Source organism: Rhinatrema bivittatum, chromosome 8, assembly GCF_901001135.1.
Source record: "Rhinatrema bivittatum chromosome 8, aRhiBiv1.1, whole genome shotgun sequence".
NCBI lineage: Eukaryota > Metazoa > Chordata > Amphibia > Gymnophiona > Rhinatrematidae > Rhinatrema > Rhinatrema bivittatum.
This window is the reverse complement of record NC_042622.1, coordinates 129072996-129145084: the sequence shown is the minus strand read 5'-3', so window position 1 is coordinate 129145084 and position 72089 is coordinate 129072996. Positions and strand designations below refer to the sequence as shown.

At 44.9% G+C, this 72089-nt stretch overlaps 1 protein-coding gene across 1 annotated transcript; it reads left to right on the top strand.

Moving 5' to 3' along the window:
* Positions 1–27075: 27075 nt before the first annotated feature.
* On the top strand, positions 27076–59572 carry TMEM268 (transmembrane protein 268). The gene is made up of 8 exons (XM_029613660.1): positions 27076–27235; positions 33990–34099; positions 44591–44698; positions 45798–45947; positions 47803–47913; positions 54051–54131; positions 54679–54876; positions 58653–59572. The coding sequence occupies exons 1-8, from the start codon at positions 27127–27129 to the stop codon at positions 58830–58832; spliced, it is 1047 nt and encodes a 348-aa protein (XP_029469520.1). The 5' UTR covers positions 27076–27126; the 3' UTR covers positions 58833–59572.
* Positions 59573–72089: the final 12517 nt, after the last annotated feature.

Sequence of the window (72089 nt, the reverse complement as noted above, 5' to 3'; positions counted from 1 at the left end):
AGCGCACTCTGCGCCTCTATCTGGAGGCTACAAATGAGTTCCGAACCTCTGACCATCTCTTTGTACTCTGGGCCGGTCCTAAGAAGGGGTCTCAGGCCTCGAAGACTACCATTGCCAGATGGCTGAAGGCCGGCATTGCTGCTTCTTACATTGGGGCGGGTCGGACTCCCCCACCCGGAATCGTAGCGCATTCTACACGTTCTCAGGCGGCTTCCTGGGCGGAGGTTCGCTCGGTATCCTCGCAGGAAATTTGTAGGGCAGCCACCTGGAAATCGTTACACACGTTCTCGAGGCACTATCGTCTGCACCTCGCCTCTTCGGTCTCTGGACACTTTGGCGAGCAGGTTCTCCGAGCAGGCCTCGCAGGACCCCACCCGATTTAGGGAAGCTTGGGTACATCCCACTGTCTGGACTGATCCAGGTACGTACAGGGAAAAGAAAATTATTATTTACCTGCTAATTTTCGTTCCTGTAGTACCATGGATCAGTCCAGACGCCCACCGCGTTTGGGTTCTTGATCCTGCTCAGCTCTGCGCTGCTTCTTGCTCGCAGTGTTCTGTGTCTTCACAGTTGTTTCTTTTCGCTGTTTTTCATAGCTCCCTACAAGTTGGTAGGATGTTTGCAGTTACTTGTTGCGGTTACAATTGTTTTCATTATCTGTTTCCACAAACTTGATCCTTCGGGGGTTTCTACTCGGGCTTTGATATACTCGATACTGAACTCCTGCAGAGGGGGTAGTAGTATATATGGATACGCCCCCTCAAAGCTTGTGCTGACTCCATCTGCTGGATTGGGGACATAACCCACTGTCTGGACTGATCCATGGTACTACAGGAACGAAAATTAGCAGGTAAATAATAATTTTCTTATGTATTTTTCTTTTTTTTTTTTTCTTTCTTATCTCTGTTATATCAATAGACTTTCTTCCTCTTCCTAATGGGGGATCTTGATTAGTAATTGATTATTGAGCTGGTTTGACTTTTAAGACTCATTTATCTGTTCTTGCAATTTAAAATGATCATATTTAAAAAGAGCTGCAAGGGCTATAAATAATATACATGTTAAATGAAGCCACATCAAAATGGAAAAGTCAAGTAATTATGGAAATAGGGCCATGCATGATTTATTGTTTTGAGATGTGACCTGATGATAAAAGATCTGCCTCCTCCATCACTAAATCTTCTAGTTTAAAATTACATTGGCAGGAGTAACTACCTTAACTGTAAATATGAAAGGCTAATAATTTTTGTTCCTCTGCACTCAGGCAGGCCAATTCACACAAGTGGGTTATGCACCTCTGCCAGCAGATGGAAATGGGGTAAAGCTGACGTCAGTGACATATAGCCCTGTCCCAACATAAGCCTGCTAAAATTCTCCGTCTCCAGCAGATGGTGGACATGCATCTCCCTCCTGAGGATTGCTTGTAAAATAACAAAAAGGAAAAATAAAAAGAAAGATGTTTGGAAGCACCACTTCAGCTCATGAAGTGACACCAATGGGTCCCTTCTTCAGTTGAGTGTCTTGAGTCCAGCAGCCTAATCTGGTGCTCTCAGCCAGGGAAGGCTGAACTCATCTAAAGGAAAGTTTTCTAAATAATTAAAGCGTTGGGTGGTGTCTTCCCTTTCTTCCCTCTCACTTTTCTGGGGAGTTTGACGGGTTGAGCAACCTTTCGCTAGGCCCCGCTCTCAGGCTTGGTTTCCCCAGCTGAATGGAAGGCTGCAGTGGCATTTTTTCCCCCCACGCTTGCATCCGTGCATTCTCACCACGTGCACAGAAGGCTGTGGCTTATGTTTATGTGCATAGGTATGTGCCAAGTTCTCTGTGTGTGTGCTCCCTCGGCCTTCCAGTAAGTGTGTATTTGTGCACACATCTTATTTTTAGGCGTGCACAGGGGTACTTGTGCATGTACAACCACGGCCTGACTTAGATGCATAATTGCGCGCGGGGGTACTTGTGTGCATACAATCATGGCTTATTTTTGAGCGCATATTTTGTGCATGTACTCCCATGCACTGTTGGTGGGCACACAAGAGGCTGCCTGCAGCGCAGAGCATGAAAGCTCAGGTACCGGGAACAGAAAAACAAAAAGGGGGGAAATCTACCCGCCTTGCTGTTGATGCGGCTTGCCATACATGGCAATACAGTCATGGTGTTATCTACATCTGTGTCAGCACTGTTTGGATGCTCAAGGTTATTTGTCTACTATGGATTTTGCCAATGTTGGGTCATCCCCCTCCAACTCTACTAATTCCCGAGAGGAATGTGGTGGAAGGTGACGCAGTAGTTGTGTCCCCTCACCTCTTGTTCCTAGTGACAGTGACTTCTCTGGGAGAAGGGTTGGAGAGTGTCAGGTTTGGACCTATGTGCCCTGATATGGATCCATCCTCCCTTTTTCCTGGACAGAATGTTTTCAAGGCCTGCAGAATTTTTCTGCAGAGGTACCTGGAGGAAGCGAAGCAACCTAGTATGAAGGGTTCATGTAATGGCGGCTCCTACTTGCTAGCTTCTGTGTGCAAGCACCACAGGGAAGTTGTTCCCTGGTAATGTTCAGGTGGATATGGATCATGCTATGTCAGATTACTTTGACAGGGATTTGGATTCTCCCATTTGAAAAGGGAAAAATCCCTCCAGATTCAGAACTGCATTGGACTCTATTCTGCTAGAGTTGCCGGGTCTGTTGAAGCAGACTCTGAAGGTGCTCAGTGTGAATGGGGGTGACGCTATGGTACTTGCAAATATAGGATCATATACTGGTCATCTTATGTAAAGAGCCATATTTCTTTCCCCTCCTGAATCTGATTTAAGGATGATTGACCCTTGAATGGAGTACCTGGAAGTAAGTTTAAAGAGGCATGCATTAGTGGGTGTTTGTACTCTTTGGACCTGAAGGCAAGGGTTTAGCTGGATTTTCCAAGGGTGGATACCTTGATATGAGCAGTTCCAGGCGAACTACCAGTCCAGCGGAAGGAGGGACAGTTCTAGAAGGTTCTTGGGATATGAGATTAAGGCTGTTCTTAAGCAGAAGCCATAGCACTGTCTTGAAGATTGCTTCTTACTGCTGCCTGGTAGCGTGAGCTGGTTTGCATCTCTCTCAGGAGACACAAGGAGTAGGATCTGAGGGCGGATCCGTGATGGCTCTCGGTCCACAATCTTAGCCACTATGGGCTGTGACTTGGTCCAGATGGCCACTAAAGGAATGGCTTCAATGATAGTGGCTAGATGTCTGTTAGGGCTGAGACATTCATTGGCAGCCACTGTCCAAGCCCAACCTCACAAGGTTACCCTTTAAGGGTTCTCCTTTATTCAGCATTGAGGTACAGAAAATGGCAAATAGCTGAGAGGAATCCAAGGTTTCTCCTTGGCCAGGCACAAGAAGGTGGCATTGTGTCCTTTTGAAGCGAAGGGCAGCTCCAGGAATTCCTGGTGGTTTTGTCCTTACTCAGGAGTATCTACTTGAATGTCTCTTCCCTTCGGCAGACCTTATGCCTTTTGGCCTAGCAAGCCTTGAAAGGAGGTGGGCTCTGTCAATGGAGCAACTACAGACCAGCAGATCCTGGAAATGGTGAGAAGTGACTATGATCTGGGGCTTCTCCATATTACTCCAGTTACCTTTAAGGTCTCTTCATGCAACTCTCTACAGAAGAGATTTGCAGTAGAAGTAACTTTAGAGAGATTCTTGGCTGGATGGCTGTAATTCCTGTTCCAAGATCACGCAACGCAAGATGTGATATCCCAGTTGTTTGTCATTCCCAGGAATGAGGAAGAACCTTCTCGGCCCATCCCACAATTCAGTGCAGTCAATCAAAATTTGATGGGGCCTTGTTTCCATATGGAAACTCTACCTTCTGGAATAATGGAAGTGCAAATGGAATTTCTTACTACTTTTGTTCAGTTGGAGACATATCGGCATATTCCCATTTGCCAGAAATATTGAGTTTTCCTGTGGTTTTCCGTTCAGGGGTGTTATCAGTTTCAAACACTACCCTTCGGGCTGGCTACTGTACCTAGGATCTTCTTCAAGGTCATCTGAGCAAGGAGGGCATTCTAGTAAATCTGTCCAAGACGACTAGTTGATTTGAGCCAGGCATGCAGGAAAGATTAGGTGTTCTCCTTGCTTCAGCAATTAGGCTGGGTGGTGAACTTGCCCAAGAACAGTTTACGGTTGCCTTAGATACAAGAGTGTCTTGGCATGCAATTCACTACAGAACAGGGCAGCATTTCTTTTGCCAGTGAGTCACATTTGGAACTTAATTGCTCATGTTCATGCCCGAAGAAGGCCTATTCACCCGACAGTGTGGGCTTATCTACAAGTCCTAGACATGATAGAAGACATGTTGGATGTTGTCACCTGTGCAGGGGTGCACATGCTGCCCCTCTAGGACACATTGCTCTGCTGATGGGATCCACAAGCACAGGGCTACACGGGGAGACTCCTTTTGCCATTGGGGGTGAGCATCCAGGTGCAGTAGTGGTTACAAGAAGATCATCTCAGGAAGGGGGTTTCCTGGAAGGCACTGATCTGGTCGGTGCGCATGACGGATGCAAGCCTTTTGGGCCAAGAAGCAACAGTAGGCCGTCGATCAGTTGGAAGCACGCACTCTTAACCTGCATGTTTGCATTTCACCAAATGGATGGGGCCTATATTCATCATTAAGGCGAAGCCAGGAGCCATCAGATGTTAGTGGAGGTGGATGTGCTTATGGTGTGGGCAAATCCACATCTCCAGGCCACATCTGCCTTCCACATTGTCGGGAGGGACAATGTAAGGGCCGAATGCCTTAGCAGGCAGGACTTGGACCCTCATGAGGTGGAGTTGGCAGACAGAGCCTTTCAACTCATAGTGGTGTGCAGCGGTCACCTGTATCTGGCTTTCCAGGCAACCTTGGCATTATGGAAGTGCCACGGTTATTCAGTCACAGAAGTGATCCAAGAACACTAAGTGTCTATGCTCTCGTCCAGATCTGGCTGCGGATTGGGATGTGATATGCCTTCTCTCTATGGCTGTTACATAAGAACATAAGAAAATGCCATACTGGGTCAGACCAAGGGTCCATCAAGCCCAGCATCCTGTTTCCAACAGTGGCCAATCCAGGCCATAAGAACCTGGCAAGTACCCAAAAACTAAGTCTATTCCATGTTACCATTGCTAATGGCAGTGGCTATTCTCTAAGTGAACTTAATAGCAGGTAATGGACTTCTCCTCCAAGAACTCATCCAATCCTTTTTTATACACAGCTATACTAACTGGACTAACCACATCCTCTGGCAACAAATTCCAGAGTTTAATTGTGCGCTGAGTAAAAAAGAACTTTCTCCGATTAGTTTTAAATGTGCCCCATGCTAACTTCATGGAGTGCCCCCTAGTCTTTCTACTATTCGAAAGAGTAAATAACCGATTCACATCTACCCATCCTAAACCTCTCATAATTTTAAACATCTCTATCATATCCCCCCTCAGCCGTCTCTTCTCCAAGCTGAAAAGTCCTAACCTCTTTAGTCTTTCCTCATAGGGGAGCTGTTCCATTCCCTTTATCATTTTGGTAGCCCTTCTCTGTACCTTCTCCATAGCAATTATATCTTTTTTGAGATGCGGCGACCAGAATTGTACACAGTATTCAAGGTGCGGTCTCACCATGGAGCGATACAGAGGCATTATGACATTTTCCGTTTTATTTACCATTCCCTTTCTAATAATTCCCAACATTCTGTTTGCTTTTTTGACTGCCGCAGCACACTGAACCGACGATTTCAATGTGTTATCCACTATGATGCCTAGATCTCTTTCTTGGGTTGTAGCACCTAATATGGAACCCAACATTGTGTAATTATAGCATGGGTTATTTTTCCCTATATGCATCACCTTGCACTTATCCACATTAAATGTCATCTGCCATATCATCTGTTGATAGCCTGGATCATTTGGAAGGTTGCAAATCAGTGCAAAATTGTTCTTCTGTGAGCTCCAAATTAGCCATCGGCCAAGGTATGCCATTCTTCAGAGCTAGCAGTACTCTCAGAATTCCACTTAGGAAGGAACTATTGTAGCTGGGGTCCATGCTGCATGACGATCGGGCTGATTTTGTTTTGTGGTTTGGCCATTGAGAGGGCTCAGTTTTTGTGGTTTGGCCGTTGAGAGGGCTCAGTTGCTGACGCATGATTATTCCTCTGCAGTGAATTCCACTATGCCCTGCGCCAGGAAATTCTCTGCATCTCTAGCTTAAGTTAGAGTTTGGAGGCTATTCGAAAGCTGGTATGAGGAGCAAGGTTCTCATCTTCTCACAGTTCACATTACACTGATGATGGAATTTTTTGCAGGAAAGCATGCTTAAAGACTTGGTCCTTAGCACCTTGTAGGTGCAACTACAACCTCTAGCTTGTTGTGGAGAACAAGTCAAGGGTGGGACTTTGCCTCCCATACAGATATGTCCAGGTTGTTGCAGGGAGATAGGCATTTAGGTCCTATCTTGCGGCTTCTGGTACCTCTTATGGACCTTATCCTGGTCTTGAGTTTTCTTGGCTATCTTTTTAGCACGACCAGTTTCAGAGCTGCAGGCTCCTTCTTGCTATGAGCCATTTCTGTGAATGGCTCCGGGGGTGGTACGGATATCGTCTGTTGTGAGCCTTGGATGTCAAGCATCAGAGGCAGTACTGGAAGATTTCTAACTTTTCAGGTAGTCTGAGCAACTGTTTATGCTCTATGGTGGATATAAACAATGGGCAACTGTAGGCCATTGCGTAAGAGAAGTCATCTTGGCCATCTATGTGGATGCTGATGTTCTATTGTCTACACTGGATAGGGCATATTCCACTGGGACTCTGGCAGTATCATGGGCGGAGCTTCAGCTGTTGTCTCCTGAGCAGAGGCATGGTCTTCTTTGCACACTTTGGCCAAGCATTCGAGCTCAGGAGGGATGTCATTTTCACACGTGCACTGTTGAAGTGATTGTGGGCAGTCTTCTGCCTTGTTCAGGAGTAGCATTGCTACATCCCACTCATGTGGCTTGGCCTGCCTGAGTGCAGAGGAAGGAGAAATTACTACTTACCTGAGAATTTCCTTTCCTCTAAGGAAGGCAGGCCAATCCACAACCCACCCTCGCCTGCAGACTTGCCTTTTAGTTCGTCCTTATATGTGGATGATGCTGAGTGTTGTTCCTGTTTATTCACTGAAAGACTGGTAAGTGTCATAACCAGCCCCTAAGTTTAGTGAACATTAATTTGCCTGTGCTCAGTGTTCCAAATTGGTTGGAAGCATGAGTGGTTGGCTGTTAATAATCGTGTTCAAGTCTAATCAGTTTGTCCACAGTTTGCTGTTCTAGAGCATACTGGTGGCCTGATGTCTGAGAAGAAGTAAAGCTGACGTTATAGACATTAGCTCATCTCCTTCTGGGAGTAGAGGTGCATAACTACTTGTGAGGTTTGGTATGCCTTCCTTAGAGGAAAGGAAATTATCAAGTAAGTAGTAATTTTTCCATTTAGAAAAGAAGTAATTGGTTCTAGGACAGTTATGACACTCCAGAATATGTGGTAAATGATCTCACTTATACTTACTGTGGACTGAGTATATTTGATTGTAGGCTTCTTACCTCAGTGCAATGGGGGATATTATTATTTACTACCCTTAAATTGGGTGCATCAAACTCTGGCCTTTGAGAGTCACACATGCTCTCATTTTCAGGAAAACCAAAGATATAAATAACCCTTCCTTTAGAGTAGCAGATTGCAAGTAAACCTCATGGTGATCCTGGAATAGACTGGTTTCTAGTCTTCAAACACTGGAATTTGACCTTTCCACCTCATCCACAACGCTATTGTGTGTTATTCCATATGTCATGCGTAGGTATTGCTAGTCTACAGGAGCTCTACTTAAATATTTATCAAATCTATTTTCAAGCATTTAGACTAAATTGTGACAAGTCACCTCTATGACATTCAGTGACTGGAGGAGCTTACTCTTGGCCTGTTTAATTCAGTCTACGCTTATTTAATTTTTGGGCTTCCTGCAGAGTGTGCCAGTATTAGTGCCAAATTGAGATATGATCTTGTCTAGTAAGAACTGGATTGCGTTCACTAGCTGATTTGGTTATTTCACCAGGTTATATTGGGTAGGATGATATCACTGAACAGTTTTGGTTCTCTGCCTCCTATCTAGTGACGGGGGAATAAGCCCTGCAGTCTGGACTGCTCTGACTGGACAATAAGAAATGAGCTATTTAAAAGGTAATTGCAAATGTGGATGAGCACAAGGTTGCAAAATCTTTCACTTCTTAAGTCACCAATTCCAATGTGAAAGTCAGTTGGTGGTCTACCTGAAATGAGTTAGTGGCCTCACTACACTTCCTAATGGACAAGTGTTGATATGTCTACATGATCACATCATCTCCTCTCCGCCACTGGTTAGGCCTCTTCCTTCCACGCTTAAAATAAAGTTAAAAAAAAAAAAGGCTGTGGTGAGTGCAACTATCAGGCCGGTTCTCTCACATGTGTGGCCTGATCCTTCGTGGGGGGTGGGTGTTTCTTCAGATATGCCAGAGTAGGGGAGAAGATGTGAGGGCTGGGAGGCAGAGTAGCGCCAAAGCTACTCCTGCTTCACATGATCAAGACAGTGCCGCTCTGACAGCTCCAATGTCATTTTTTTTTTTTATACAGGTCCCTATGGCTAGAGTCAGGAGGGCTGCTGTTCCTAGGATTGCAGAAGCAGACTGTCTCATATCTTTGTACAACACTATATACAACTGGTAGTGCTATAAAATGATTAATAATAATAATAATAATAATAATAATAATAATATGGATGTCAGCACAGAGGTATCTAGTGGAATCCCTACAAAAATGCTACTGTTTATGCCACCATGCCTTTGGCTATATCCAGTATGGCTGGATTCCATGTGGCTAGGATATGATAATGAAAGACTTGCTTCTAGCACTAAGCTGCAAATCAATTAACATCAGTAAGTGCAGAATAACGTAGAGGCCAAACAAACTCCTACAAGGAAGGACACAATTCAGGGATTTATCTCTGTTTCATTTTGGCTGTAGCTTTGCTTGGTCCTATGAACCCATGTTATTTTTCTTTCTGAGTGTCACTCAGGTGTAAGAGTTGACACATTCCTTCTAATGCTATGGACTTATCTGCTTAGGGAATGTTTTTCTCCTTTGCTGCGGAGTCAATTTAATAACCTTTGTATTTATAAGTGTGAATTAAATACAGGATGGGAATGGAGAGAGATAAGAGGTGTTTTAGCCCCTCTAAATATTCAAGTACAATCCACAAAGATTTTTCTAAGAATCATATCTATATATATATATATGACAAAATCTCAATCAATTGTCCTTTTTTGCTTAAACCTTTTTTTTTTTATTATTGTATAGGGCATATCAAATACAAACTTGAAGTGCCTTTGTTCCTTAAGCATATCAATCAATATAATGTATACATTTTATCCATCAGTTGACCTTTAAATAAACACATGGGTATAAACATTCTGATGGGACATAACACTTGTTTGTGTGGCAGAAAAGAGTCCAGATAAAGTGTAATTTTGGTAAACAGAAACAGCCCGCACACCATTTGAGCTTGGTAAGTGGGGACCGACAGAAAGGTTTGCATTTCTTTAATGAGTTTAAGTCAGGGAGCCTCTGGAGCAGTGGTCATCAACTTGGTCCAAAAGGGCCCTCTGGCCAGTGTGGTGTTCAGGATATCCACCATAAATATCCATGAGGTACAGTAGATTTGCAAACACCATGTGAAAGGATATGGGATGAAACAGGGAAAAGACTGGAGACTGTGAAATAGGCAGGGCTGCGTTCGTTAACCACTTAAGGGGCTATGGGCAAACGTTTCTGGATGGGTCTCTCTTTATATCCATATTTGACTGTTTTTTCCTTTTTCTCCTTTCCACCACCCTCCGCCCCCCAACCTTTAATCTGATGCTGCTAGTCCACTGCTGCAGCTTTCCTTCTCTGTGCTGGCTGAGAGGAGGGTGGCCACATGGACGATGGAAACACACCTTTATTTTTTCCCAGTCCATATGGATGCATGCAGGTGTAGCATGAGGCTATTCCTGCATGGATCCACGCTTAAAATAAAGTTAAAAAAAAAAAAGGCTGTGGTGAGTGCAACTATCAGGTCGGTTCTCTCACATGTGTGGCCTGATCCTTCGGTGGGGTGGCTGTTTCTTCAGATGTGCCAGAGTAGGGGGAGAAGATGTGAGGGCTGGGAGGCAGAGTAATGCCAAAGCTACTCCTGCTTCACTGCTTTCTGTAATGTGGGCTGACGCGAGCTTGGTGTTAAGTAGAGATGTGAATCGTGTCCTCGATCGTCTTAACGATCGATTTCGGCTGGGAGGGGGAGGGAATCGTATCGTCGCCGTTTGGGTGTTTAGAGTATCGTGAAAATCGTTAAAATCGTGAACCGGCACACTAAAACCCCCTAAAACCCACCCCCGACCCTTTAAATTAAATCCCCCACCCTCCCGAACCCCCCCCCCCCCCAAATGCCTTAAATTACCTGGGGGTCCAGCGGCGGTCCGTAGCTAAATCGGGGGAAGGGGGAGGGCAGGAAAACCGGCACACTAAAACACCCTAAAACCCACCCCCGACCCTTTAAATTAAATCCCCCACCCTCCCGAACCCCCCCCAAATGCCTTAAATTACCTGGGGGTCCAGCGGCGGTCCGGAACGGTCTCCTGCAATTGAATCGTGTTGTCTTCAGCCAGCGCCATTCTGCGCTGCCATTTTGCGAAATGGCGGCGGCCATAGACCAACACGATTCGACTGCAGGAGGTCGTTCCGGACCCTCGCTGGACTTTTGGAAAGTCTTGTGGGGGTCAGGAGGCCCCCCCAAGCTGGCCAAAAGTCCCTGGGGGTCCAGCGGGGGTCCGGGAGCGATCTCCTGCCGCGAATCGTTTTCCGTACGGAAAATGGCGCCGGCAGGAGATCGACTGCAGGAGGTCGTTCAGCGGGGGTTCCGGACCCCGGCTGAATGACCTCCTGCAGTCGATCTCCTGCCGGCGCCATTTTACGTACGGAAAATGATTCGCGGCAGGAGATTGCTCCCGGACCCCCGCTGGACCCCCAGGGACTTTTGGCCAGCTTGGGGGGCCTCCTGACCCCCACAAGACTTGCCAAAAGTCCAGCGGGGGTCTGGAACGACCTCCTGCAGTCGAATCGTGTTGGTCTATGGCCGCCGCCATTTCGCAAAATGGCAGCGCAGAATGGCGCTGGCTGAAGACAACACGATTCAATTGCAGGAGACCGTTCCGGACCGCCGCTGGACCCCCAGGTAATTTAAGGCATTTGGGGGGGGTTCGGGAGGGTGGGGGATTTAATTTAAAGGGTCGGGGGTGGGTTTTAGGGGGTTTTAGTGTGCCGGTTTTCCTGCCCTCCCCCTTCCCCCGATTTACGATTTTTTGACGATAAATCGGGGGAATTGGTATTGTATCGTGGCCCTAACGATTTTTGACGATTTAAAATATATCGGACGATATTTTAAATCGTCAAAAAATGATTCACATCCCTAGTGTTAAGGGCCTTGTGCTATGGGTAGGGCTAGTGCAAGCATATTAGGCATCCTAGTTAAAAATTAACCCTTGCACCCTCCCCCCTCCCTCCACAATTAACTTTCAGGCCCATATTCCCCAAGATTTTGATAATTAAACTCAATCATTATAATCCTATCATCATCCTTCCCTGAAGAGCCCTGTAAAAAAGTGGATATTCAGCTTTTAAATGTTAAACTTTGTTTGAATAAATAAATAGTAAAACAATGTTACTGACACTTCCCTAATTTTTTGGTATATATAGAAAATATTACCAAAATATATGTAATATACCCAATCACCCTACTACCAGACTTTTACATAAATCTTTTATTTGGTTCTGCTACAAAAGTCTTTTAAAACATGCACATTATAATGCCCATTCCCTTCTTTTAAAAATGGAAAGAAAAAAATAAATAAACTAATAGTAATTGTTAATCTTGGTATTCTCTAAGGCAGCGATTCTCAACTGTGTGTCACTACACACCAGTGTGTCGCCAAGCACCAGCAGGTGTATCGGGGTTTCTCGTGTCCCACTGCCCCGGTTGTGCTTCCCTCCCTCTCCTCTATCGCAGTGAGATGCAGGTATTCTTTCACTAACACTGCTGCTCTTCCATCTGGGCAGGAATGGCAGCAGCATTAGTGGAAGCTGACAACATCTGTGGCATGGCCCTTTCTTCTTCCCGCCCCCATTGGCCCGGAACAGAAAGTGATGTACAGTGGGGTGCACGGGAAGAAGAGAAGACCATGCTGCATATACTGGCAACAGCATGGTCCCGGACCAAAATGAAGCACATCTGGTGATCAGAGATGGGAGAAAGAACAGAGTTAGTGCCTATAGCTAATGGGATTCTTTGTTCTTGGGCCACAGGGGCTAGAGGAGGAGGCTACAGCAGCTGCCATGTGTGCTGGGGAGGATGGAGTGGGGGGGGGGGGGGGGGGGGGGGGGGGAGAGAGAGCATGTGTGTGTGATTGAGAGCTTATATGTAAGTAAGAGCATGTTTGTGCAAGTGTGATTGACAGTGAGGGAGCATGTTTGTAATTGAGAGCATGTGTGTGATTGACAGAGAGAGACTGGTCAGGGAGGTGACATGTTTCTGTGAGACAGAGAGACTGGTTAGGGAGATGACTGGTATGTGTGTGGGAGACAGACTGGTCAGAGAGGTGATGTGTTTCTGTGTGTGAGAGAGAGATAGACTGGTCAGGGAGGTGACTGGTGTGTGTGTGTGAGGAAGACAGATTGTTCAGGGAGCTGACATTGTGTGAGGGAGATAGATTGGTCAGGGAGGCGACTGGTGAGAGAGACTGGTCGGGGAGGTCACTGGTGTGTAAGAGATAGACTGTTGGTGTGTGTGTGTGTATGTGTGTGTGAGAGACTGCTTGTGGGCCCTAAAGAAAAGGACTGTGAGGACAGTTTCAGCAACCACTGCTGCTTCTGGTGAGTGCTTTTGGCCTGCAAGGGAAAGGAGTAAGAGAGTTGCTGGGGAGGGTAAGTAAAGGTGGATTTTTAAGTTTATTTTTCTTGATTGACTGCCATTTTAATTATTGGGTATTATGCGATGTCTGCTGTTTTGAAATATTTTATTGATATTTGGACATGTTTTAATAATTTTTATGAGTTTTTAATTGTTGGACGTTATTCTGTTCATCAGCTGTTTTGTAATATTCATTAGTATAGTTTTATAGTTATTTTTGTGTGGGGATCTATAGCAGCTTAGCTTATTCTGGTTTTCTAATAGGTGGAGTATTAGTGTTTAGGGCTTGGTTTAATATTTGTATTGTTGCCTTTTCATAGAGTTACTATTTGAATGTGTTCCATAGTACAGGTGTAACTTTGTGCGGATTAGCTTGTGTGCATTATTGCAGATCCTGGGACTATGTTAGGGGCTATATTTCTCTTTCTATCTCTCCAGGTTTACACTGCATGCAGAGTGGCTTTTTTGGGTTTTCATTCCAGTTTCTGTCTCCATATTTATAACTGGTGGTCCTTCTGTACTTGGTGACGTTTGGTTTTGTGTGTGTGACCGAGGTGAGATATTTTACTAGCATGTAGGCATTTGTTGTGTTTTCTCAATAGGACATGCCTCGGTGGTAAATTACCATCTTTTCATAAGAAGAGCTATTGCGCTTGGTAGTAGAGGGAATTTGTTTTGCTTTTATTGAGATGTTACCAGAACCATAATATCTTTTTGTATGGTGAGTTTTATGGGTAATGCCCTAGTTCTACTCTGCACTCATTGTTGGGGGGGGTCAAGGGGGTTCCCGTGGATGCAGAGTGTATGTTTACATTTAGCTCCATGATGGTCACATGTTCAGTGTGTCACGCATGTGAGAATTATCTGTCAGGTGTGTCCCTACCGAAAAAGGGTTGAGAACCACTGCTCTAAGGAATACACAGAGGGATATAAAACAGAAATGATTCCCCCTGCGACTACACACTTCAAGACCTTATGAGAAGGAAATGATTCAAATTTCAAAAGCAAAAAACATTTCCACTTCCTGCCAGGAACTTGCTGCTGCAGTTGTTCTTTTTTCTTGTTATTGTTTGTTTGGTGCTCATACCCTTTGGCCTCAGGGTAACACACACAGTCGGAGACAGAATCAAAATACAAAAAAGTAAGAAGAGTTCTGCATTTGAATGACTTGCAAGGCCTTTTGCATACTGCCTGGCAAACACAAACACCATCAAAACTCAAAACAGCAAATAATGAGCACAAGCTCCAGGAATGGAAAATTAGCAGTTAGATAACAACTTAGTACCAAAGGCCATATTGTAATGTTCAATGCACCTGGCACTAAAAATCTTTGCTTGGTTAGGAACGATGGAACACAATCTTTTGAAAAGTGTGTGCGTCTTACATTTTTATAAAGTTTATATTCTCCTTGTCCCACACTTTTTGGAGTTGCACAAATCGAGTTCTTTCTCCAGTGGCAGAAGGCTGGAATGAATATCCTCCTTCCGGCGCTAAAACTGAAAATTAATTTGCTCTTTCTGAGGATGCATAGCAGTACTCTCCAAGTCTGGATCTCGTGAACCACCAACAGCTCTGGTTCTCCACAATGAATATGCATACATTATATTGGCTTATGATCTTGTTAGATACCTATTTTAGTGATCCTGAAAACCAGAAGTTATTTATTTTATTTAAAAACTTTTCTATATCGTCGCTAAGTTATATACCATCGCAATGGTTTACAAATAGGCACATAGACTAAGGTAAGTAAATGTAGGATATCGTACATTCTAACAGGTGCCAATAAAGTTCGGTTACAATTTCATAAATAAAATCATTATTTGAGTAATGTTGGTCAAATCCAGATATATTATTGAGTTACTATCTCTTTGAGATATTACTTCTTAAATGTAGCATTGAGTAAATTCATTCTCTACCCTCCACACTCTTTCGTGAAGGCTTTTTTAAAGAGCCATGTTTTTAAATTTTTCTTTAAAGTTTTGAGATTATTCTGTAATCTGAGTTCAGGGGGCATCGTGTTCCATAGTATGGGCCCAGCCAATGATAAAGCCCTTTCTCTCACTTGGGTTAATATTGCTGACTTTACTGAAGGGATTGTTAGTAGTGCTTTGTTTGCCTCAGTGGAAGGGAGTGGACAGTGGAGTGCCTCAGGGATCTGTATTGGGACCCTTACTGTTCAATATATTTATAAATGATCTGGAAAGAAATACGACGAGTGAGATAATCAGATTTGCAGATGACACAAAATTGTTCAGAGTAGTTAAATCACAAGCAGATTGTGATAAATTGCAGGAAGACCTTGTGAGACTGGAAAATTGGGTATGTGGATAAGTGCAAGGTGATGCATAGGGGGAAAAATAACCCATGCTATAATTACACAATGTTGGGTTCCATATTAGGTGCTACAACCCAAGAAAGAGATCTAGGTGTCATAGTGGATAACACATTGAAATCGTCGGTGCAGTGTGCTGCGGCAGTCAAAAAAGCAAACAGAATGTTGGGAATTATTAGAAAAGGAATGATGAATAAAACGGAAAATGTCATAATGCCTCTGTATCGCTCCATGGTGAGACCGCACCTTGAATACTGTGTACAATTCTGGTCGCCGCATCTCAAAAAAGATATAATTGCGATGGAGAAGGTACAGAGAAGGGCTACCAAAATGATAAGGGGAATGAAACAACTCCCCTATGAGGAAAGACTAAAGAGGTTAGGACTTTTCAGCTTGGAGAAGAGACGACTGAGGGGGGATATGATAGAGGTGTTTAAAATCATGAGAGGTCTAGAACGGGTAGATGTGAATCAGTTATTTACTCTTTCGGATAGTAGAAAGAGTAGGGGGCACTCCATGAAGTTAGCATGGGGCACATTTAAAACTAATTGGAGAAAGTTATTTTTTACTCAACGCACAATTAAACTCTGGAATTTGTTGCCAGAGGATGTGGTTTGTGCAGTTAGTATAGCTGTGTTTAAAAAAGGATTGGATAAGTTCTTGGAGGAGAAGTCCATTACCTGCTATTAAGTTCACTTAGAGAATAGCCACTGCCATTAGCAATGGTTACATGGAATAGACTTAGTTTTTGGGTACTTGCCAGGTTCTTATGGCCTGGATTGGCCATTGTTGGAAACAGGATGCTGGGCTTGATGGACCCTTGGTCTGACCCAGTATGGCATTTTCTTATGTTCTTATGTTCTTAGTTTTTTTGTGGAACGTGTACTCGTAAGGCTCTGTTTAGCCAGTCTGCTTCTTTATCATATATTAGTTTGTGTATGGTGCATAAGGCCTTGTATTTTATCCTGTATTCGATGGGTAACCAATGTAAGTCTGCTAGAGTTTCGGTTATATGGTCCCTCCTCTTTTTCCCCGTCAGTATTCTGGCTGCAGTATTTTGAAGTATCTGGAGTGGTCTTATCGATGTGCTTGGGTGTCCTAGTAAGAGTGCATTGCAGTAGTCAGTGCTGGAAAAGATAAGTGTTTGCAATACTGTTCTGAAGTGGGCAGGTGTGAGTAATGGTTTCAGTCTTCTGAGGACCATAAGTTTTGCGTAGCCTTCTCTTACTTTTATAGATATGTGTTGCTTCAGGTTGATTTCTGGGTCCATTATTACTCCCAGGTTCCTTACTTTTTCGGCTAGCTCAATTTTTTGGTTATTTCTTAGGGTTATCGGTATTTGAATGATTTCAGTATGTTTTCTCTCAAGGTGAAGGAATTCAGTTTTGTCAATGTTGATAACCAGTTCCATTTGGTTTAGTAGTTGTTTAATTATGTCTAGGTACATGTTAGCTAGACTTAATGTTTTTTCAATTGTGTCGTCTATTGGTAGAATTAATTGAATGTCATCTGCGTAAATGTAATGTATTATCCCTAGGCCTGCCAGCAGATGACATAAGGGTAGCATATATATATGTTAAAGAGGGTAGCAGACAGTGCTGAACCCTGAGGTACTCCTGTTTCAAGTTTAAATTTTTCTGATAATGTGTTTTTTATCTGGACTTGAAAGAACCTATTGTTTAGGTAGGATCTGAACCAGTTTATTGTTTTGTCACATAATCCAATTTCTTCAAGTCTTTTTAGTAGTATTTTGTGGTTTACTCTATCAAAGGCTGCAGATAAGTCGAGCATTATAAGGATGTAATGTTTACTGTTATCAAAACCTCTTAGTATGCTGTCTGTTAGTGAGAGTCTTTGCAACTTGTGTGGACTGGACCTAGGGATCATTGTTGTTATAGCAACATTTATTAGTGCATCTATGGGAAGTGTTGCGCTTCCTGGCTGCGTCCGCTCCGGGCCCGGTCCTGCTCACCTCTCCCGTCCATCTACCAGCTCTGGGCTCACTTCCTCTGCCTCTGCAGTGAGTTTGCAGCGTCCTCGGCTCCCCCGCTCACCGTCTCCAATGCCGGCCTCACAGCAGAACTCCCGGAGGGGCTCAGCTTCTTCCTGCTCCTCGGCCCCGTCCCTAGTTGCACGCGTGGCTGACGTCACTCTACTTAAAGGGCCAAGCACGGGAAATCCGAACCCGGCGCTCCCCGATGACATCACACTCCCTCTGTATAAAAGAAAAGGCCTGTTCCCCTGAATGGTGCCTTGGCAATTGGGTTGTACACTCTGGTGCCTTCCTGCGTTCCAGTGTCTTGCTCCTGTGTCTCCTGTTTCAGTTCCTTTGTTCCAGTGTCTCCTGTTCTAGCGTCTCCTGTTCCAGCATCTCCTGTGTCTCCTATTCCAGCGTCTCCTGTTCCTTCGTCTCTCCATTCCTGGTAGTACCCTTCAGACTGATCTCACGGTACTGACCTTTGCCTGTTCTCTGACTACTCTTGATTGCTGCCTGACCTGACCTCTGCCTGAACTCCAACTACTCTTGATCGCCGCCTGGAACTTGACCTTTGCCAGTGACCTGACTACTCTTGATCGCCACCTGGAACTTGACCTCTGCCTGACTTGACTACTCTTGATTTCCACCTGGAACTTGACCTTTGCCTGACCTGACTACGCCCGGATTGACCTCTGTTACCGACCCTGCTTTGGCTGACCATTCTGGACTGATACTCTGGCCTTGATCCTCGCTATACACTCGGACACTCTCTTCTGGCCTCCTGTGACCTCTGGACTTCCCTGTTTGCACACCGTCCATGCACCCTTGTTCGTGGTGGGCACTCCCTTGGACTTTCTCTCTAGGAGACCCTGCGAGGCCCACCTAAGACAAGGCGGCCCGGGTAACCAAGGGATCAACCTGAGGGAACCCCGGGTTGCTATTGGCGAAGCTCCAGCTAGCCTCTGTCTCCTCCTGTGCTCCGCCTCCTGGTGGCAGGCGCTCTCTGGGTATGACCGGAGTGCCCTACCAATCCTGCACCAGGCCAAGGGTCCACCTCCAGTGCAACAGGAAGCATGTCTATCAAGCTGGCTTTCTGAGTCAGGTTGAAATAATCTTTTAAATAAGAATGTGCAATTGTTTAAAATGACATTGAAAACATCAACATTTATTTAGTTTTGTTTCCAACCTGAAATGACACAAAAACCAAATATTTTGTTTTGTTTCTGTGTTTTAGCACAAGCTAAATTATTTCAGTCTGCACAAAAATGCAGAGGTGAAATTACACAAAAAATAGCAAAAGAAAACCAAAATGAAAGCTTATCCCATGCTCACCTCTACTTTTAAATATTGTTGTCAAGGACACCCCTACTAAATCCAGAGGCAGGCTACGCCATAACTTTAACATCCCTGCAGAAAAGTCTTCCTTGATTTTAATAACATGGAGAAGGCGGGACAATGGTCATTCCCTTCCTCCCCTCCCCTCTCTCACTTGAAAAGATACACACAAACTCCAGTGGGATACAAAACAGCTGCAGTTTATTATGCATACACAAATAACCCAAGCCTGAACCATAACACATCCTCCCCCATCAACAAATGTTCTTCATTAACCACTAGTACATCACCACATCCCAATGACATACTGTTGACACACCTCCCCCACCTTACCTCACAGCCACTGCCATTACCATTCCCTTTGCCACTTCCCAGCAAGGAAATCCTACTGCTCTCATAGCAGCCCCCACTGTGCATGCCTGAGAAGTGTAGCAGCCCCCCACCAGTTAAACATGCCCTGCCATGACCCCCCTGTTATGACTGTGGACCCTTGGACTGGCATGAGGGTTAGCACTACCATGGAGGGACGGCCTTCAATGATTCTCATCACTGGCTGGTGGTACAAGTGAGGACAACCTGGCTGGAGCTTCACCTATACCAGCCCTTGTTTCCCGCAGGTTGAGCCCTTGGGTGCCGGGGCCGGCAGGTCTTAGCTGCGGGTCGCCTCGATGAGACGGAAGTGATGGTGGGCGAAGGCAAGGTCAGGAGTCCGGGTCAGGGCTGGCAGCAGAGGTGCAGAACGAGTGTCCAGTCCGAAGATCTGGGGCAGGCAGCAAACAGACGAAGACAAAAGAACCAGGCCAGACAGGCAGCAGACAAGTGTGGACGAGGGACGAGCCGAAGTCAGAACCACGAGATGAAGCCGAGAAGGAAGCACAGGAACTGGAGGACGAGGAGAGGAACGGAGTCAGGAACACAGGCACAGGCAGGAGAGCAGGAACTGGAATGCCGGGACTGGACTTCAGGAATGAAGGACTGGAGCGGAGCAGGATCAGAACCAGGATCAGGAACTGAAGCAAGAACCAGAAGACGTCAGGATGCAGCAACTAGCACTCCGAGGCGACGACCTGTTGCTAAGACAAGGAGCTGGAGACTGAGGCAGGTTTAAATACCCCTCAGTCTTGACATCATCCGTCGGGGCCGGGCCGAAGTTTGCTGCCATGGTCTCTTTAAGAGGTGGAGCCTCCCGCGAGCGCATGCCTAGGGAAAGCTCCGCAGGAAGGAGGACGGCAGTGTTCAGAGCCACGAGGGAGGCTGCGGTCAGCCGGCCCCGGAGCGGGGCACGCCGCGCCGGCCAGAAAGAACGCCAGCTCATGCCAGAGGAGGTAGGGGGGACAGGCCGCAACACCCCCACATGCCAAATATCCAAATGTTAACAATGACCAAACCTTAGGCTCGGGTTACCTGCCATAAACAAGGCACACACCTGTGGACCTTGTTCCCCCACTGTGGCCACACTCTAAACAAAAAAAGTTCCAAAGCCTCCTGGATAGAGTTGTTAAAATTCGATAAATGCCCCCATCTGTCCGATACAAGCCAGAACAATTATCCCCCACCCACTCAAGCTTAATCCTAAACCCCCCTTGCTTCTCCACCCAACCCCCAATCTGACAATTGACCTTCTTACTACCCCTTTTCCAAAGAGGCTGCTCCCTCAACTTAAAATGCATAATTATGTCCGACCACCCAAATCGAGTAGTTGGCATAGCATTCATAAGAACTCTCAAATCCTTCCTAGCTGCACGCACAAAGTCCCTACATGAGCAGACCCCCAAATCATTTTCCCCAAGATGCAGAACCAAAACCTCCTGTGCCCGATATATCTTCAACAATCTCTGCAGCATAGGCACCATCCAATCCTAATGCATGCCACGCTCCCCAAACCAATGTATCCGCTTCTCCTATGCTGCTAATCCAAGATCCGCTCCATACTGGTGCTGCACAGCCCTGCAATATGCCCAATGAACAAATGAATGACCCATGAGCCAGGCACACCCATAATCGGTTCTCTGTCCCGCAGCTTTGAAAAACATAAAGCAAAGAATAAAGACCACCCCAAATCCTCTTCCATTGCAACAGGACAGTTCCTAAAATTCATATCTCACGTACAATGCAAAAATCTTAGAATACCACCTCCCCATATTACGAATCTGATCATCCAACAACTCCGCCTCCGCAGCACTAGTAGCCGCACTGAACCTAAAAGATTGCATCTTAAACATACATCCCACCCCAAGTGAGCTATCACCAATCTCAATACACTAGCAAACTGATAATGTGATACCAGAGACCCATCCACATGCACCAAAAAATGCCCCTCCACTACTGGCCTGATTCGAAAATAGGCCTGCACACAACTGACTGGACACACCCAGGCATGAATCACCCATTTCAAAGTAATAGTGTGACCCCTGCCTCCCTGATCAACCTTAGATCTGTGTAACCTAAACAAACCTGATCCTCAAAAACAGATACATTTGCCCACAGCAACCCCCCAGTCCCCGGGTTAACCCCGGATACAGCCACCAGCTCTCCCACACGCAAAGCCCCCAAAAAGCAAATGAAAACGCCACCTGAAACAACACCACTTCAAAATCTGACCAACAGACCTTCGACAAATGCTGCAAAATGATCAACAATTCCTTGTAACGAATTGGCCTCCGCTTATCCTTCACTATCCCACCCCCTTAACATACGCTTGACTGCAAAACTACCCATTGGATTACCCCAATCCAAAATCTTTTGAAAAAATGAAAAACCCGCCAGCTGCACCATCATCATCGCCACGAATACCCTACGAAATGTACTGTAAGATTGCAGATTCAGGAACAGGCCCCCCATGCCATCCACCAGTACACAAAAAGCAGGACACAGTACCTCTGCCCCACATGTATGATACCTATGTTCTTGACGCAAATGAAGTCCAAATCATGTCCCATACTTCTTCAGGCCAAACTTCCAAAGATATTCGGGGAGCTCTGCTCCAATCGCATCTGTTTCGGGGCCAAACTCCTAAAGACATCCCACTTAAAATGAGAAAGAGCATCCGCTATTGAATTGTCCACCCAGGAACATGCCTGGCAGTAGCTGAAACATTCCAACTCAAACATAACACAACTTCCCACAATGCCGATACCCTGTGACATTTTGCCAATTGACGATTTATAACTTCCATCACCCCACGATTGTCACATCAAAACACAACCTTCCTGTCCGTAAGGCGGTGACCCCACAAAGCCAAGACCATCACTATGGGAAACAGCTCTAAGAAAGTTATATTCCTTGTAAGACCGTTCTATGCCCACGACTGGGGCCAACTGCCAGCATACCATTCCCCCCACCAATACACCCTGAAACCGTGTGCCCCTGCCGCATCCAAATATAATTCCAAATCCCTATTTGATACCAACTCCTCCTGCATAATACACACCCCATTAAAGGAGTCCAAACATGTCTGCCAAACTCTCAGCTCTTCCCAAACCCTCCTAGAAACCCGAATGCCACATGACCCCACCCCCATGTCCTGCAATCCCCCCCCCCCCCGACCCAGAAAAACGGAAAAAGCCTGGGAAACAGGTTCCTCCAAAAAAGCATTTGGAGAGGAGCCTCTGCTACCCACTGAATAATCCCCATCACTCACCACTACTGACACAACATCGGAGGCGCCAGCCTCCTGAGCAACCGGCAATTTCACTCCCGGGCGCCTCTCCTCCATGGCGATGCCGACCCGACCCAGAGAAACGGGGGAAAAATGGCCAGCAAAAACCACGACCAAAAGAACAAGCTACTCTCGCGCCAAAACTGACAGGAAAACAAAACACAAAAAAAGAGGGGAAAATATAAAAGAAGAGTACCCAAAAGAAGAAAAAACCCTGGAGAGAAAAACACCCCCGAGAGGAAACATCCTCTGACCATGAGAAAATCACCCCGACACGCTGGCCATCCAGAGACCTCACAAGGAACTCCCTCAACAATCGCAGGTAAAGCAAAAAGGCGCCGAGCACACGTGCACACCCTCTACCTCCGCTTGACTCCCAACAGCCCTTGCCCTGAGCCACCAATCCCGAATCTCTGCCTCTTTTAAAAATAAACTACCCCCCCACCCCCCCGGCACCACCCACCTCCCCCTGCCCCCCTGAGGAAAACACACAATCAATCATGCAGGGAATAAATGCCCGCACTGTGTTATCTGCGGCATGGCAGACCTTGCCCCTCTGCCTTATACCTGTGTTGGGCGTATGTCCCCTGGCTTGTCCTACAGAATGTACTTTGCCCATTCCTAAGTTAAATCTTTAGGGCTCCTCTCAAACATTCCTTCAATGCTATCACATCTTCTCTGACTTGTTGTTTCTCCAAAGCAAACATTGCTAGTATTAGAAAGCACTTGGGGAAAAAAAAAAAAACTGGAGACTTTTGAATTCTGTGCCTGTCCCGAGTCTGTGGTGACTACGAGCTGGGCTACAACTGCTATTTTGCTTTACTGGTACTGCTCAGAGAAAGCGCGGCGATGGAACTGGACACAGAGTGCAGAAAGGTCCTTGTTAAATAAGGCCCTCACTGCGAGTCAGCCTTACACGTCAGAAGGTCTGTCGAACCAGGGTCTGCATGGCCCAGGCTTCTCAGTCTTGTACTAGATGGGCAAATTTCTGAACTGACAAGCCCTGAAGAAAGAGAAGTGACATTTTGTGCATAGGAGATAACAAGGAACTAGAAAACAAGAAAGCAGAATAACAGCAATATGGTTTTAAAACGATTTGTGATATGTTGAATGCAAGTGGGACTTGTGCTACACAAGGAAAAGGAGGCGTAAAAGCAGTGTACTACTCCATGAAGTGCCAAGAGATTTTTTTTTTTGAAGGATTGAAACTCCCTGCAGGTGGGTGAAATGGAGCCATTTTAAATAAGCAAGTCCTATTTATTTTGTACATTTGTCATTGCTGGGTTTTTTTTTTTTTTGGTTTTTTTTTTTGCGGGGGTTGGAGGGCTACAACTATAGATTAATTTCTACTGCTGGTCCTATATGCATAGTCCTAGCTTGTGAATCAATATGTCTATGCTCACTGTAAAAACAGTTACTGTCACTGACCGTGCAAAAGAAAGAGACAGGATCACCTGCAGAAAATTAGGATTGGAGGAAGCTTGTGGAAAATGTGAAATAAGACTGATCCTGCGGGGACAGGAGATTTAATATTATATGATTGAGGGATAAGGTCTCATGGTGCTAGCTGGTGACACATTGTTATTATAAGGGATTTGTCACACATTGAACTGACAGCTGGTGCTATAATATTATGATTAGAGGGATCTGTTATTTATATTGTTGTAATAACTACTGATATTAGAATATGGTGATCCCATTGGATTATGGCTTCATACAGGGATAGCTGGTGTAATAATCTTATGACACAGAGATAGAGTTTATTACAAAGACTTCTAAAGCAGTAAAAATGCTGATTATGGACCAGTATTAAACCACGCGATGGTGTCAGTTAGTGATATAATACGTTAATTCTGCAGGGCTAAGGGCGACAGTAGCAGGTGATATGATCCTGGCAGAATTTGGCTTGTGCTGGTGATCGATAGCCTGACTGCCTTTTTTCCTTCTCAGCTGTTTTCTTCCTGCATTTTTTTTGCAATTTTGGTTTTCAAAAACTTGAGCATGTTTACCGAATGGAAATTAGTTTACAACACACCAGTCTCCCCAGAGAATTAATTAAAGCTCTGCAAATTCTCCCAGCCGTTCTACTGAGCCACTATTTCTGTAAAGATTTGTCATCTACAATATATTTCAAAGACTTATAGTCACTGGAACGTCCTTTTCTTTCTGGAAGTTTTTTCTACCTGACTCAATTGGTGTTTATGGCTCACCCAGCTAAGAGTCCTAATAATTCAAGCTGGTATACAAAGCTCGTTAGCCATTACCTAATCACATGATAAATCCTCATTCCTTATCCTCTTTTTCCGTCTCCTGGCAAAAGGAAACTGTTCAACCCTCCCATGCAAGTGATAGAGACTTAGGGCCCTACGGACTAAGCATTTTTGCTATAGACAGAAAAGGGAAAAAATCTGGTATATCAGCCCCTTAGTGACTGGTCCTTAATTTGGAACTTGCCCAAGAGCAAATCATCATTTCCTGTCTGCCGTCACTCCTCCAGTTTTTACATTTTGCCTGGCAGCTTCCTCCTGTTCCTCTGGCTTCCAGATCAGTCGGAATCAGCCTCTGCTGGAGCCACAGCATTGCAAGCCTTCATGTGCAGCTTTCTGAAGTGCCTCCCATTTTTACTCTTCTCCGTTCAAGAGCGGAGCCAGAACTGAAATTTTTTTTTTTAGGGGGAGAACTGTGGTAGCTGCCCCCCACCCAGATCTCTTACCCCATCTTTTGTGGGTCTTCATGGCAGAGGCTACAGAGTCCTCTTATTTCTGGCACCTCTCTTTCTGGTCTGTCTTTTCACTCTCTCCTTGTCATTCCTGGCTATCTCTCCCTCTTCTTTATGCATGTGTTAGTTTCTCAGGCTGTTAAAGAGCAACTATGCAAACAGGTTTCCAACTAGGCATTTCTGAACTTTTAAGGTGTTGAGAAAAAGGGGATAATTACTTACCAAAAGTAAACAAAGACTTTGATGGGCTCAGACTTTTACATATCTAGCCCAAGGGTGGTGGTGGTGGTGTTTCCCATTTAAGTTAGCCTTTCTGCACCTTTAAGGGATGACTCAGATGTGCCATGATGCTACAGCTGCAAGGGGAGGAGTCAAATGCGAGGAGACACTGGCTTCTGAGCAGCCCCCTCCACCCAAATAGCTACATCCCTATTTCTGCTGCCTGCCTAGTTCAGTCTCTGCTAAAGCAGTCCTCAGAGCACCGATCCTGGGTCTCTCCAGAACCCGGAACTAGTGTGCTTTTAACCTAGTCAAGTATGTGTCAACTGTTGCACATTGATCCAAGTACCCTCCATCCTAGGAGCCATTGAGAAGGCTGCCTCTGCAGTTTCCCCAGCCCTGGGTGGCCCAAGAAGCAGGAACCCATACTGGGAATCAAATACAGGTCTTCCATACTGCCATCAGGCTGCTCTCCACTTTAAGAGGTAAACGTTAACTTATAAAAAAGAATTTTTCTGCCTTGTGGCTAATTTTTGATACAGGCAATTTTATTCCCGGAGGGTGTGTAATAGGTTTGGAAATAGCCTTGGTTCTCTTGTGCATTGATTATTGCAAGAACATATTTAAAAAGAATTACCCCTAAAACATCCAGGCTACTAAAAGGCTCCAGATTTTCAGGACAGATTGATCGAGTCCTGGTTTAATCCCCTGACTCACTCCCCACTGCCTACAAGACTTGTAGTTTTGCTTTTCTTAGAGACACCAATAGGGACACGAGAACTACAAGACATGCAGGCAATGGAAGTACTATCCTCTTTTTTAAAGGTAGCCCACAGTGCTTCTTCCTTTCCTCATGCCCCCTGCATTTCAGTTGTTTGGGTAATGTTTTGTCATCTTTGTAGGAATTAGCCCTATTTTAAATTTCTTTTAATTTGTTTGTATTCATTGTCATCCACTATTGTTTTAGGATTATTTTAGTTTATAAATTGCCATGTACGCTTACATTGCTATGCAAATTATAATTGCTACATGAACACATTCCCACATGCTTTATGTTGCTTTGGCTGGGCAGCATAGTGGACAATACTTTGAAATCCTCAGCTCAGTATGCGGCAGTGGTCAAAAAAGGAAAGAGAATGCTAGGGATTATTAGGAAAGGAATGCAAAATAAAATGGACAATGTCATAATGCCTCTGTATTGCTCCATGGTAAAGCTGCACCTGGAGTACTGTATGCAGTTCTAGTTGCCACATCTCAAAAAAGATATAGTTGCATTGGAAAACTTACAGAAAAAGGCAACCAAAATGATAATGTTTAGCTTGGAGAAGAGATGGATGAGAGAGGATATGATAGAAGTCTATAAAATAATGAGTGAAATGGAAAGGATAAATATAAATCAGTTATTTACTCTTTCAATAAGTGCAGACTAGGGGACACTCCATGAAGTTAGTAAGTAGCATATTCCAAACAAATCAGAGAAAATTCTTTTTCACTCAATGCACAATTAAGATCTGGAATTCATTGCCAGAGGATGTGGTTAAGGAAGTTAACATAGCTGGGTTTAAAAAAGGTTTGGACAGGTTCCTGGAGATGTCCATAAACTGTTATTGACCAAGTAAGCTTAGGGAATAATCACTGTGCAATAGCAGCATGAGATCTATACTGTTTAGGATCTTACCAAGTATTCCTTACCAGGATTGGCCACTGTTGGAAACAGGATACTGGGCTTGATGGACTCTCAATCTGTCCTAGTATGGCAATTCTTATGTTCTGTGCATCACTTGTATGACAGATGTACAAATTTTACAGGATAAGCCAGGAATGAGAGGAAGAAGTGGGGAGATATCGGGATGCCCATTGTCTGGTCTTCATAATGGCCTGCATACCCCAAGCAACTCAGTTAGAGGAAAGTGATTGTGTCTCTGCCTCAGTTTCCTACAGCAGGAGTCTTGAACACTCAGAGTCCATCTACTGGGAGAAAGGTGAGTAGGCAAGTTGTTAAAGCAAGTTTGCTTACTGTAATGTTGTTTTCTGTAGATCGCAGGATGAATTAGCCATTACATGTGGGATGAAATCCTCCAGCAGTACCAAACAGACAACTTAGCTAGTTGAGCTTTTGCTCCACTGAACATATGTGAGAATTTCCGCTCAGGCATTGTCTCGTGAGCCCCTCAGGTGATTTGAGAACTAATTCTAGATAGGCAGTAGACTCTTCAGGGAGATGGGTGGGTATTTAGTATGGCTAATTCATCCTGCTTTCTATGGACAACACCATTTATGGTAAGAAAACTTGCTTTTTCCGTTAATAAGCAGGACTGAATTAGGTATTTCATATGGAGATTTCCAAGCTGAAGGTTGTAACATAATATTACAACTTGGATCCCACCATGGAGAGTAGACTACTGAGTGAATAGGCTTATTCATAACTGTTTGTCTGAATTTATTGTCATTCTTGGAGAGATTATCTAGATAGTAATTGGACGCAAATGTGTGTACTGACAACTGTGTTGCAGCTTTGTAGATGTCTTCAAGTGGTACAGCTGGCAGCTGAGCCACTTATGTAGCCATGCCTGTAACTTGATGAACCTCGATAGTGTGTAATGTCTAGGCATGCTAGCATATAGCAGTGCACAATGCAGTCTGATAGCCAGTTGGATAATGTGCGTTTGGCCACTGCTATGCCCAGTCTGTTAGGGTCATAAGAGATGAATAGTTGCAAAGCTTGACGATGAGGATTGAGTCCTTTTGGAGTAAGGCAAGACTTTTGCAGTCTAAGATTATGAAGGGCTTTCTCGCTGTCATGTGAATATGGCCTCAGTAAGAACGTAAGTAACATGATGGCCTGATTAATATGGAAAGCTGATACCACTTTTGGTAGAAACTTGGGGATGGGTCTGCAGCATCACCCTGTTATAGAAGAATTATATATAAGATGGATAATGAACCAAAGCCTCAAGCTCACTACTCAGATGGCTGATGTTACTTTCCATGTGGTTCAAATGGTGGCTTCATCCCAGTGGCATAGCTAGAACTGATTTTTATTTTTTTGGAGAGGTCTCAAGGTTAACATGGTTGGGCAGTAGGCATGCAGGTCTGGACCCTACTAGTTGTTCTTATCCATAAATAATGCCTTAGAATGCACCCTACAATGGATTTCCAAGTATTTATTTTTATTTCATTTATTTGGTATTTAATACCACTGATACCAATGCCTGCAGCAGCTCACAACGTTAACTTATATAATAAAATGTAATATAAAAACAAAAAATATGAGACAAAAAACAATAAATATACTTCATAAAACCATGACTAAAAATTAAAAGATAAAAACATCATAATGAAGTCTGCAACAGCTGTTATATATCAATACAATATTATAACTTAATTATTTCAAGCATTTACCAACATTTAAAATGCTTTATTAATTTGTATTAATTTTATATTTATTGTAGTTTATAAATACATAAGAATATTATGTAAAAAGCAAAGAATACAAACATCAGATGGAATCAGTCATGTAATAAAATAAATATAAATGTATTCTTTCATAAATCCTCTTTCTAGAAAGGCAGAGATCATAACTACAATAAAATAGCAATAATCATAAGAATGAGTGCAGAGCAGAACTAGGACAGTAAACATTAGAACCCAACATGCAAAAATAAAAATATTCAAATTCTGCTATCACTTCAGCAAAACAAAATCCTTCCATTGCTAAACACTTTATGATGTAATACAAAACCTCTGCAAAATACAAAAGACTTCTAGAACCTTGCCATTCCATACAATCACAGCACTAACTCTCAGGAATCAAACAGCACCATTATTTATGAAAAGGCAGCAATACAAATACTACACCAGGCCCTAGAACACTAATACACCACCTACAGGGCAAACAGAACAAGCCGGACTGCTACAAATCCCTTACCCAATACAGATATAAGGGACTACAAATTAGAAATAGAAACATGCAGACAAATCCGAAATAGCCTGAGAAACCAGACACTGAACAGTGGAACTCTAAAGAGCAAAATACAAAAATATAAGATATGTACATTCCCAAAGAAAGCAGATTCCAATCACTAAAAACTCTATCTTTTTTTTTTTTACCTTTGTTGTCTGAGCTTTTTATTTTTCTAATCAGTTGGTCCTGGTCTGTTTTGTCCACTTTCCCCCTGTCTGTCTTTTCCTAATTCTTTTTTCAAGTTCTCTTTAGTCTTTTTGTTTCTTCTCTTTCCTCCTATGTTCTTCCCTTCCTCCCTTACACACACACTCTCACTCATTCTCACTCTCACATGCTTTCCCTTCTCTCATACATAGGCTCTCACTCGCACAGGCTCCCAAACACACACAGTCTCTCACTGTCTCAAGCCCAGTATCCTGTTTTCAACAGTGGCTAATTCAGGTCACCAGTACCTGGCAAGATCGCAAACTGTAAATAGATCCCATCCTGCTATGCTATCATGCAGCGATAAGTAGTGGCTATTTCTTAAGTTTACTTGATTAATAACATTCTATGGACTTCTCCTCCAGGAATTTGTCCAAACCTTTTTTAAACCCAGCTACGCTAACTGCCTGTTATGTTTTGTAGGGTTTGGGTGGACCCTTGGACACTGTGGCAGCTGACCACACCCACGGGGGGAAGTCCCGTGAGGGGCCACAGGTCAGTCGACTGTTTCAGCTCCGGACACACAAACACAGATTATATCTTTTATTAGACAGTTTATGAAGCCACCAGAAGTGGCGGTAGTGAGTAGAAGATGGAGCCCGGCTGGGCTAGTATTCCTCAGGGCGCTGGAACAACGGTTTCTCTGGTAGCAGTTCTATTGGAAGAAGAACTGAGAAAATGAGTACACTAAGATATTCACAGAGTCCCCAGTATGGAGAAGCCCCGAGGTAGGAAGAGCTGGCCCTCGAGGAGCGAGTACCAGATTCCTGGGCACAGAGACTCGATGGCAAGTACTCACACAGCAGTTCTCCGTGGAAGATGGCGCTGGTGCTGGAACGGAGGCAGGCCCTCGAGGAGTGAGTACCTGGTTCCAGGGAAACAGCTCTGAGGAGTAGATGGTAGTTGTACTCACAGATGATGTCTGTAGCGAATTCTTCCTGACAGGCAGCGAGTCAGGGAACATGGGCCCTCGAGGAGCGAGAACCAGTTCCTGATAGCGACCTGAAAGAAGCAGAAAGGCCCCCGAGGAGCGGGTACCTCGTTAACAGCAAAGAATCCAAATAGAAGTTGGAGGCAGAGTAGCCGGGTACGGAGAGTGAATCCCATCCATAGGAAATCCCTTGCTAACTCAAAGGCTAGCAATAAACAACAGGCTTAAATATCCGGGCAGCGTGACATCATCACAGGGGGACGCCCCTGGAGTTCACGCCATAGAGGAAATAAGAATGAGGGCCACGCGGCATGCGCGCCCTAAGGTACCTGAGGAGCATGGGGGGAGGCAGTGCCCAAGCCGGTCCGGGGACACCGGAGAGGACGGCGGGCAGACGCCGCGGCAGCCAGATGTCCACAGGGAGCAGGAGGAGTTGCAGAAAAAGAAAGGTAGGCGGAGTGAAGCCATCGGGCTGCGACGGTTGCAACACTGCCTTAACCTATACATTCTCTCTCTCTCTCTCTCTCTCTCTCTCACACACACACACGCACAAAAGAAATGAAAGTCTCACACTCACCCCTTGCTTCCTCCCATCCCCAGCATTCTCACAGTCATCCTCTTACTTCCAACCTTGTTCTTACTCCTTCCTTCTCACTCATTCACCTCTTTCTTCCCTCTCACTACTTATCTCTTTCCTTCCCTCTTTCCACTTTCCCTCTTACTCACTCCTCCTTCCCTTCAATTCTTTCCCTCCCCTCTCAGTCACTCCTTTTCCATTTCCTTTCCTTTCCTTCCCTTCACTCTCGCTCACACCTCCCCTGTCTCACAACCCCCTCCCTTCCCTTCCACTTATTTAGCTTAGTTCTCTTTTTCTCCGTTCTCAGTAAGAGGGAAGGGAAGGGAAGGGAAGGTGAGCGAGTGAGGCAGATGGAGAGGTAAGAGATGGGAAGAGGAGACGAGGGTGTGAGACATTCTCGCTCATCCTCCCTTCCTTTTCACAGCCTGCTTTCCTCACCTCCTGTGGCCTGTTACATCACCGTGGTTGTCTTCAGACCGCTGGAGCTGGTACTCTTTCAGGCCGGTCTTTGCCAGGCCGGGCTGCTGTGATTCAGCTCATGTGCCCGCAGGGGAGGGGGATCCCAGCAGACATATCATCATTGCACCATTGCGGTTCTGCTCATGTGCTCGCGGGGGATGGGATCCCCATGGGCGTGTCATCACTGCCCTGCCATTGTTGCACTCAAGTGTCCAAGGGGGATGGAATCGTCACAGGCGGGTCAACACTGTGATGCTGTGTTGTCGGGCAGCTCTGTTTGGGTGGGCTTGAGCCCAAAGTGCTGCATTATTCGTTGTGCCAGAACTTTGTTTAGGTCTTTTGGAACAGGTAGTTTCACAACTTGAGGTTTAGTATGCTAAAAGCTTTCAGGAAATTTGAAACTAACAGATGAGTGGAAATTGGCTTATCTTCCACTTTAAATGGTAAACTGCTCTGGCACTGAGATGAAGTCTTATTGCTGAGGTGCTAAGCCTTGATGCAGAAAGAAAGAATAAATAGATCAGTTTGGGCTGGTGTGTGAATGGATTCAAGGAATTTTGTTGACCATGCGAAGAACTGTTTCCTTTTAAATCCATAGATTGTCCCAGTTGATGGTTTCCTGACAGACACTATTATGTCTTCTACCTCCTTGGGTAAGGGCAATGCAGCGATTATTGAGCACTCAAATCCAAGCTGTCAAGTTGAGGGAGGGAAGATTCCCTCTTCTTGAATTAACAAGGATGGAACGGACCAGAGAGAGATCGGAGGACTGCTGTACTAGATACTCGAACCAAACCTATCTGGGCCATGCTGGAGCTATGAGGATCAGATAGGCCTGGTCTTTGAGCACTTAATGCACCGTTCTGGCTATCAGTGGAATTGATGGAAAGGCGTGCATCAGATCTTCATTCCAATGAAGTAGAAAAGCATCCTGAGCTGATCTGAGTTTTCCCGGAAGAATGGAACAAAACTTTTCTAGTTTTCTGTTTTGCGTAGAGGCAAATAGGTCAATTGCTGGAAGTCCTCTGTAGTAGGAGTAAAGATAGAGACTAAAAATACAGATTAAAAAAAACAACACTTTTCACTATTTTTCCTGGCACTGAAGTCAGGCTAACTGGTCTGTAGTTTCCTGGATCGCCCCTGGAGCCCTTTTTAAATATTGGGGTTACATTAGCCACCCTCCAGTCTTCAGGTAAAGTGGATGATTTTAATGATAGGTTACAAATTTTTACCTCAGTGATTGCTGGGCTGGGAAAAAAGGGCAGATACCACTTGTCCTCCCTTTCATTAATCCATCCTAGCTAGCATAGAAATAGTCACATAAAATTATTTTCCAACCAAAATTAATCTGGGGGGAAGTATCCACCCTGGGTGCCAAATACTTTAGGAATGACACTGGATATGATAGAGGTCTACAAAATCATGAGAGGTCTTGAACAAGTTTATGTAAATCAGTTATTTACTCTCTCAGATAATAGAAGGACTAGGGGACACTCCATGAAGTTAGCAAGTAGCTCATTTAAAACAAATCAAAGAAAATTCTTTTTCACTCAGTGCATAGTTAAGCTCTGGAATTCATTGCCAGAGGATGTGGTTACAGCAGTTAGTGAACACCATTGCACACTCACAGGAAATGTGTAGAAGTTGACTTTTTTTTTTAAATTGTACTTCTTCACAATTCCAAAGAGTCAGTTTTAGATGGGTTTGAATAAGTTCCTAGAGGAAAAATCCATAAACTGCTATTAATTAATAAGCAATAGTAGCTTATGATTTATCTAATGTTTGGGTACTTGCCAGGTTCTGATGACCTTGATTGGTCACTGTTGGTAACAGGATGCTGGGCTTGATGCCTCTTGGTTTGACCCAGTATGGCATGTTCTTATGTTCTTATGAGCACTGAGCTCTCGAGTCACAGGAGTATAGGAGACAATATTGAGGGTGCTCAAGCCCCCACAGAGCTGGAGTCAATGCATGGTACCATTGCCCCACAAGAGAAAGTTCAAATTGAACTGAAAGCCCAAAGGGCAGAAGAAAGCTGTTAGGCTTAAAAAAAAAAAAACACCTTACAAAATTGGTCAAAATGTTATCCATATTCACTCGCCTTCTGGGTAACTTTGCAGGGATAAGATTATCTGGCTAACGTAGCTGGATAGCCGACTCTGTCCCAGAACACCCTTCCCCACCCCCTGAGCTGGCTGGATAAATTTAGTTGGATAAAAAGTTATCTAGCTAACTCAGGGCTGGTCAGCATGGTACAATTTTCAAATTTAGTCAGACAAATGGTGCAGAATATGGTCCTCAATATCTTAAATTTACAGGAGCTCAGTCAATCAAATCTAGCTCCTCTACTCTTTCAAGGGAAATAATGACTCTCTTAGTCTAATGGATCCAGTCGAAGACTTTCGTACTCCGGAGAGTGACCCATTCCTATGCAATGCTTAGTGGTGGAAGTTCAGGGCTGCAGAAAAACAGAAATGTGTATGAGAACAGTGAGAAAGCATCAACAACAGAACTAGAAATAGCCTTTTAGCACATATGGAATAAGAGCCTTAAGCACATTCTTTTCTCATCTGAAGCCGTCTGTCCTGTGATACCTTGCAGGACTGTACAATGGGCAGGTGCTGGCGGTGCTCCAGGCTCAGAATGGCTCTTCCTTTATTCCTGGCAGCATGGAGGTCTGCATGGAGAAACTGAAGGCTTCAGGGATTCAGGTGAGCCAGGCAGGCACCCTCCGGTGCCCAAACTCCCCGTCTCATTTCTGAGAGCTATATTATTACTAAAATGACGGGGCTCAAAATGGCATAAACGCACATAGGTTCATGTCCCTGATCTCTTCCCTGCCCCAGGACAGCTCTTTCCTTTGCTGCAGATAGAAGCCATGGGCCGGATTTTGACTTAGGCGCGGGCGTAGATTTGTGCGCGCAATGTTATAAAATCCGGGGTCGATGCGCGCAAGGGGGTGCACACTTGTGCACCTTGCGCGTGCCGAGCCGCGCAGCCTTCCTCCGTTCCCTCCGAGGCCGCTCCGAAATCAGAGCGGCCTCAGAGGGAACTTTCCTTCTGCCTCACCGCACCTTCCCCTCCCTTCCCCTACCTAACCCGCCCCCCAGCCCTACCTAAAACCCTCCTCTTACCTTTAACTTAGAAGTTGCGCCTGCCTCCGGGCAGGCATAGGTTGCGTGTGCCAGCCAATGGCCGGCCTGCGATCCCGGGCACAGCAACAAATGGCTGCTATGCCTAGAGGCTCCGGCCCCGCCCCACCCCTTTTTCAAGCCCCGGGACATACGCGCGTTGCCGGCCCTTTGCAAAATAGGCTCGGCGCGCGCAGGAGGGGTTTTAAAGGGTTACGCGTGTATATTACGTGCGTAACCCTTTTAAAATCCGCCCCTATGAGTACTTGTTGCAGGTGGTAAAAGTGTGAATGCTATTTTAGCCTGCCCTTGGAGTTGTCAGACAACGTTCAGAAGTGTGGTTTATGTGTGTACATTGTGTAAACCATTGCGCACTCACAGGAAATGCATAGAAGTAGACTTTTTTTTTTGTGTGTACTTCTTTACAATTCCTAAGGGTCAATTTTGGATGGGATAACAAAAACACACCATAGGGATGTGCAGAGGGACGGCATATGTTGCATTCGTAATTCGTATTCGTCGGGGGGGCAGATACATTGCATTCAGCAAGGGGGGCCCCCAATACGTCCATGCGTTCATTCTTATTCGTTTCCCGGCTAAAATTGAATTAACTACAACCCCCCACCCTCCTGACCCCCCAAGACTTACCAAAACTCCCTGGTGGTCCAGCGCAGGGTCCGGGAGCCATCTCCTGCACTCATGCCGTTGGCTGCCGGTATTCAAAATGGCGCCAATAGCCTTTGACCTTACTATGTCACAGGGGCTACCGGTGCCATTGGTCGGCCCCTGTCACATGGTAGGAGCAATGGATGGCCGGCGCCATCTTGGAAACGAATGCACACCCCTAGCACACCATAAGGGAATGAAATCAAGCATTAAGTGGCTTGAAAAGGTATTACAAATATGCTTTGAGCATGACTGACAGAGTGAACAACACACACATCACAAATTATATAGAGAGATGGTATAATGGCTTTGTAAGGCATGGTTGTGTTCAAGTGTATGACCATTCTAACACTCTGTTATATATTATCTCATACGTTGTGCTAAGTTTACATGAGGATTATTGTACTTCTTTAGGTGCTGAAAGGCCGTACAATAATCTCATATAGGGCTTCATGTAAGGTATCATTTAAAAAAAATTAAACTAATGACATATTAAAGGATAAGTCAATTCTCTGAATAGTTTCTCTTTTTTTTTGTGGGGAGGAGGGCCCACAGTATTAATTAAGGATGGTGGGGAAATAGACTTGTTATTTCATGCATATAACACCCAAAGAAATCAGTGAAATTTCAGAGCTTGGATTTCCCATATTTCACTGTGAAATCTTTGCAGATTCTGACACTTTTTTAATAGAGGAAACAAAACTTTTTCAAAGATGATGACACACATGAGTGCTGGAGATTGTGCAGCCTCCTTTTTCAGAGATGCCCCAGGAACAAAATGGCTTATAAAATTCTACCTGTAGGTCTCTCTTAATGAGTTTCCTGAAGTTCATCTTTTTATGGTTTTATTATTCGCAAAGATCAGAAGGTATTTTATGGCTTTATGACCTTGATTATAATACTTTGGTTTTCTGTATTTGATTTCTTGGGTTTCAGATTTCAGTGGTATCATGTGTATATACACAAATGAATAAATAAATAAATAATAAATTCTCTCTCTCTCTATATATATATCAAACAAACAAATCAGGCAATATGTGTAAATAACCAGTGCTTATCTGATACAAAACAAAAACACACTCTAAACAGAGTGGGATAAAATCACTTTCACTTTAATCAAACAAAAATAAATCACTAACAGGCCGATGCAGTACAGTGTGCTCCGGCGGCGCGCACTGTTAACCTGCGATTGGACGCGCATTTTGGACGTGCTAGCTTTACTCCTTATTCAGTAAGGGGTAATAGCGCGTCCAAAATGCGCGCCCAACCCCCCGCAAACCTAATAGCGCCCGCAACATGCAAATGCATGTTGATGGCCCTATTAGGTATTCCTGCGCGATTCAGGAAAAACTGTTTTTCTGTGCACCCTCCGACTTAATATCATGGTGATATTTAAGTCGGAGGTCCCGAATGTTAAAAAAAGTAAAAAAAAAAAATTTTGAAATAGGCCCGTGGCTCGAAAACCGGACGCTCAATTTTGCCGGCGTCCAGTTTCCGAACCCGTGGCTGTCAGCGGGTTTGAGAACCGACACTGGCAAAATTGAGCGTCGGCTGGCAAACCCGCTGACAGCCGCCGCTCCTGTCCAAAAAGAGGCGCTAGGGACACCGGCCCTAATTTAAATAAATTAACTTACTGTATTGCGCACACAGGAGAGTGGCCTGTGCGCGCGCCGGGAGAGCGGGCACTCGCCCGCTCTCCCGCGATTTTTACTGTATCGGCCCGTAAGGGCTGGATTTACTAATACCGCCAGGCTTTTTGAATCCCGCGGTAATGGGGGGCAGGGAGGTGAAACGGGGAGGGGGGTTGTCCTGCAATAGCCGGCAGCGATCGCCATAAAGGTGTAGTTATACGGTGCGAAACTGGCAGCGAAAAAGACGCGTACCTTTCGCTGTCGGCGAAGTCTTCGCGGCGTCAGCCCCGGTGCCGCCCCTACTCCTCCTCTTCCGGGGCTGATGCCGCCCCGATCTTGGTATCGCATGCGATCCGCTTGGAAAATGACCCCCTAAATCAAGTAAAAATTCTTTACAAAAAATTTTTTATTACAAAAAATATTAAATTAAATAACAACATTAAATATTGTTTTCATACATAATATACCCTATACTGTATTGAACACGTAAAATACTGTTTTCCAATATGTGCATAACCTTCAATCGATAAACTGTATACTGTATTCAAAAAGTTCATACAACATGAAATAATGAACTATAGGAATGTAAGTGAAAACAAGAAAGCAATGGACTGTATGGGCCGGATTTTTAAAAGGTTACTTGCGCCGGGCCTATTTTCAAAAGGCCTGGCGACATGAGTAAAGCACCGGGATGCGTGTAAGTTCCGGGGCTTTATTAAAGGGGCGTGGGCGGGGTTAGAGGCTCCAGGCACAGCGGCCATTTGCCGCTGTGCTTGGGATTGTGTGCTGGCAGTCGACTGGTAGGCGCAAAAGGTAAATTACAAATTTTGGGGAGGGTTTAGAGTAGGGCTAGGGGGAGGAAAGGTTAGGGGAAGGGGTGGGAAGGTCAGGTTAGGGGGAAGGGAATGGGGGAAGGCAGTACGGCTCAGCGCGTGCAAGGTGCATAACTATGCACTACCTTGCATGCGCTGACCCCCAATTTTATAACATGCGCGCGCCTGCACGTGCATATTATAAAATTGGGCGTATATGTGCGCGCGCCGGGTAGCGTGCGCACATGTAGGCCGTGCGCACGTCTTTTAAAATCTACCCCTGTGTGTGTCATAGAAATCTCATCGTTCTCCTCAAATACCATGCTTAATCTCTTGTTCCATCCCTCCTGTTACCATGTTACAAACAGTTACCATGTTATAATGTAAAATAAGCAAGTCATGCCTTATTTGTTTTAGTTACATGTAAACCGATGTGATATCTCGATCGAATGTCGGTATATAAAAACAATAAATAAATAAAAATAAAATAAAAGACAATAGACTTCTCATTCATATTCCATACCCAAATACCCCAACTAATGCATTAAACAAATTAACCCACTTGTTTTTTTAGGAGTGGTTTGAGTGATGCCAGTTTGAGGTCGTCTGGGAAGGAACCGTGGGAGAGAGAACAGTTAATAATGTCCGCCAGTGTTTTGGAGATAGAGTCTGGGATTGTGAAAAGAAGTTTGGTGGGGATATGGTCCACCGGGTGAGAGGAGGGTTTCATTCTTCTTAGAACAACTTGAATCTCAGAGGAGGAAATGGGTTCGAAAGCTTCGAGGTGAATATTTTTGATGGGAGGCTGTAGATCCGATGGTAGGGGGGCGATCTTGGAGGGTAGTTGGGTAAGAAGACTGATGATTTTGTTTTGGAAAAACAATGCGAGTACATAATGCTTGTATATAATATACAAACGATGCTTGTATATAATGCAATGACCACTAAGCAGCTCTCTCAGATATCATTTGCTGATCCACACCAATGATCTAGTTATTCAGTTAACAAAACATGCCTTTAAATGTCTACTACAAGTGAGACATTTGTTTAAGTGGTAGATGCAAATTCCCTTATTTTTAATAAGCAAATGTTTCACTGGTAAACAAACTTTTAGAAGTTGTCTGCTTCAGTAAAAAAATGTGCCATTTATTATTGATGATGATGATGATGTGCTAAATAACTAAATTCAATGCCTATTGCATAGATAGTGCATGGAGAGTAGAGTATTAATCATCAATTGTAAACAGCTTTCTTCATATATTTATGGTTGCACAATATTTCACCAGTCCTGTTTATATAACACTTTAAAAATTAAATCAGCAAAAAAATTATAGAAATAAAATTTACTGTGAAACAAAAGGCCAGAAACTGTCCTGTATATACATGTACATAGTTTAGTCCTTATTCAGTGGCTGCTCGACACTTCTTGTCTCTTGTATTCATTAAATGGAACATGTTGAGGCCCAGGCTTTTGTATGCCTTGAGGAGGTTTTCCCACCAGCCCCTTCTTGTAGTTGTCTGCCTTGTTGGTTCTGAGAAAATGTGTTATCACTAACTGGAAAGCATTCCGTGCCGTCTTTTCCTGGCCACACAGTGCACAGTGAAATGCATCATCTCAAAGAAATTCACAAATCTGAGGGCCAGCAAAGACACCTGCCTTTATTTTAGTTTCACTTAACCTTGGAAATTTACCTCCTAGGTACTTATTTATTTATTTGTTTGTTTATTTATTTATTAATTAGAAACTTTTAATATACCGACATTCGTGGAGCACATCAGGCCGGTTTACAAAAAACTTAGGCAGAAAATACAATGAACGCGGTGGGGGAGATGGGGCAGGGGCAAGCACAGCTGGAAAGGATAGAGCAGCAGAGCGAGATGAGAAAGGAACCATAATAAACGGAATGCAAAGAGAACAATATACAACAATTTCTTAAAAATGATAGCAATACAGGCAGAGAGTTAATTTACATCATTTCCAAGATTCCTCTCAATGGGGGCGGAGGAGAAAGGGACAGGGGAAACAGAGAGTTGAGGGCGAAGGGGAAGGACAAGGGAGGATGGGAGGGATAGGTGCGGGGGGAAGGGAGGGGGGGTCAGCTGGAGAACGGGGTTGAATATGGTACAGAGGGTGGAGGATGGAAAGGGGGGGAGGAAGGGGAACAAGGCTATGTCTGGTTGAGATCCGGGTAGGCTTGCCTGAAGAGCCATGTCTTGATGCCTTTTTTGAAGGTGTGCAAGGAGGGTTCAAGACGTAGATGGGGGGAAGTGAGTTCCAGAGTGTAGGGCCGGCAATGGTGAATGCCCTTTCTCTGGTGTTGGTGAGGTGTGCGGTTCTGAGAGGTGCTGTGTACATAGTGCCTGCGAGGGCGGTTCTAGTGGGGCGATTAGAGGTATGGAAGTGTGGCATGTTATTGAGCCAAGCAGGCTTATTTTTATGGAGTGCATTGTGCAGGATGGTGAGGGTTTTGTATTGGATGTGGTAGGGGATCGGTAGCCAGTGCAGCTCCTTTAGTATGGTGGTTATGTGTTCAGTTTTGCGGGTATTAGTTATGATTCTTGCCATGGCATTCTGTAGGATTTGTAGGGGTTTAATGGTGGAGTAAAGGAGGCCTAATAGGAGTGTGTTGCAGTAATCAAGTTTAGCAAGGATGGTTGTCTGCAGGACCAGTCGGAAATCTTGGGCATGGAGGAGTGGCTTAAGTTTTTTAAGGATGTGGAGTTTGTAGAAACCCCCCTTTAGTAGAGACTTAATGTGTGGTTTAAAATTGAGGTGTTGGTCTAGTGCGACTCCTAGATCTCTTACAGAAGGTAGAGGTGAGTGGGTTAAGGTAGGGATGGAGGCAGTAGGGAGGGTAGCGTATTCCAGTTGATTGGAGATGATGAGGATTTCAGTTTTCGCAGCATTAAGTGCGAGGTGGAGGTTGGCTAAGAGGGAGTTAATGGTGGCAAGGCAGGATTCCCAGTATTGCAGGGAATCTTTGAGCGTAGTTTGAATGGGGATGAGAATTTGAACATCATCAGCATACAGGAAAAAGTTCAGACCAAGGTCAGAGAGAAGGTGGCAGAGGGGCAGAAGGTAGATATTAAAAAGCATGGAGGATAAGGAAGATCCTTGGGGGACCCCTTGCGTCAGAGGGATGTGGGAGGATTCACATTTGTCAAGTTGTACTACGTATTTTCTGTGGGTGAGATATGAGGAGAACCAAGATAAGGCAGTGTCAGCGATACTTATCTCTGCCAACCGGGAAAGAAGGATTTGGTGGTTGACAGTGTCAAAGGCTGCAGAAATGTCAAGAATGGCAAGGAGGTATGATTTCCCTTGATCCATGCCTATGAGGATGGTGTCACTGATTGCTAAGAGGAGGTTTTCAGTATTGCGACCTTTCCGGAAGCCAAATTGCGATGGGTGGAGGATATTGTGGTCCTCGAGGAAGTCAGTGAGTTGCATGTTGACTACCTTCTCAAGGATCTTGGAGATGAAAGGCAGGTTGGAGATAGGCCTGTAGTTTGCTGGGTCAGCGGGGTCAAGGGTGGGTTTTTTAAGGAGGGGTTTCAGCACAGCAAGCTTAAGGGGATGAGGGACTTTGCCGAAAGTAAGTGAGCAATTAATTATGTCTGCTAAGGGTTTGGCAATGGTGTTAGGTATGGAGAGGAGGGTTTTTGAGGGGATTGTGTCTACGATGTGAGAGGCTGGTCTCATCTTTTTTAGGATGGCTTCTATTTCCAGGGTGGAGGTAGGGTCAAGGGACCCAAGGCAATGACTGGTATTATTAGAAAGGGGGGGGGTGGGGGAGGGCTTGGAGGGGAAACGTAGGAGAATGCTGTTGATTTTGCTCTGAAAATACTTTGCAAGTTCTTCACATTTTATGTTGGTGTTTCCTCCGTTGGAGGTGGGGGAGGACTTCGTAAGATCTGCAACATAGGAGAAGAGGGCATTGGAGTTGAATTGGTAGCCATGAATTCTGGATGAGTAGAAGTCTCGTTTAGCTTGGAGGGTGGCTTGACGGTGGTTGTGCAGAGTATGTTTGTATACTGCTTTGTGTGTAGGGGAGGGTTGTTTGCGCCAGATGCGTTTCTTGGATCTTAGGTCCTGCTTGAACTTTTTTAACTCATTGTTGAACCATGGTTTTTTATCTCTGGTTGCGAGGGGAATTTCTTTATGAACCATTGGGCAGAGTTCATCAGCTATGGATGTGGTGATATTATTCCATGATTGTAAGGCTGCATCAGGATTGGAGAGGTCAAGGTTCATAATTGCTTTATCGAGCGCTAGGGTAAGGTCCTCTGAGGAGCATGGTTTGAAGAAGGATATAGTTTTGTTTTGTGTTTGTGGGCTCTTGTCAGGGGTGTTGGTGGTGAGGAGGGCATTGATGATGAAGTGGTCAGACCAGAGGATGGGGGTAGCAACCGGAGTATTGGGTATTGTGATATGGGAGTTAACAAAGAGGAGGTCGAGGGTGTGGCCTGCTCTATGTGTAGGCATTGTAATAAGCTGTCTGAAGCCAAGGGCATTGAGGGTAATCGGGAGGGTTTCACAGGCCGGGGTTGCCGGGCTGACATCTACATGGAGATTAAAATCTCCGAGAATGATAGCAGGGAGGTCGGGTTTAAGGTTGTCAGCAATAAATTCTATGAGTGGGGAGGGGTCATGGTCGAGTATGCCTGGTGGGGGGGGGGGGGGGGCGTAGATGAGGCACACCTGAAGCACATTAGATCTAAAAAGCCCTATCTCTAGTTTGGGTGGGGGTTGGGAAGGTTGGAGCTTGAGGTTAAGGCGTTTCCTGGCAGCCAGGAGTAACCCTCCACCTCTTTTTTTGGGTCTCGGGATGGAGAATATGTCGTAGGTCTGTTGGGGGAGCTGGTTAAGGAAGACATGGTCTGAATTCTTTAGCCAGGATTCAGTAATGACACAAAGGTCAGGGTTGTTGTCAGTGAGCATGTCATAGAGAATGGGTGCTTTTTTGAGGATATTTTGAGCATTGAATAAGGAGATGGCTAGCATAGCTAGGCCAAGGAATTGCATGAGTAGTGAGATCATGATGGGGACTAGGGATTTCCGGGGGTTGAGTGGAAGTGTTTGAGATATATTAGTTTTACGCAGGTAGGGGTGGTGCACAATGGGGATTGTCGAGTAGCACATGACAGCGCACTGGTAGAGGGAGGCAGTTACTTATAGAGCTGGTGTATTTACCTCGCGTAACCAGGAAGCGGGAGGAGGTAAAGGTGAACCCACGGACAAAGAATTGTACAAAGTAAGTAAGCTATAGGGTAGATAGATTATACCAATACAAGTAGCTACAAAATACAGAGTAATTGGAGACACCTGGGGAGGGAGAGTGGGGATTCCGGCTGAGATTATTGTGGACAACAAAGGAAGTGGGAACAGGTTTCAAGGCAGACAGGTTACATGGAGGGGGATGGGGAACGAACCCAAGGCGGCAGCTTTAAGTTTGTCAGGAAAGTGAGTAAGTCTTGGGGCAAGGTGCACAGTGAAGGGCACACGAAGGGGCGCACTAAGGGGCAGGCCCCTTAGGTTGCGCTCCTTCGGGCTCGCGACACCAGTGGTCGGCGCCTGCTTTTAAGCAGGAGAAGTGGCTCGAGTCGATGGCGTTGCGGTCTCCGGCTGATGAGGTAGGAGAGTGGGCGGGCTCAGAAGGCCGGCTGGAGCACTGCAGCTTTCGGTGGCAAGACAGAGGGCCGATTACAGGGCCAAGGCACCCCGACCCCGATGGGTCTGTGCCGATTAGCACGGGTGCGGGGGCGGCTGGGCTGGCAGCATGGCAAGAGGGGTCACCGAGGTCGGCACCTGCATTAGTTTTGTCCATTATTGTTCCCAAAAAGCAAGTACTGTCCAAACCCAGTCATAGATAACTCATTTATCCTCTGCAGATCCCAAGTCTAAGATTGTATATACTGACCCAGTAGAATATCTCGAAAACTAAAGCCAATCAACAATTTTAAACATCATTTTTGTTCTCAGAGGCCCAGATATAGCAGAGTTTGATTTCATTCATTTTGGAAGCATTTTGGCTGTATGCCAGTGCTACCAGCCTGAAAGATGAGCCTGGAACTAGAATGGAATGCAGGCATCCCTGCAGCCCTGAAGTTTCTTACACGTCTTCCATTTTCTCAGTGGTTTTCCACAATAAGTTTCCAGTATTAGCCATTTCTAGAAAGAGCTATCTCATACTGCCTGCATCTGGCAAATGATGCATTCAATACTAAGCTAAAATGTAATACATTAAGAGGCCGATATTCAGAAGCCATTTAGATGGATAACTAAATTCTAGCCTCATAACGAATTATACGGCTTGAATTTAGCCGCATAATTTGGAGGTGGTCAAGGGGGCAGGCGGGAGGTGTTTCAGGGTGGGCCATAGTTAGCCACAATATTTGGAGTTAGCTACTTAACCAATGAGGCTAACTCTGGTCACGCCATAGGGCTGCCTAAAGTTAGCTGCGCCGCTGAATATCCCCGTTAAGTTAGCTGGATAGATATATCTGGCTAACGTAACTAGCTGCTTCATGACTGAATATCAGCCCCCTATATATAAGTATGATGACTTATAATGTGGCTTATTTTCTGGCTGATGTCAACCTCTTTACTGTTTTAACATATACCTTTTACAGATGCATTGTCACAGATACCTTACAGTTCTCTCCTAACAATGCAATGGTAACATCCTAAGGCTGGATTTGGGGCTGATTGCAGGGTTCCAGAAAGAGACAGTATGTGGAGCCCAGCTATGGACACTCACTGCAATTACTGGGAGGGGACACTAATTCCAATAGTTTGGGAAAGGTTATAAAACGGGGAAAATCTCCAGGTAGTAAAAAAAAAAAAAAAAAAAAAGGAATAGCTGTATATAGCGGTAATGCTATATTGGTGCACCTGACAACCATTTTTTTATGGCTTTGATGTAGGATCTGAAGATGACTCTTCTTTTGCTCTAATACAGATCCCTTTGGAACACTATATGACTTCCATTGAAAATACTATCTTCAAGCCTGAGGTCAGAAGATATTTATTCTTCAACTCCAGATTCTTTGCTATAATCTTAGCTGTGGTAAGACTCACTTCACTGATGGTACTGTCAGGGTTGTATTTACCTCTGGCACTGCCCCTAGGGGTGTGGGCAGAGGAGGAGTTCCCTTCTGAAACTGCAAGAGCAGGATGGAGTCTCTCAAGATTTATCAGGGTGAGAGGGGATTCCCCTCCAAAGATGCTTCTCAATCAATGGAAGCCGCCTCTTCCTTCTTTTGGGCAACCCTCTCTCACCTCAGACCCGCCCTCTCCCACTTTAAAGGATGATAATGCCCTTTGAACACAAGGTGCCCCTAGGCACTTTGTGTTCAAAGGGCATTATAGTGCCCCAGTTGGGAAATTCCAACTGGGGCACTATAGATTGTCATAACCAGGAGATGAAGCCTATATATATAAATGTGTATGTGGGTAATGGCACCATATAAAAAGCAATGCAAAGGATGAATCTGGGTTGAATCATCTGGGGGGGGGGGGGGGGGGGGGGGGGGGGTACCTAATCCCATTGATAATTTTCTGAATAAAAAAAAAAAATACCGGGTCAAGTCTAGCTGTAGGCTCCACTTTCCACTTTTTCCACAATGGGGAAAAGGAAGAAAAATGTTTCAGGTTGTTATTTGTAATAATTTTAAGTCTTGTTCTCTGCTTTATCTATAAGTTCTTACGAAGTTAGCCTTGTTATTTGTACCCACTTGTTTGATGTAATTTCCAACTTTGGTTCTATGTAAACCGACGCGATATGTACTAGTACATGAACATCGGTATATAAAAGCCTTTAAATAAATAAATAAGTTACCACTGCAGAATGTGCAACTTTAAAGTTAAGCTACTTTGAATGTTCCATAGTTAAAAAAAAAGGTAATTTGCAGTAAATATAATTTACCGTTTCCCCCCCCCCCTGCTATATTCCTAGCTTGCATAACCTACAGAGAGAGATGTAGAATATTTCCAATGTGCTTTCGTTGGTAATGACTCTTTAATTTACTTTACTATCCTTTAACCTGAATTCACAATGAGACAGGGAATTAGCAGATATAATACAGATGAAAAGTGTCTTTTCTTACTTCCTTTGAATGAAATACCCATTTTTATGCTGTGCTCCAGCTGCATTTGATTCCTTTCAGGTTTTCTATGTGTCCATGTGGGTCAATATTTACTGCATGCTACAGATGTTTTCCTTTGGACGCCACTGGTTGACCAGTATATTTGTTAGCTTTGGTGCCACTGCAGCCACAATAGCCATTATGCTCATTATCGACCACCATCAGAGAAAGGTAAGTATGTTACAGTGCAACTTAAGGACCGAGGAATGAAATGAAACATTTACTCCTTGGTACGTAGTATCCTTGGGCATGAAAAGATATATGAAAAATGTTACCAGAATTGGAAATTTTTTATAAGAATGCAATTTTAATCCATAAAATCATGATTACAAAGACTTTATCTGCATTATACTTAGCTTGGAAATTTGTCTCCAAAATGCATCTACTGCAAGTACTCTTTTGGGATATTTTTTTCAAGGCTTAAAGCTGATGAATAGCATTGTACCTGTGAGAAAATTCTGGAAATGTCTTATTAGTATTTTAGACCCAGCAGTTTCCTCTTGCTCCTTTGAGCTTCCAGTTCAGCCAAAACCACAGCCGAGTGCCATGATCCATCCTTTGTAATTACCCAGGGAATTTCCCATAATTTTATATTCCTCCTTCCCCCCATATATCTAATTTGGTTCATGCAGTGACAGTCCTGGGCTGGAAGCCATGAATCAAGGTTTCTTCCAGAACCCTGCAATCATGGATGCTGAATCTAGCCACTAGGTGTCACCCTTGAGTGATGATAAATACTCCTTCCCCCCTGGAGGCTGTGAACAGGGCCGGTGCTTCCAGTAGGCAAATTAGGTGGTTGTCTAGGGTGCTCAAATTTTGGAGGCAGTAAAATCTCACCAGCAGAAGGCCCAGAGGGGGGAGAGCCAATAATGGCAAAGAAGAGAGTGCTGTGCCCAAGCTGCCTCTAATAGGTAAGTTGAAGGTGGGGATGCCTGACCAAGGTTTGCCTAGGGCACCAAATACTCTTGCTCCAGCCCTGGCTATGAACACTGCCTCTACAGCATCCCCAGCCCCATCCAAACTGGGGGATGCAAGACCCAACGCGGGGACTGAACCAGGACCTTGCACAAAACAGTGGTCAGCACTGCCATTGATCCACTGGACCAAACACATTGCTTTCACTTTTTCTAAAGTGAATTTGTTTTGGTTGTAACCCACTTAGGGGCCGTTGCAATAAATTTGCGTTGAAAGCGAGCGCTGAACAGTTAGTGCCTACTTTCTTAATGCACCCCAGGTGTCCCCAAGGGGGAAACCATGTAATATTTAAATTAGGGGGTCATGTTAGCAAAGAGGCGCTAGGGTCACTTGCGCGACCCTAGCGCATCCTTTCTAACAAGAACCCGATCGGTTTTCGTGACTTGGCCGTCTGCCAGCAAGGAAAACCTATGCTGGGTCTATCGGCGTTGGGTTTCCTTACCGGCAGATGGCCATCACAAAAACCTGCGCCGGATTTATCGGTGTCGGTTTTCGTGAATTGGCTGTCTACCGGTAAGGAAAACTGACGACGAGGGTTCAGGAAGCGAACGCTTGTCAGTCGAGCGTCCATTTCCTGAACCCGACTGTCTATTTTTTTTGTTTAACTTTTTTTGTTTCTTTAATTTTTCATCCTACTTAATATCACAATATTAAGTAGGAGGCAGTACAGAAAAGCAGTTTTTTCTGCGTTTCTGTACTTGTTTTAGATGCGCTCAGCTATTATAACGCCTGCTCCAGGCTGGCGTTAATAGATGACAGTTAAATGCACGTCTCTGATTCACAAATTTTTTGTTTGCATTGGGAGTGAATGCCTAATAGCCTCATTCACATGCATTTGCATGTGATTAGCACTATTAGATTCACTCCACGTTGGATACGTGTTGAATATGCGCTAATCCTCTTATTGCATTAGGGGATTGATTAGCGCCTATTCTACCCGCGTCCGACTGCAGGTTAACAAATAAATGAATAGATAATACATAATTGTTACACATATATTATTACATTAATCATGCTACTTATCTTATCCTGGTTTTTTTTTTTTGAACAGCTAAATGTGAACACAGATGTGAGTTTGGCAGCTGCTAATGAAAACTTTATGAAATACAATGTTCTTATTGGGGTGACTGATTTCATGGACAGCTATCAAAATGTTCTCCAAGTATCTTTTATGTGCAGAGGCCCCCTCGCTCCTTGCTGGTTGTTTCTGATATCTAATGTTGCTTAGTGACCTCTCACACAACTACCCACACACACCAACTGTGTATTCCAGTACACCACAATGTAAACAACTCAACCAACCAATGTACTGGTCTATCTTTATATAGCACACTGTCACCAATAAACTTATGTAAGACCCTCTATTCACGAGCAGGCATGTACACTACCATCTCGTTTGTCATAGGGGTCTGAATTGGGAGTTTTCCCTATAATTTTCGTGAAGATACTTTTAAAAAAAATTTAACAAAACATACGTAGGATTTACAGTTAAAGTAATTCAGACCCCTATGACAAACGAGATGGTAGTATACATGCCTGCTCGTGAATAGAGGGTCTTACCTAAGTTTATTGGTGACAGTGTGCTTAGTGACCTCTATCATCTCAGACTGCCAGTGCATCTGATGCTGGTATCTCTTCCAATCTTTCTCCAGACATGGGAATTTGCCTGTATGTTGATTTTCTCTTACGTACAATTTCTGCACATGCTAATACAACCAAAGCATTCACTTTGGGGCAGATTTTCAAAGGGTTACGCGCATAACCCCGAGAAAGTGCCCCTGGGCGTGCCGAGCCTATTTTGCATAGGCTCGGCGGCGCGCGCAAGCCCCGGGATGTGCGTAAGTCCCGGGGCTTGCATGGAGAGGCGTGCCGGGGGGCATGTAGGGGGGCGTGGCGGTCGTGACGCGGCATTTCGGAGGCATGGCGCGGGTGATGCGACATTTCGGGGGCGGCGCCGCGGGTGTTGTTTCGGCCCGGGGGCATTCCGGGGCGTGGCCGCACCCTCCGGAACAGCCCCCGGGTCGGGTGATGGCACGCCAGCAGCCCGCTGGCGCACGCAAATTTACATCTGCCTCCGGCAGGCGTAAATCCAGCGATAAAGGTTGGGGGGGGGGGGGTTAGATAGGGCCGGGGGGGTGGGTTAGGTAGGGGAAGGGAGGGGAAGGTGAGGAGAGGGCGAAAGAAAGTTCCTTCTGAGGCCGCTCCGATTTCGGAGCGGCCTCGGAGGGAACGGAGGCAGGCTGCGCGGCTCGGCGTGCGCCGGCTGCCCAAAATTGGCAGCCTTGTGTGCGTCGATCCCGGATTTTAATGGATACGTGTGGCTACGCGTGTATCTATTGAAATCCCGCGTACTCTTGTTTGCGCCTGGTGCGCAAACAAGAGTACGCGTTCGTGCTAAATTATAAAATCTACCCCAGATGCTCTCTCACACTCACTGGCTCTCACTTCCTCCCTCACACATAGGCTATTACCCTCACAGGATTTCTATCCCTTCTCACACTCACACACACCCATACTCACAAACAGACACACAGGCTCTATCTCCCTCCCTCACACACTCAGGCTATTACCCTCACAGGCTCTCTATCCCTTCCTCTCACACTCACACTCTCTCTCTCTGTCTCCCTTACACACATACAGCCTAGCACCTGCACCATTTTAAAGTAAGATTACCAGCACAGATGTGCAGAAAAATAGTAATTTGCTGCAGTTAAAAGATTGAGTGAAGAAAAATTCAAATGGAATCTGTTTAATTGTGAATTTAGGCACTAAATTCAAGGATTTATTCAGTCAGAGACTGGTGTTAAATCCAGAAGCTGTTAAGTGATTGAAACACAAATACCCTGGTAGAGTGAACTGCAATTGTAAAAAGGCAGTTTTTCTTGGAGACCTGCATAGTGTTTGATTGGAACTAAATCTCTTATTTAATAATTGGGGAGAAAACATTAAGGAAGATTTCTCTGCTATCTAAAATCCTTCTAGAGCTGTATACCAATAAGAGTAAATATGAGTAAATGATAAAATTAGATAAGGACACATTTTTTTATTAGCTAGTTCACAATCCAGTTCAGTATTTCTAACAAATGAGGCATTCGCATACATAATTTTACTTCTGAATTTCTTTCTATTTTGACTCAGGTAGTGTACACCCCATTATTGCAAAGATTTGGATACAGATGTGGCAATTATAAATGCATTTGTTCTGTTTGAATAATTTAGTCCTCTTCTTCTTAGGAATATTCTATCTCTTGAATTATTGGCACCCAAGCCCTGAGACTGGTACTCACGATGCTTATTTAACCAAGGTATGCCTGCTGGTATACAAAAAGGCTGTACCCATACATAGTAAAATAGTAACATAACGACAGCAGAAAAAGACCAAAAGGGCCATCCAGTCTGCTCAGAAAGTTTCTTATAGCAGTAACTGCCACTCCATGCAGGTTACCTCCAAGCTGTTAAGGATAGTAGCTGCCGTTTCATGCAGGTAATCCCCAAGCTGTTAAGGATGGTAGCTGCCATTTCATGCAGGTTACTCCCAAGCTGTTAAGGATAGTAGCTGCCGTTTCATGCAGGTTATCCCCAAGCTGTTAAGGATGGTAGCTGCCGTTTCATGCAGGTTACTCCTAAGCTGTTAAGGATAGTAGCTGCCGTTTCATGCAGGTTACCCCCAAGCTGTTAAGGATGATAGCTGCCGTTTCAAGCAGGTTACTCCCAAGCTGTTAAGGATGGTAGCTGCCGTTTCATGCAGGTTACTCCCAAGCTGTTAAGGATGGTAGCTGCCGTTTCATGCAGGTTACTCCCAAGCTGTTAAGGATAGTAGCTGCCGTTTCATGCAGGTTATCCCCAAGCTGTTAAGGATAGTAGCTGCCGTTTCATGCAGGTTACTCCCAAGCTGTTAAGGATGGTAGCTGCCGTTTCATGCAGGTTATCCCCAAGCTGTTAAGGATGGTAGCTGCCGTTTCATGCAGGTTACCCCCAAGCTGTTAAGGGTGGTAGCTGCCGTTTCATGCAGGTTACTCCCAAGCTGTTAAGGATGGTAGCTGCCATTTCATGCAGGTTACCCCCAAGCTGTTAAGGATGGTAGCTGCCGTTTCATGCAGATTACTCCCAAGCTGTTAAGGATAGTAGCTGCCGTTTCATGCAGGTTACTCCCAAGCTGTTAAGGATAGTAGCTGCCGTTTCATGCAGGTTATCCCCAAGCTGTTAAGGATAGTAGCTGCCGTATCATGCAGATTACTCCCAAGCTGTTAAGGATAGTAGCTGCCATTTCATGCAGATTACTCCCAAGCTGTTAAGGATGGTAGCTGCCGTTTCATGCAGATTACTCCTAAGCTGTTAAGGATGGTAGCTGCCGTTTCATGCAGGTTATCCCCAAGCTGTTAAGGATGGTAGCTGCCATTTCATGCAGGTTACCCCCAGGCTGTTAAGGGTGGTAGCTGCCGTTTCATGCAGGTTACTCCCAAGCTGTTAAGGATGGTAGCTGCCATTTCATGCAGGTTACCCCCAAGCTGTTAAGGATGGTAGCTGCCGTTTCATGCAGATTACTCCCAAGCTGTTAAGGATAGTAGCTGCCATTTCATGCAGGTTATTCCCAAGCTGTTAAGGATGGTAGCTGCCGTTTCATGCAGGTTATCCCCAAGCTGTTAAGGATGGTAGCTGCCGTTTCATGCAGGTTACTCCCAAGCTGTTAAGGATGGTAGCTGCCGTTTCATGCAGGTTACTCCCAAGCTGTTAAGGATGGTAGCTGCCGTTTCATGCAGGTTACTCCCAAGCTGTTAAGGATGGTAGCTGCCGTTTCATGCAGGTTATCCCCACACTGTTAAGGATAGTAGCTGCCGTTTCATGCAGGTTACTCCCAAGCTGTTAAGGATGGTAGCTGCCGTTTCATGCAGGTTACTCCCAAGCTGTTAAGGATGGTAGCTGCCGTTTCATGCAGGTTACTCCCAAGCTGTTAAGGATGGTAGCTGCCGTTTCATGCAGGTTACTCCCAAGTTGTTAAGGATGGTAGCTGCCGTTTCATGCAGGTTACTCCCAAGCTGTTAAGGATGGTAGCTGCCGTTTCATGCAGGTTACTCCCAAGCTGTTAAGGATGGTAGCTGCCGTTTCATGCAGGTTATCCCCAAGCTGTTAAGGATGGTAGCTGCCGTTTCATGCAGGTTACTCTCAAGCTGTTAAGGATGGTAGCTGCCGTTTCATGCAGGTTACTCCCAAGCTGTTAAGGATGGTAGCTGCCTTTTCATGCAGGTTATCCCCAAGCTGTTAAGGATGGTAGCTGCCATTTCATGCAGGTTATCCCCATGCACCCTTTTCTTCATTTCCACCCTCTAGTCTTTAAGGATCCACAGTATTTATCCTATCCTTTTTGAATTTGTTTACTGTTTTTGTCCTTACTCCCGCTTCCGGAATGGCATTCCAGGCATCCACCACCCTCTCCATAAATAAATATTTCCTGATGTTGTTTCTGAGTTGTTCCCCCCAGGAGTTTCATTTTGTTACCCCTAGTTCTACTGTTTGCTTTCCAATGGAAAAAGTTTGAATTTTATGCATCATTAAAACCTTCTAGTTATCTGAGGGTCTGTATTATATCTCTCTTGCACCCCCTCTCTTCCAGGGTATACACTTAGATCCCCATAAGTCTTGCAATACAGACCTCACACCATTTTGGTCGCCCTTCTCTTGACTGCCTCCATCCCGTCTCTATCCTTTTTGAGATATGGGTCCTCACCAAGGACCTGTAAAAGGGCATTATCACTTCCTTTTTCTTATTGGTTATCCCTTTCTCTATGCAGCTCAGCATTTTTCTGACTTTAGCTATCGCCTTGTCACATTGCTTCACTGCCTTCAGATTGCCAGACACTATCACCTCAAGATCCCTCTCCCAGGCCATGCACATTTGTCTTTTACCCCCATTACATAAGCTACTTTGGATTACTGCACCCCAGATGCATGATTCTGCAGTTCTTGGCATTGAGTCTCAGCTGCCAAATCTTCAACCACTTTTCAAGCTTTCTTAAATCATTTTTCATTCTCTCTACTCCTCAGGCATGTCCACTCTGTTGCAGATCTTAGTATTATCCACAAATAGACTAACTGCAAAATCGCCTGCAAAGATGTTGAACAGAGCTGGTCCCAAAACTGATCCTTGTGGCACTTCACTTAACATTATTCTGTCTTCAGAATAGGTTCCATTTACCATTACATGCTGTCTCTTGTTAATCAACCAGTTAGTAATCCACTCCACCACCTTGGCACTGAGTCCCAATTTTCTCATTTTATTCAGGAGTCTCCTATACAGGATCATATCAAAAGCTTTGCTGAAATCCAAATAAATCACATTGAGCGCTCTTCCTTGATGCATTTGTTTGGTCACCTAATCAAAAAAATCAGATTTGCCTAACAGGATCTTCCCCTGGTGAATCTATGCTGCCTCGAGACCAGCAATCACTGGTTTGTAAATAGTTCACTATCCTTTCCTTCAGCAGAGTCTTCATTAATTTTCCCACAACTGAGGTGAGGTTAACTGGCCTGTAGTTTCCAGCCTTTTCTCTGCTACATCTCTTATGAAGCGGCACTACTCCAGGGATCAATTGAGCAGGTCTTTCAGTGGACCCGCCAGCACATCTCTGAACTCCCCATGGCCTTGTCCACTTCCAGTTTTCCTAGCTCTTCCCATACATTCTCTTCTGTAAAGGGAGCTTTGTCTATCCCCCTCACATCCACAGTCCTGTCAATCAGCAACAGTCCCTCTCTGGAGTCTTTTTTAGTGAACACCGAACTGTAGTGTTTAATATTTCTGCCATTTCTTCGTCTCTCTCTCTACACATTGCTCCTTGTCACCTTTCAGTTTCACTATTCCACTTCTGCTCTCCCTTCTTTCTCTGATATATCTGGCAATCCTTTCTTCCGCTTTACCTTTTGCTTCCCAGATTTCGTTCTTCGTCTTCTTCAGCTTCACCTGGTATTCCTCCCTGTGTTGCATTTTTTGGGATCCTTTATCCTGTTCTATTTGCCTTTATTTTCTCAACCTCCTCCTTTGAGAACCAGATCGGTTTCCTTTTCCTCTTACTTTTGTTTACTTTTCTAATAGCTTTGTAATGCTTCCTTTTAATGTGGCCCACTGTTGATCCACCTCACCCATTTTTTCCCAGTCTTCTAGTTCTTCCTCCAGAAGCAGCCCCATTTTGACAAAGTCCGTATTTTTGAAATTCAAAGCTCAGGCTTTCATGCGACTTCTCTGTATCTTATGTGCAATGTCAACATCCCTGCATGTTTATAAAGCCTTAACAACTGCCTTCCCAGCTGTGGTTTGTCCATTTTAATTTAGAGAGGTGTCTTCAGACCCTGTGCAAGCACCTTGCCGAGCTCAGGAGAAGGCAGCAGGTAATGTGTTTTTAGAGTAGTGTAAGCAGATATTGCATGATTGTGTTTGGGAGATGGTTCCAGGGGAATCCTTCACGCAGCTGGAGCAGCTTTCTATAATTAAAAAGAGGTTCCTTTTCCATGCGTCTAGTTATTGCTGCACAGTTGATACCATTTGAGAAAATGCTTGTTCTTTTATCTGTAAGGAAAGCGATAGTATTCAGAAGTAGCATCCCTGTAGACTTTTTGATTTAACAATTAAACAGTACTGATTAACTCTTTATTGGAGGGGGGGCGGCAGCAGTGGACCTACACATCTGTGCATCTGGGTTCTCCTTCATGTAGTCAAGCTCCAGCACACTCAGATTAAAAAAAAAACAAACCTATTGGAACGACACAGGTAGCTGTTCAGGAGCCTGACTGCCCAGAAATCACTGTGTAATCCCCTGAGAGAAACTACAGAAAAGATGCAGAACAGGTTTCATTCTGCTGAACTGAAAATGTTTCCATTGCGACTTTGAGGAAAGCAATGTACAAGAGGGAAATCATTTGTTTTTGTTTGTTTCAGTCTGATCTAAGATGCCTGAAGCAGCTCAGCATTGTTATAGAAACTGTGATCGAGCCAGGTCCAGAGGAAAGAGAAGAGCAAAGCAAAATGTGGGTTCCATCTGAAGAGTCCCCTCTGCTCTCCAGCCACAGAAACTCAAAGAGAGAGATTTTCAAATCTGCCGAAGTGATTCCTCTTATACCAGAGAGCGTGCCCAGGGTAAAATCTGATGAGAATCTCAAGGAAAGAGACGAAAACAATAGCAGAGGGTTGTCTGCATCTTCATGCAGGAGCACAGATGACGTAGCTAAGCCAGTACTTGAGCACTATGAAAGGATTAATAATAATAATAATAATAATAATAATCCTAGAGCAGTGTAAGGCTACACGATGCTTTACAAGTAATTGAAAAGGTTATGATGCCCTGCCATTAAAGAGTGTGACCGTCTTGAGTCTCATAGGGAGGTTACTTGCCTGAGGTCACGGAGTGAATGATGGACAGGGTATTAAGGCGGTGAAGGTTCTGCTGACTACAGTACTACACTGTCCACCCAGGCAAAGGCTTCAGAGTCCAGCTTCAAATGAGCATCGCAATATGGCAGCACCAGGGCTTTTGGTTCTAAATTATTCGCTTATTCCAAACAAACTATTTGGGAGGTGGGGGGGGGGGGGGGACAAATTTCAAAACTGTGCGGGCAGGTGCAAAGTGTACAGGTACTTTCTATCTGTGTATTTTGCACCAGTTCTCAAAGGGAAAGCATGTGCACACCTTCCCTTTAAAAATTGCTTAAGGAGAAAGTTACCGACATAAATTTGCACTTCCTGTTTGTATGGATATTTTTTTCCAGCAAAAACAGTGGGGCAGATTTTTAAACCTACGCGCGTGGCCTACATTTGTGCGCGCTTCCCGGTGAGCACAAATGTACGCCTGATTTTATAACATGCGTGCGCAGCCGCGCGCATGTTATAAAATCTGGGATTGGTGCGCGCAAGGGGGTGCACACGTGTACACCTTGCGCGCACTGAGCCCTAAGGGAGCCCCGATGGCTTTTCCTGTTCCATCCGAGGCCACTTTGAAATCGGAGCGGCCTCGGAGGGAACTTTCTTCGGCCCCCCCACCTTCCCCTCCCTTCCCCTACCTAACCCGCCCCTCAGCCCTACCTAAATCCCCCCACCTTTATTTTGTAAATTACGCCTGCCTCTGGCAGGCGTAACTTGCGCGCGCCGGCCAACTGCCAGCGTGCGATCCCCCGGCATGGCCGCTGTGCCAGAGGCCTTGGTCCCGCCCCACCCCTTTCACAAAGCCTCGGGACATACACGCGTCCCGGGGCTTTGCGTGCATCGCCAGGCCTATGCAAAATAGGCTCGGCACGCATAACCCTTTTAAAATCCGCCCCAATGTGTATAGGTTTGAAATTTCCAAACTGTGTTCTTGCCTCTCCCAGCCTAACCCTGGCCTGGGGATGCCTCCACAAAAAGGCGGGTGAAAGTGCATCCGTTCTGCAACAACGTACGCTCCTCGCATGCTGGGCGGGCAATTTTCAAGTAGCCTTTTTACTGGGATGAGCAGCCATTTCCACGAGTAAATGTCTATTTAAAATTTCCCTCTTGGTTTTAATCGTTGGAGACTCCCAGCCTAAGCACCAGGTTTGACATAACTAGTGCCATGCCTTGCACAGCTTTCCTTATCAAAGGAGGGCAAGGGACCGGTGAAGAATGGGAGGCCTGCCCCCCCAAGCTGACCCTACTGCATTTGTGTGGTTCCAGACGGGGATGTTATACCTGTAGGCAGGTGGGAGTGAGCCAGCGGAATCGTGGCATCCTCAAGCTTAATACCTACAGCCATTGGAGTGAGGGACAGTAGGAGGAAGACATGCCAGATGCAGCGAGTTATATGATGTATTGCTTCACCTCAGCACCTTTCTTTACTATGATAATAGAAACCCCAAGCACAGAGTGCATCCAGCTTCCTGTTTTTAAATATATGATAGAATAGATTCCTACGTTATCTGCTGTTGCTTCCTCTTATACCTTTGAGTGCAGGTTTGTTGGACAATTTGCTGAACCTGGGAGCACTCTGAAGCTCCGTTGAATTGTTTTGGTGAACCATTTAGAACAAATTCAAATTCTCAAAATAGCAATTTGGATTTCTGAAAAATTTGCTCCAGAGTTTGCTGAATGGGTACATTCGTTCCAGATGTTTTTCAAAATGCAGAATCTCATTTTTTTAAAAAATTTTCTTTCCAATTTTTTTTGCCCCGAATATTCCGGGCAGAATCTGATGTGTTTCCCTAGTAGATTTGGGAAACATGTAAAATTCTCCTGGTTTGAGTTAAACTTTGAATTGTTCACATAGATGGAGGGTACACAGAGAATGTGTGGGATGTAAACAGAAGTGTCTCCCTGTGTCAGGATGGACTGGGGGCATGGGCGGTCATTTCCAGGCTGCTTACCTGTGAGGTGAGAGTCAGTGCCAGAGGCAAAGTCTAGCCTGGAGCAAGCCTGGGGTAAGGTGTCCCGGCAGAAGCAGGGTCAGGACCAAGAGGCCCAGGCAACAGGCATAGGAATAATAGCAGGAAATGGTGGTGATCCCCTTTTCCTCTTCAGAGATCTCTCCCCATAGACAGATCCCTTCCCTTCCTTCCTCCCCAGTCCCTTTCACAAGATCCCTTTTCCTCTAATAAAGAATTAAACAAATTAACTGGCCACAGAAATGCCAGCAATGACCTTAGGGGCGGATTTTCAGAGCCCTGCTCGCCTAAATCCGCCCAAAACCGGGCGGATTTACGCGAGCAGGGCCCTGCGCGCCGGGAAGCCTATTTTACATAGGCCTCCCGGCGCGCGCAGAGCCCCGGGACTTGCGTAAGTCCCGGGGTTCTCCGAGGGGGGCGTGTCGGGGGGGGGGGGGGGCGGGCACGGGGGCGGGCACGGCGGCGTGGCTACGGCCCGGGGCGGTCCGGGGGCGTGGCCGCACCCTCCGTACCCGCCCCCAGGTCGCGGCCCGGCGCGCAGGAGGCCCGCTGGCGCGCGGGGATTTACGCCTCCCTCTGGGAGGCGTAAATCCCCCGACAAAGGTAAGGGGGGGGTTTAGACAGGGCCGGGCGGGTGGGTTAGGTAGGGGAAGGGAGGGGAAGGTGAGGGGAGGGCAAAGGAAAGTTCCCTCCGAGGCCGCTCCGATTTCGGAGCGGCCTTGGAGGGAACGGGGGTAGGCTGCGCGGCTCGGCGCGCGCCGGCTATACAAAATCCATAGCCTTGCGCGCGCCGATCCAGGTTTTTAGCAGATACGCACGGCTCCGCGCGTATCTACTAAAATCCAGCGTACTTTTGTTTGCGCCTGGAGCGCAAACAAAAGTAGGCTATTCGCGCGCCTTTTAAAATCCGCCCCTTATTTTATAAAGTAAAAAAAAATTACATTATTTAAATTGAAAACATATATATGCAAAATGATGCAAAATTTCTATATCATTTTGAAAAATCTGGCACATAAACCTTTGCTTCAGAATCTTGAAAAATCTGCCGCAGGAAAGCAGGGGCTCTGCCTGAAACCTCACCCTTTGCCTTAGAAAGGCCTATCCAAGGTGTGCAGATGCAGAGCGCAGCCGGTAGGAATGTGTGTGCGTATGTAGAACTGTTATCGAGGAGATGGGGGTGTAAAGGTTTGCTGAGAAATGATTGCATGTAAGTATACTGTAACTGTGAAAGGGATGTGAAGAAGAACTTGCTATACTGGGTCAGACCGAAGGTCCATCAAGCCTGGTATCTTGCTTCTAACAGTGTCCAATCCAGGACACAAATACCTGGCAAGATCCCAAACAGTAAATCGATCCCATGCTTCTCTTCTACACTGATAGGTAGTGGCTATTTCTTAAGTCTTCTTGGTTAATAACAGTTTATTGACGTCTCCTCCAGGAGATTCACAAGGGGTATGTGGGTCAGCAGGTATAAAAATGTGTGAAGTCAGACTTCGCCAGATGTGTCTTCTGTTTTCTTTCCAGGTAATGGCCCACCAGCTCCTGATCATTTTCAGTGGCTGCTATGTGCGACTTCTTGTTGCTGGCCAGCTTCCTCACACAGCCATGGGACGTCATACAGGAAAGATCAACTGCCCCTGCCTTTGCCAGTTCATAGAAATCAGTGCTCTGCACTCGGGGCATTGTTGGTTTGGGACCAGGTGAACCCTGAGAAGCTCAAGAAGGAGCAGAAGTTTGGATGCAGTTGAAATATGATATAACCCAAGGGAAATACTGCTATATGGGATGGGACTGGTGAGACGATTCCTACATTCCAAAGCATTATTTTCTAAACCTTAAAATACAAAAAACAAAAATGAAGTAATGGGACTATGCTCACTTAGAGAGTGCCCATTTGAAAGAGCCTGTCTGTTTTTTTGTGCAAAGAATTTACATTGTTATTCTCTGCTGAAGGTCTGCCAAAGATGCTTGCCTGTATTTTAAATTCTACTAATTTTGTGGTAATTACCAATTCTCCTTCCCTCCCCACCACCGTCAAAGCAGAGAGCAATCCTGCAGTTGCGTTAAAATCATGTAAGTTAATTGGTTAGGGGTACTAATCCCTATGCCGTCTGTTAGGGGTAGAAGCTGCCGCTCCATTCTAGTTAACCCCCATGCACCCTTTTCTTAATTTCCAACGCTAGCCTTCAGGGATCCACAGTGTTTATCCCATGCCTTTTTGAATTTGTTTACTGTTTTCAACTTCACCGCCTCTTCCAGAAAGGCATTCCAGGCATCCACCACCCTCTCCATGAAGAAACATTTCCTGAGGTTGGTTCTTAGTTGTCCCCCTCACCTGAAATCTCATTTTTCTTACTAGTTATTCCTCTCTACAGAGCCCAGCATTTTTCAGGCTTTAGTTATCACCTTGTCATATTACTTTGCCGCCTTCAGATCACCAGACACTATCACCCCAAGGTCTCTCTTCCAGTCCGTGCACATTAGTCTTTCATCCCCCATCACACACAGCTCTTTTTCTTTATCGTACCCCAGATGCATGACTCTGCACTTCATGATGCTGAATCTCAGCTGCCAAGTCTTTGACAACTCTTCAAGCGTTCTTAAATCACTTTTCATTCTCTTTACTCCTTCAGGCATGTCCACTCTATTGCAGATCTTAGTATCATCCACAAATGGACAAACTTTTTATCCCTTCCATAATGTACTCACAAAGATATTGAATAGAGCCAGTCCCAAAACCGATCCTTGTGGCACTCCACTTAACACCATTCTTTCTTCAGAGTAGGTTCCATTTACCATTACACTAGCTCCAGTCAGTCAACCAGTTTGTAATCCTCTCTACTATCTTGGTTTCAAGTTTATGCTTCCAGCACTGCCTCTGTCATAACAGCACTGGAGGTTCTGGGAGCAGGGCAGAGGGTCCCTTGCTCCCGGCTCATTTAAAAAAAAGGAATCGGGGGGATGGGGAGGGTCAGGGGATGGTGGGGTAAGCACCAGGATTCTTCTTTATCTTGGGTGAAAGGGAGATGGGAAGGAAGCCTGATCTACAATTTAAGTGACAATCGGAATTTGGGTCGGCCTATAGTACTGGCCATATAAGAACATGAGAACATAAGAATTGCCATACTGGGTCAGATCATGGGTCCATCAAGCCAGTAACCTGCTCCTAACAGTGGCCAATCCAAGTCACAAGTACCTGGCAAGTACCCAAACATTAAATAAATCTCAAGCTACTATTGCTTATTAATTAATAGCAGTTTATGGATTTTTCCTCTAGAACTTATCCAAACCTTTTTTAAACCCAGCTACACTAACTGCTGTAACCACATCCTCTGACAATAAATTCCAGAGCTTGACTATGTGCTGAGTGGAAAAGAATTTTCTTCAATTTGTTTTAAATGAGCTGCTTGCTAACTTCATGGAGTGCCCCTAGGCCTTCTATTGAGAGAGTAAATAACCCATTTACTTTAACTTTTTCAAGTCTACTTCTTAGACTTCTGGCATTAGCATACAAATACTTCAAATTGAGTTTTTGGTTTGTATTAACATTCTGCTTTTCGGGTGTCAGGGATAAATTGGAATCTTTTATTTCAGGTGAGTTTTTAATTATAGGCATGTAGATTACTTTTCTTATTATTGGAACCTCTCTGTTGGGATGCCCTAACTCTAATGCTTCTTTAGTATCCTTTGAAGATACCTCCCTCTGAACCATGCTTCTGAGCGACTGTCGGCTTTTCCCTGTGAGCTAGTTTAAAAGCTGCTCTATCTACTTTTTAAGGGTTAGCGCCAGCAGCCTGGTTCTACACTGGTTAAGGTGGAGCCCATCCCTTCGGAAGAGACTCCCCCTTCCCCAAAAGGTTCCCCAGTTCCTTACAAAACTGAATCCCTCTTCCTTGCATCATTGTCTCATCCATGCATTGAGATTCTGGAGCTCAGCCTGTCTCTGGGGACCTGCGCATGGAACAGGGAACATTTCAGAGAGCTCTACCCTGGCAGGGCCGGAGCATCCATTAGGAGAACTTAGGCTGTCGCCTATAGCATTGACCAGTAGAGATGTGCATTCGTTTATCACGAATTAGGCAATTTCAATGAGATCGCTCCCAGGACCCCCGCTGGACCACCACGGATTTTAGGCAAGTTTTGGGGGGTCCGGAGGGTGGGGGAGGTTGTAATAAACTAAATTTTAAGGGTTGGGGTGGGTTTTTCATTTTTCAAGAAAATTGGCGAACAAAAAAAAAAAGACCCATTGGAAAACGAAGTTTTCCACAGGTTGCCCGAGCCGACATGCAAAAACTAAACACATCTCTATTGACCGGTAGGTGGCACCAAAGAGCATCCATATGGTTCTGCAAGCGGAGCCTATCCCGCTCGTGGCAAAGAGCAATAGAGATTTGTCAGGCCGTGAGCAGCGCCCAACCTGCTTGCGGCCTTGAAAGGCACACAGTTAGTGGTGCGAATGAGGTAAGACTGGGGGGGGGAGCAGTGAAGGCAGAAGGATTGCCTAGGGCACTTATTACCCCTTGCACAATCTTCTGTTTTTTGCCTGCCTTTCTTACTACCTATTTAATACAAAACTCCTGGTTTTTGCCTGCCCTCTGACTAGCTATTCAATACAGACACAAACACACTAAATAATATACCCCAATTGTTTTACTTCTCCCCAGTATTTATTTTATTTATTTATTTGCTTTTATATACCGACATTCGATCGAGATATCACATCGGTTTACATATAACTCGGTGAATAGGGCAGGGTCTGCCTTATTTTACATGAAACAATTAACATGGTAACTTGCCTTATTTTACATTGTAACATTTAACATGGTAACTTGTCTAGCAACAAAGGAGATGAGTATAAATTATAACAATTTAAAATATATAGGATAGTAGTAAATCACAGTAACATTTATAATGTCATAATATGAATATGGGTTTACATAGTAATGAGGTAATTTGACAGTTTAAAACAAAAACATTTTACATTGCAACAAGGATTTATGACAATTTACATTGCGTCGGGGTGACATCGTAATGTGGTGTTTGAACAATTTATAACAGTCTAGATCGAAGCAATGTGGCTTGTGTCAGGTTTGGAGAGGGTGTTATTGTGTGGGAAGATAGAGGGAGGGGAAGTGGAGGCGGTGGGAGGCGGGAGGCTAGCGGAGGGGTCTTTATGGGGGGTGAGGGTGAGAGGTCTTTATGGGGGGGGGGGGGAGGGGGGGGGAGGGAGGGAGTACTTTTAAGTTTAAAAAATTTCCCCAAGCAGTACTTACTGATCCCCTCCTCTCAGTGCTCCCACTGGGATTTGTGTTACTGAGCTCTTCTCTTCTATATCTTTAAAAAGGTTTGGGGGCAGGAAGGGGGGGGGGGTTAGAAGATTATGGCCTGACAGGCCTTACTATCACACTTTGGGTTTGGAGAAGGGAGGGGACTGGTCCTCTGAGCCTGTATTTTGTTAAGCAAACGATGCGGACGATGCTCAGATCATCATCCCCCTACGCGAATCTTTAGCTGCCACTATAAGCTACTGGGAAGACTGCCTCACTTCCATTAACTCCCTCCTCACATCTCTGCAACTTGCCCTCAACTCGTCCAAAACTGAGCTCATACTTATCCACAACCATCAGACCCTCAAATCCCTTCCCACCAATGACCCTATGGCCCTCTCTCTCACCTCACAACCTTCAGTTCGAAACCTCGGCGTCCTAATTGACCCATTACTGAACCTAAAAAAGCACATTAGCTCTGTACTTAAAGGTGGCTTTTATAAACTCTACATCATAAAAAAGCTCAAGCCGCTGCTCCACACGCATGACCTTAAAACGGTCATCCAAGCTACTTTGTCATCCAAGTTAGATTACTGTAACTCGCTGTACCTTGGTCTCCCCTACTCTACCATTAAACCCTTACAGATCTTCCAAAATGCAACGGCAAGGATATTTAACAATGCTGGAAAAACAGACCACATAACCCCTATCCTCAAGGACCTGCATTGGCTTCCCATCCCATCACGCATCCTCTTCAAATCACTCACCATCATACATAAAGCTATATACAAAGATAACTCCACTTGGCTCAGTGAACCGTTCCGTCTCACACAATCCACCCGCCCCACCTGAGCAAACCACAGATGTATTCTGCAAGTCCCACCCCTTAAGAGGGCCCGACTAACTTCAACCAGGGACCGTGCCTTCTCAATTGCAGGCCCAGCCCAATGGAACGCACTGCCCTCAAACCTCCGACTGGAGTCATGCCCAAACAAATTCCGAAAAATGCTAAAAACCTGGCTTTTCCACCAAGCCTTTCCGGACTAACTTTGCTACAAACATCTCTCACCCTGCAGCTATGTAAATAATTGTCTCTCATTCCCTCCACCCCAGTCTTTGTAAATAGCTCCCTTTATCACACCCCCCCTCCCCCTTCTTGTTTTTTAGCTATGCCTCAGGCTCTCAGTTAGAGCCCTTTTCTAATTCTTGTTTTGCTGGTTGTCCACTCCCACTCCCCGTTCAATGTACTTTCCACCTGCTGTTATAATGTAAACCGATATGATGTGTATTTTAATGTTGGTATAGAAAAACTGTTAAATAAAGAAATAAGCAATGACAGCACTACTTAGCTGGATATCTTTTAGTTATAAGGTTAAATAGTACTTTACCTGCCACACAAGGCTTGATAACTAAAAACCTACCCGGCTATATTCAAACATAGCCTTTAATGTTTTCTGTTATCCAGCTATATGTAGCTCGATTAATTTAGGCTGGTACGTTCGTCCCACTGAATATATGGTTCAATTTATCCGGCTAGCTTAAGTCGGATAACTTGTCCACTGACCTGCCTACTGAATATGGACCTCTTAAAAGTCTAACTGAATACTTGTTGGATACAAGTAGACTTTTGCCTTGTTTGTAAGAATGCTGTTCTGTAGGAATATCCACCCAGAGGTGGCATACATCAAACTGATGTACTAATGAATGAAGTCTAATTATTCATGCAGTACCAAAAGTGATAAAAGACATTGTATCTCTGAAAAAGATTGTTTGTGTAATGTATTTTCCTGCAAGTTACTACAATAAAACTTTTAGTGGACTCCGTGGGTGAGATTCTTTGTAGGGAACACTCAGGAGAATTAGGGAAATCTATCTTATGGTGATTTTTCCCACAGCTGCAATCTGAGAGTTGAGGTCCAGAGGAGAGGGGGAGATGGGGGAACCAGCGTCCAGGTGAGACCTGGGGAAGTTGGGGAAGGAGAGAAATGCCATTTCTTTTTTGAGAGACAAAGTTGGCAACCCTGTCTTGGATGTACACTGCTTTACTGAAATCGAGGCTCTGTCCATTGTTTGTTACTTAATTTGTTTTATACTGTATGATGTATGGTGTATGATATGCTGTCTTGGTATGTGCAATAATATGAATGGCCAATATTAATTGAAAGTGCGGTATACAAGAATGTCAAATAAATAAATAAATAAATAAATGTTGTCTAAGGCGACATGGGAGTCCATCAGGGGCTGATCTAAAAACAAAACAAACAGAATCTTAAGCCTGAGTTTGAGCTGCATTAACACCAGTGTAACCCTATGGGCTAGCGTCTCATTACAGGACCCCAATGACCACACCCTCCGTTCATGGGCTTAAGTTTGTAACTTTCCTCTCCTGATGTTAAGCCTCTCTGAAGTCCAAGATTCCCTGTCTGGAGAAAGGAGGTGTCTTCCTGCTTTTCTTGGATTACCCGTTTCAAAATTGTGCCAGCACACTGGCTTGCAGCGATCCTGCACTTTTCTTTTCTTGCCTGAATCTTATATCTATTCCTAAATGTGTACACTCGTGCTTCATTTTTCCTGTGTGACCTCCCCTCCCCCTTTCAAGGGTGGAGAGTCACATTTCCATGCACTGCTGAGCACTGATCCACTCAGTGGTGTTGGGGATGAGATAACCTGGTCCTAGAAAGGATCACGCTTACAAATAAACAGTCCACACTCCAAGTGAGATGTTCCAAACAGAATCATAGCTTTTACCGAAGAAAGGAACAGGTTCTACAGGTACAAAGAGAAAAAGGCACAGGCCAGAGTAAAAGAAGCCAAAAAAACAGGGAAACAGTTCCTTGAATTCCAAAATCACACAAAAGCAGATACAGCATCCTTATATGGCTCAAGTATGCTTCAGCAACATTAAAAATCCCTGGGTCTTCTCCCAGAAAGGCCCCTCTCTCTCTCTCTTTAGCCTCAATTAGAAAAGTTGCAGAATCCCCTTCTGGTTTCACCCTTAGTTACTCTCTGGTAACAGCCTTGGAGGAAGCAGTCCTCTTCATGATCCTAAAGATCAGAATCATGTCCACCCTTCACCAGCCTATAGGAAAAGGGATCCAAATAAAGAGCCCAGAGCCTAACCCAGCCCCTTGGCTGCTCTCCGGGGTCCCTTTCCCAAAGAATCCTTATCAACTCCCTCAGTGCCTCATCGAGACACCATTTACACTCCAAAATACTGACCCAACCTTTAGGGGATGGACCCTCCTGTCACTCCTAATTTCCTCGGGAACTCCACTTATCCGAATGTTCCTCTGTTAACAGTATAGTGGGGTCTAGTCCCCCCCATCCCATCCCATCTCAGTCAGCTGTTGTGCATGGTGGCAAACAGGGAGGATCACAGACCAGCCACGGCCTCATGACCTCCCTGGGTTCCTGTACTGGGTGGGAGACAGTTTTCAAGGCTTTTAGGATTTTTCCTTCACATGGGAGCTCTTCCTGCACACCAGTCCAACAACAACAACAAAATCATAAAAAAACACCACACAGACTCTAAGGCTGTTCTTCAAAAAATAAAATTCTTTACTTTAACTGATGGCAAAGCAGTAAACAAGTCCAAAAATAGTTTATTCACAAAATAAACTCTTTCCACAAACAAACATTCAGCAAACTTCCTCTCAGTCAGCTCACTGAGGCAGGGACTCCTCCTCCCTGGAAACCTCCAGGACCTGCTTGGTAAGACATAGTTTATAGTTTATTTGGTTTTTATATACCGTCACATCAGTTATTCAACCGTCACAACGGTGTACATAAAATACAATTGTATACAATAATATGGTAATCTAACAAAGGACAAGTTAATAGTCAAATCTGCCTCTTCTCTCAGGTAAACCTCTCCTCTTACATGAGCTTCTAGTTAAACTTTCCTCTTTGAATCACTTTTACAGGATTCTTTTTTTTTTTTCAGTAGTAGAGCTGCTTCCTGTGCTTAAGAACTCCCACCGCAGACTTCTCAGGTTACATTTCTCTTATATTTCTCATGGGATAAATGAGGTATTTCTCCTGCCCTCTCTTCCCAATCCTCTCTTGCCAAAAAGGACTAGGCACCTCTGATTTTGGGCCCCAGCACCTACTCTGGTGTAGACTGTAGGCTGTCCTAGTTCTCCAGAAATTCTCCGCTGGCCGAAATTCCCTGTGGAGAGGCAGAGGCCCAATGGAGCCCATTTGTGGCATGGATAGCCACCTGGCCTCCCATAGTCTGGAATCGGCTCGGTCTCCTGCACTCCCTTCTGTCATCTGCAGCACATGGGCAAGGTTTTTTTTTTTTTTTTTTAATTATTATCTCATAGGAGCTCCCCACCCTCCTCCCTAGACTGACCTCACAACAGGCGCAGTGGCTAGTTGAGACTGAGGGCAGTCAGACCAGCTGAGGGCACTGCCGCCATGTAAGTGAATGGCAAAACTGCTTACAGGGGCAGAATCTGACAATCTGTTACCTTTCCCATCAACACACATAACAAGTGCAACAATACTAATATACTTCTGAAAACAGCACATAGACGACAGGCTAAGCCAAAATATTTGTAAAACTAAAACAAAGCATTCCTAGTCCTAGCCAAACAGGAATGAAATGCGATTACAGTGGTGAAAGATGATACCCCCCTCTGTACCCAACTAGATAACCTGGTCTTCTCTTCCTCCCTATCATTTCCAGGGCAACAGCATGCAAAATTGTTTCATGGGATAAAATATTCTAAATGGTCTTCTGCATGGGTAGTCCGGACCAGCGAGCACTGGAAAATTAGATCTGCAGACCATGAACAAGACAAAAGAAAAAACTGATGACAAAACAGAGAGAGGTTCTCTGCATGTGTTTAAAATGGTGTTGCCAGAATAAGAAAAAAATTCATATGTGCAATGTGATTTTAGAAAAGGTCAGTTATCCATCTAAAGAGTTGATCTGTGCTTTGTCATGGGGGAAGAAGATGTTTCACTGGAATGGAGAAAGAAGAAGCTTGACAATAGTTTCTCGTGCTGATGGCACAGGAAGTCTGCCCTCCTGGGCAAATGGAATTGATAAATCTTCAGGCGTCATTCAACTGTAGCAGCACCATATGAAAGCAAGGCACACGTTTCTCCATGAGGTACCTTGTCACCAGCTGCTAGACATCAAAGGTGACACTTTAGGTCAGACATTACTTTTTGCTATTGCACGTTTCAGTGACTAAACAAGTGACAGCCTCCTTTGATAGAGCTGGGCATTAAAAGAAATAATGCTGAACATTCATAGGCTTCGGCACACATCTAAAAGGTGGTTATTTTAACTCTGCAGGACTGCAATGTACTTTTTTTTTTTGTTTTTAACAAAAACAGTGCCACTTAACTAGCTATAATTTTTTTAATATAGCTAGATAAGTGGCAAGATATCCAGCCACACAGGGCCGGATAACTTTAAACCCTAACTGGTTATAATCTGACATACGGGCCGATACAGCAAAGTTGCGGGAGAGCGGGCGAGTGCCCGCTCTCCCAGCGCGCACACAGGCCACTCTCCTGTGCGCGCGATACAGTATTTTAATTTATTTAAATTAGGCCCAGTGGTAAAAAGAGGCGCTAGGGATTTTTGACAGGAGCGGTGGCTGTCAGCGGGTTTGACAGCTGACGCTAAATTTTGCCGGCATCGGTTCTCGAGCCTGCTGACAGCCACGGGTTCGGAAACTGGACGCCGGCAAAATTGAGCATCCGGTTTTCGACCCGTGGGCCTATTTCAAAATTATTTTTTCTATTTTTTTTTACTTTTTTTAACTTTCGGGACCTCTGACTTAATATCGCCATGATATTGTATATCATGATATTCATGATACATGAAGCCAAATAACTGTTAATCAGTTTTCTGACCTATATCTTCTTGCCTCCTCTGTTGCTGTTATTCCTCACCCACCGCCCTGTTATAATGTATTTTCCACTTTTTTGTTGTCATGTGAACCGGTATGATGTCTCCTACTAATGCCGGTATATAAAAGTTATTAAATAAATAAATAAATAAATAAATAAATGATATTAAGTCAGAGGGTGCACAGAAAAGCAGTTTTTACTGCTTTTCTGTGCACTTTCCCGGTGCCCTGAGAAATTAGTGCTTACCTTTGGGTAGGCGCTAATTTCTGAAAGTAAAATGTGCGGCTTGGCTGCACATCTTACTTTCTGTAATGCGCGAGAATGACTAATAGGGCCAACAACATGAATTTGCATGTTGCGGGCGCTATTAGGTTCGGGGGGGTTGGACGCGCGTTTTGGACGCGCTATTACCCCTTACTGAATAAGGGGTAAAGCTAGCGCGTCCAAAACGCGCGTCCAATCGCGGATTAACTGTATCGGCCTGATAGTCGGTTAAATTTTAAAGTTATATTGGACTACATGAAGCCGAATAACTTTAGGCGAGTATATTCAGCATAACGTTTATCCCGCTGAATATGCGAGACAAGTTATCTGGTTAACTTTAGCTGGATAACTTGTCTGCTTGCTGGCTTACTGAATATTGGCCTCAAAGTTTTTTATTTTTAATAAAAACACCCCAAGTGGTTCTTCACCCTTGCCCTAGCAATGTTACTTTAGCTTAACTTGCTTTGCTTGTTGATTCAGCATCGCTACTTCTTTAAAAGCTACATATCAGTTTGCTACTGAATGTGTGTTACCTTACACACATTTATTTATTTATTATGAGGTAGGAGAGAGCAATCAGAACAGATCTTAACACCAAGCACTGGCAAATAGTGCATACTAAAGTGCACATTGGCAAAAGTCCCCGCCCCTTGCACGCGCTGCCCGCACGTACTTGCGGGTATTTTATAAAATTGGTGCACCCATGTGTGCGCACGCACACATTATAAAATCTACCCCTATTAACAAATATCAGGTAGATTTGAAAAGCCCTATGCAAGTACATCTGGGGATTTATGCGCGTGGCCGGGCCTTGCGCGCACAGAGCGAATTTTCAAAGAGGCCCGGCCACGCGCGTAAACCCCCAGTACGCGCACAACTGCTGGTGCTCTTCAAAGGGGTGGGCTGGGGGCGGGGTCTGGGAGGGGCGGGGCGGCACAGCACCATTGATCGCTGAGCTGAAGACTCGCGCGCCGGCAGCTGGCCGGCGCGCGCAATTCACTTCCGCTGGGGAGCGGAAGGAAGTGATGAAACAAACAAAAAAAAAAAGTAGGGTTTAGGGGGTGGGGAGGAGAGGGGAAGAGGGAGGGAGTATAGGTAGGGGGGTAGGGAACTGGGGAAAGCCCGAATGCATCGCTATTCAGAAATTGTGAAAGTCCTCCCCCCTTACGCACGCTGCCCGCACATACACGGGCGTATTTTATAAAATTGGTGCATCCATGTGCAGGCGCTCCTTATAAAATCTACCCCTATCTGTAGCTCCTTTCCTGGTCAGCTCATGGGTACAGGGGCTCACTGGGAGCATCATGGGCCACACATGGCCTCATTACCTGCCAGGGTTCCTGCAAAGGAGGGGGAGGAAGAAATCAGTCTTTCAAGCCCTTAGGGTTTTCTCACACCGGGTCTTTTCTGCTCACTATCCCAATCCTAGCAAAATTCACCATACAGACTCCAAATGTGTGGTTCAAAACATAAAAAGTTCTTTACTGGCACTGACGGCAGATGAAAATAAAGTCCAAAATGTTGCACCAAGGGATAAGTGCACCAAACAGGTCAGAAAAATGAAGTCCAAAGCACAAGTAAAAATCTCAGTCTGTCAGTCTCTCAACGCTGTGCACCCTTGGTAGGTAAGCTCATTGGGGAATGAACCCTCCTCCTCTGGTGCTATCCCAGAGCCTTCTTTTTTTCTGTTACTTCTCCCACTTCTCAGACTCAGATGAGCCTCTGGCTGATTCCTTTCTGTCTGTCAGCAATTCTGTAGGACTTTCCTCTGGCAAGCAGTTTCTCTTTGGAACCCCCCCCTAAAGGAAAATACTCTGTTTTTTCACATTTCTTCATATGCTCCCGCTTGTCTGAAGCAATCCCTCTTCTTTGAGTGTCCAGAACTTAGCACTTTCTCAGCAATACTCCTCAGGAATTCACACTCTTGAACCCTAAAACCTCTTTTTTTTTTCTCCTAAGTCCTGGGAACCCTGACCTTGAGCCCCAGCCACCTTCCTAGGAAAGGAACATTTCTTTCCCCAGAACCCCTCTGCTTGTGAAAGGGCACAACTCCAGATCCTCTCTTTGTGGAGGGAAAGATCCTACCAGCTGGAAGGATACTTTCAATTCCCCCTGCACTCATATGGGCACAGGAATTTTATCTAACACAGGGCACCTCCCATTGAGGAATGCAAAACCTCCCTAAACACACTTACCTGCACTGACATCACTACTGGCAACCAGGCCTGTGAAGCCCACTGCTGCATACTAGTGAGGGGCAAATTTGGAAGTCCCTAACACATTGAGATAATACTAGTGGAAACAAATAAAAGCTAGCACCCATATACAGCAATTAAACTCAGTATGAGTAAATAAAATTAACACGCATAATTACATCGAGTGGTGCTATAGAAATGTTAAGTAGTAGTAGACGCAAAAATCAAGAAATATTGCAAAAATCAATACACATAGGGAATTTAAAACCCATATGAATGAATAAGTCAGCAGAATTTATGGAAGTGGCAGAAAGATGGCAGCATTCCAGCCCTGTGGCTCAGTTGGGAAGTGCTGGGCACTGCCATGTGGAAGGTCCCTGGGTTGATCCCTAAGTTGGATCTTCCACTGCCCGAATTAGGTAGGGCTAGCGATGCTGCAGAGGCAGCATTCAGAGCCCCTAGGAAGAGGGGACTCATAGTCATTGCTTAAGATTAACACTTGGCTGAATTTCGGGCCTATGATTATTTACATGGCTCTAGAAGCAGCCCTGGTGCATTGGCCCCTGGCCCAGGACCAGACTAGGTATGTTGGGTAGAATATACAAAAAAGGGAACCAATCCTCGGGTATTTGTGAGTGAAGGTTCATAGCCTGAGATCCCAGCCCTTGTTCTGACTTAGCTGGAAGTATAAAGGAAAAGGAGGAATCTGCTGGTTCACAAAAGGAAAGAATAAGGGTGGCAGCAATATTATCAAACTTGAATTCATGTTTTGTTTTCTCCTTCTGTCAGGCAGCTTCCTCCTGAATCAGAATTTGCCCCATCTAGGGCTACTGCAGCATGAGCCCTACCTTCATTCGCGGCAGCCTGGCTTTTTCCATCATTGTACTCCTCCAGGTCCCCTACCCTCTCTAGTTCTGCCATCATGGCCAGCCCACATATTATCATCACTTAATGATTATACACATCTGGAAAGCCTTCTTGTAACCATACTTTGAAATGAAGAGGTAACTGCATAGAATGGAGGCTATTACCCTTAACAGAAGCCATAGGAGCAACTTGCTAGGCAGACTGGATGGACCATTTGGCCTTTATCTGACATCATTACTAAGTCTATTTAAAAAATGAAATAAATCTTTTTTTTTTTTTTGAGACAAAGGTTTGATGTACAAGAATGCCTCCCATCTGCATTTAGAGGATTTCATGCCTACCTGACACTTCAGTCAATCATCATGTGCCACTGTAAAATCATTACGACTGTTAACTCTATTCAGTTGTGACAAAATAAATCTAAAGATACCCATTCTAATGCTAATTTCTTTCTAAGTAGCATTAGAATGGGTATCTTTAGATTTCATTTGTTACAA

Excerpts from the sequence above, each read along its gene's own strand:
- TMEM268 (XM_029613660.1), top strand. The coding sequence starts at position 27,127 with ATGGCCTGCATACCCCAAGCAACTCAGTTAGAGGAAAGTGATTGTGTC. Across the intron at positions 27,236-33,989 it reads GTCCATCTACTGGGAGAAAG|GACTGTACAATGGGCAGGTG; the intron begins GTGAGTAGGCAA and ends GATACCTTGCAG. Across the intron at positions 34,100-44,590 it reads TGAAGGCTTCAGGGATTCAG|ATCCCTTTGGAACACTATAT; the intron begins GTGAGCCAGGCA and ends GCTCTAATACAG.